A 68,543-nucleotide genomic window follows, 5' to 3' on the forward strand; every position below is an offset into this window, starting at 1 on the left:
ATTCAGAAAAATTACAACTATTTTTATTAGTAGTAGAGCATACCTGCCTGCCACACCTGCATAACACACTTTCACCATGTTTTTGGGTGATACTCTTTGATTGTCTCTTTCTATGAGGATAATTTTTATATCAATAAATATTAATATTACATAGCAAATATTATATATGTCTATAATAATATTATATTTATATAATCTAGAGAATTGACAGAGAATCAGTATTTCCTCCAGCACAGTTGATTGAAATTTCTTTTTCTCGTATCCTTTCAGAAACTTTCTTTCAGTCCCACAACTTGCTACTGAAATTTCCAAAATGTTTACCATCATTGTGGAACATGGGAAAACGTTCAAGTCTCTTTCACACGAGACCACTGGGGTTGCAGGTCATGTCCTCATATCCCCGAAGTCCTTGCCAGGCTTTGAAAAATGGACCAAGCCTGTGAGGGGCTCAGGGGGAAACATCCTGAGCTCTATGGGGGGCACATCTGCTTCTGCGCTGAGGTCTAGCCTGTGGGGTCCCCGCCAAATGGGGGAAGGATCTTCCTTTGCACATCCCTCTTGAGTAGACCTTTGCTCCATCACTGTCCCACAGACCCTCGGACCCTCGAAGACCAACCTTCATGTTCCCAGAACCACTCAGCTTCCCCTCTGCGTTCCACCTTCCATTGGATTTGGGCCTGAATTCCTTCGGTCTTAAGAAAGTTTAAAATGATTCGTTTTCAGAACATACAGTGGTTTCAGCGGGGGGTAGGTCCCCCAGTTTCCAGATCAGCCCTGTTTCTCTCTTCCAACCAAGCTGGGCTCCTGGGCGACTCCCCTTCTGGACTTACATACCATGTGGAAGGCTCTCACTTCCAGACGCTCATCTGGACAAGCTCCCCAACCTCCGGGGACCTCTGTATATCCACCTGCCTGGAGTTGATTGGGGAGAGGGTGGGACAGAGTGATCTCTCATCCCCTTGACTCCACGTTCTCAAGCCCAACCCCATGGCCTATGGAGCCCAAGTTCCCCTTCCAGGCATGGCCACAGCTCTCTCAGGCTTTCCTTCCTGTTGGGGAGTCCTTGGCCCCAGCGCACACTCTGTACATTTCCTTCCTTGACACAGGGACCTGAACCCAGGCTCTGCCCTGTCAGACGCAGACATGGTGCCCCTGCTGCTGCTGCCCCTGCTGTGGGGAGGTGAGTGGGCGAGGAGTGAGTCACAGGCACAGGTAAGAAAGGGGCTAGAGCTGCAACTGAGCCTCTGTGTCCTCATAGGGTCCCTTCAGGACAATTCCGGTTCGAGCTTCATGCGCAAAAATCAGTGTCAGTGCAGGAGGGTCTGTGTGTCCTCGTGCCCTGCTCCTCCTATCCCTGGAATGCGCGGTATCCCCCTGCTGAACTCTACATGTACTAGTACTGGAATGGGAACTATGCACGCTGCAACGAACTTGCGGCCATGAACCACCCAAACAGAGCAGTGTCTGTGGAGACCAAGGGCCGATTCCACCTCCTCAGGGGCCCCTTGACTAACAACTGTTCTCTGAGCATCATAGATGCCAGGAAGAGCGACACAGGAAAGTACTTTTTCCGAGTGGAGAGAGGATCTAATGTGAAACATAATTACTATGGCGAGATACTGAATTTTCAGGTGACAGGTATGGCAGGGGCCCAGGAGAGAACCTGGGATGTGGGATCCTATGTCAGAACAGGGATGGGACACTGGCACAGCCACTGTCCAGGCCTTGGGGCTGGGATGGTGGGAAGAGACGCGGGCCTGGGGTGAGCTTGGGCCCTGAGCATGGGTCCCTCTCAGGGACACACTCTGTGTCCCCGCCCCTGGGGCCCAGGCACCTCCCTGTCTGCTCTTCAGTCCTGACAAAGAACCCGGACATCCACGTACTGGAGGGCCCGGAGTCCGGCTGTCCCATGAACTTGACCTGCAGCCTGCCAGGGTATTGTGGAGGGAGGAGTCTCAGCTTCTCCTGGGCAGGGGATGCTCTGGACTCTCTGAAGCCCTAGAGCCTCTGCTCCTCCTCCGTGCTCACCATCACCCCAAGGCCCAGGGACCACGGCACCAACCTCACCTGTCAGGTGAAACGTCAAGGATATTGGGTGATCACAGAGAGAACCATAAGGCTCAATGTCTCCTGTGAGTTCGGAGGGGTGGCTGGTCCCTGGGGGCAGTGGGGTTGGAGCGTGTGTGTGTTTGTGTGTGTGTGTCCACACAAAGAAGGGAGAGAGGGAGGCTGAGCTGATTTGTGCATGCTCCTGAGTCTCAGGGGGCAGTGGGCCAGCACCCTCACCTCCCCTGCTCCTACTGCTCCTCCATGGCTGTGGGGTCCACTTACAACCTGCTCCTCACCTCTAAAGTGGGGCCATATCTTTCTATTCCAGATGCCTTACAGAACCTCACCATTAGGATCTTCTTCAGAAATGTCACGTGTAGGAAAGAACTCGCCCCTTAGGGGCTGGGCCTGTCCCTGGGCCACTGTGGAGCAGGATTGGGGAATCAGAGTTTCAATAGGATCAGCTCTAAGACAGACAAGGATAAAAATCCCCACCCTCCCTACCTTACCTCTTGTGGACACGTGCACCTGTACACACTCGTACACACTGTTCGAAGCCCATGTCACCTCCCCATGGCACTGCTCCTGGCTTTCCATCTTTCCCGCTGCCCCTTGGAATATTGCTAGGACTAAGCCTTAGTCCTAGTTCCTGCTGCATGCACCGACTGCTTCACGAAGCCTGGAGGGTCTCTGCTTTCCTTTGCCAACAGTACAGGCATGTCCCAGTGGTACCTTGAGTCTCCCTTGAAACTGAGAGACCCAGACACTTTGTGCCAAGCTCCTTGGGGTGTACCAGTCCAGCCTCTGAACCCAGACAGAACCAAGCCAGTGGGCCAGGGGAGGAGACAGAGATGTCGAACTGAAGGAGGGGGTGATGGAGACTGTCAGCCACCATGTCCCTGTCTCTGTCTCTGTCTCTGTCTCTGTTTCTCTCTCTCTCTCTCTCTCTCTCTCTCTCTCTCTCTCTCTCTCTCTCTCTCTCTCTCTCTCTCTCTCTCTCCCCCTCCCTCCCCCCCCCCCTCTGTCTTTGTCTGTCTGTCTCTCTCCAGAGATGAGATATGTGGGGAACGGCTCATCTCTTTCAGTCCTGGAGGGGCACGCCCTGTGCCTGGTCTGTGACGCTGATGGCAACCCTCCTGCCACACTCGGCTGGGTCCAGGGGAGCGGAATCTCAAGCCTCTTCAACCTTCAAGCCTTGGGATCCTGGAGCTGCCCTAGGTGGAGTCGGGCCATGAAGGCGAAGTCACCTGCCGAGCTCAGCACCCGGGAGGCTCCCTGCACGCCTCCCTGCACCTCTCTGTGCAGAGTGAGTGGGGAGGGGGAAAGCACCAGAGAGGCCCCCTGGGAGGGTGGGGAGGGGAAAGACTGCTGACCCTTCTCCCTCCTTCTTCACAGGCCCCCCACAGCTGCTGGGACCCTCCTGCTCCTGGGAGGATGAGGGCTGCACTGCAGCTGCTCCTCCCGCGCCCGGCTGGCCCCCTCCCTGCACTGGCGGCTGGGGGAGCAGCTGCTGGAGGGGAACCTCAACAACCCCTCCTTTGCCATCACCTCCAACTCAGCAGGGCCCTGGATCAACAGCTCCCTGAACATCCGTGGGGGGCTGAGCTCCAGCCTCAGAGTCAGCTGCGAGGCCCAGAACGTCCACAGGGCCGCGAGCACCACTGTCCTGCTGCCAGGCCAGGGACTGTGATGGGCGATGCCAGGGGAAGAGGGGCATGAACCTGGATCCTGCAAGACACTGAGTGGGAGAGAAATAGGCCTGACTCTGGGCCAAGGGGGACTAGAGTCCAGGCCCCTCTGTCAGTTGGCTTGAGAGGGCGAAGGGGGAGTGTTTCATTTTGACAAGGTCCAGCTCATGCATTCTTCTCTGCATCCAGCTGCTCGGGGTCAGGCATGGGCTGGGGAGGGCGAAGGCGCAGGGGTCCTGGATGCAGGGATACAGGAAGCCTGGATGACAACGTCAGAGACCTACTGGGAGAGGAAGGACACAGATGGCCGTCCAGTAGGTGAGTCCTTCCTTGTTCCACAGGGACCTCAAGACCCAGGGTACAGGTGATGCTGGTGGCCATCGGGGAAGCCGCTATCAAGACATTGCTTCTCCTTCTGTGCCTTGTCATCCTCATGTTAGCTCGGGCCCAGGGGGGAGGAGAGGCATGGGGAGGGCAGGGCAAGAGCGGCCGAGGACCAGAACAAGTGCCAGAGTCCCCGACTGGTCAGGGTGGGGCAGACAGGAAGTGAAGGGGTGGAGTGAGGATTCCACATGGGAAGCTGTCACGTGTGCCCCACTTGGCGAAGGTCCAGGATGGGAGGTTCCTGCTGCGGTCCAAGAGGCCTGTGGGGCCACCTCAGTTGCCCCTCCAACACCTGCTGCAGCCCGATGGAACCAGACAAAAAGACGCTGGTCTCTTCTCGCAGAGTGAGGTACCAAAGGAGAAAGGCTACGAGGTCCACAGCACACACGTAGGATGCAGAAGCTGTCCCAGGTAAAGTCTTCAGGGGAGTAACATTGGTGTCTCGCTACCCAGCAGACACCTCCTGCAGGATGGCCCCTGGGATTTCTCTGCTCAGCATGGGCAGAGTTGAGCTGCCATCTTCCTCCCCGACCCCACTTCTCTACTGAGTTCTCCAGCACAGGGATGACATGGTGGCCCCATCACTGAGGGCATGAATGGGGACTGGCTTTCCACTTTGCCCTCCCTCCCATCTCCCCGATCCCAGAAATCTCCATTTTTTCTTCTCATACAGTTCATCTTGATGGCCGTATCCTCGCCACCTTGATCCCGGTCATTCCTGAGCCTTTGTCCCTCCCCAGATCACTGACCAACCTTCAGCCTCCATTTCTCTCCTTGACACAGGCTTCCAGGCTGCGTTTGCAGAGACCACGTTGTCCCCATCCTGCACCATTTGAGCAATGACTTTCCTCTGCATGGCCAGAGATGCCAATGCATCCACTGCTGGCCAGATTGGAGGCCTGGCGAGATCAGTCCCCTCCTGGGCCCTCCACCATGCCTCACCCTCTTCCTGCATCTCACAGCGTCACAGCCAGCCGGCCAGGGCCTTAGTGGCTCTGAAGCTTTATGTGTGAACTTCCTTCTGCAACACCCTTCCCTCCCCGTTCCTACATCCCCGAGCACTGCTCATCCTCCAGACTCAGTGAAAATCACCCCATGTGCATGAATGTGTGTGTGTGTGTGTACAAGTGTGTGTGTGTGTGTGTCTGTGATTTCTGTATAGTTCTGACCAAAGTAACAACCAGTCACTTATTTATAGACTTCTTCACCAAGGATAACTGAACACCTGCTGTGTGCCAGCATTGGTGTAGGTGCTGGGGATGCACCAGTGAACACAAAAATGGTATCAAAAATCTCTGTCATCTGAAAGCAAGAGGATACAAATAAAAATAACTGAATGAAAAGATTACAGATGATTGGATGGTAATCTGTGTTTAGAGAAGAATCAGACGATGATAAGGATCAAGTGCCATATTTGGGGATGATTTCCACCATCTGAGAGTGTAAAGAGTGATGTTTGAGCCAACAATTAAATATGGGGAGAGAGCAGAGTGTTCACCTAAAGAAGATGACCTGAAGGGACTTGGGAAAGCAGCGTCACAGCTCTGACAGAAGCTATGTGGTGACGTAGGGGGGACACAGGAGACAGACAAACGTGACGGCATGGGGAGACAAGGGAGGGGGCGCTGCTGGGCGGTGGAGCAGACCCATCATGCGCAGCCACGGAAGGCCTCGCAGGAAACTCAGGAACCTGGAGGCCTTGGAGCAGCCCAGAGACAAGACACGTCATCCCTTCTCACGGGCGCTCATGGATGCTCTGTGTGAAACAGGCCAGAGTGGGTCCCTGGCAGCAAAGCGGAGACCAAGAGTGGCTGGAGGGCAGGAGACGATGGTGGTGGAGCTGGGGAGGTGAGTGCAGAGCAAGGCTTTACCTCTGGATGTATTTTCAAGGCCAAGTGGACCAAATTTCCTAGTGGACGTGGGGATCGAGGGAGCGAGAGGAGCAAGGACCGTCACCCGATATTTCTCCTGAGCACCCGTAAGGACAGAGTCGTACTTCCTGGACATGGAGCAGAGGGTTTGGAGAGTGACAGTCATTCCCATGGGCCACCTGACATTGAGCTGGAGATTTCAGCGGGAGAGCAGGACACGAACATCTGAAGGTCAGGAGAGCAGTCCAGATGGGGGATGTGAGTAGGTGGTGACAACAGGCGGAGCAAGAAAGGGTTCGACGGCTCAGGGAGAAGATAAAGCACAAGGCAGCCGCCGTCACTGGTGATCCTCATGCCGGCTGCCTGGTGCTCAGTGGCAATGTCATGGAGCTGTGAATGGAGCCAGTTTGGGGGGAAGCTGGAGGAAGGGGTGTGGGAAGAGAGGTCACAGACAGCCCTATGAGGAGCTCGGCAACAGAGAAGTCAGGGGACCAGGCCTGGCGACTTTGCAGATGTTTCTCTGCATCTCCCAGCGCTGCTCTATGGATCCCCGACTGTACTGGGTTCCTGGAGCCACCGTGACCCAAGACCACAGACTCAGCCTCTAATAAAAGGAAATGTATTCTCTCGGTCCTAAAACCAGAACATCTTATAGAGAGGGAAGATGTCCCCTCCACTGTCCCTTCTGTGTTCTTGATGGAGAGCCCTGAAACAAAGGAAGATTAAGTGCCAACACCTTGGAGGAACGTGTCCTGAACCCCAGAAACCAAAATCAGTTTTGCTGGCAGGAGTCATGGCGTGGGTTGGGATGCACTCCCTCCAGAATCCATCTCGCCTCTTCCAGGTGCCGTGGCTGCTGGCTTTTCTTGGCCATGGCTGCCTCACTGCTCTCTCTGTCTCCATGGTCTCTGTCTCTGTGGTCACACTACCGCACCCTGCTCTGTGTGGGACAAGTCTGCTGCCTCTCTCGTAGAGGACATGTGTGACGAGATTCAGGGAGCTTCCCTGATGAACTGGGACAATCTCCCTTTCATGATCCTCCCTTCATCACATCTGCAAAGACTCTTTTTATTTTGAGGTAAAATTCACAGGTACCAGCGATTAAGATCTGCACATCTTTGGGTGGCCATTACTCAGCCCACTGCACTGCTCACGTGACCTTCTGCACCCCTTCAGTGTCTCCATCTGGCTTTTGGACCTTGTCCACTCTGGTCTTCCTTGTCCCTAGACAGTAGTGCGCCACCTTGTGAGTGACACATGTTTTAGGGAACAGGCGCTTGCTGCTCTGGGTAAGCTACTGTGAAGAGAACAAAGGAAAAGCTACATGCTGGAGAAAAAGATCTGCGAACATGTACTTGATGAATGACTTGTGTCCAGAATATATATTTAAGGATCTCAAACAAAGCAAGAAGTATGCAAGCAAGCAAATGAAACCCAAATGTGTAAAACAACTGCAACAACAACAACACACAAAAAAAAACCTCCACAAGAAAGAACCAAATAACCCTATTTTAAAGTTGGCAACGGGCTTGAATGGACATTTCTCCAAAGATAGACAAACAGCCTATACGCATACAAATATATTCAGCACTACTAATAATAGGGTAATGCAACTGCCCACTACATAATCGGGCACTCCTCCACTATTCCTTAAGATGCCCAGCTTTACAAAGAGAGCCCAGCTTTACAAAGGGAGCCAATTCTGACCCGTGCGATGGTGTGAGTGGCAGACACCGTGCTATGTGCCACAAGCCAGTCGCCAGGGGACATATTCTGTATGATTGCACTGACGCGAAGTACCTAGTGGAGGCAGATTCATCAATACAGACAGGAGAAAGGTGGCCGCCTGGGTCTGGCTGTGGTGGGTGCAGAGTTATTCTTCGCATGGGAGCAAAGTTTCAGTTCAGGGAAAAACGAAACAAGCCTGGGGATGGATAGTGGTGAAAGCCACCATGCCACAATGTGGATGGTCGTAAATGCCTCTGACCCAGACATTTAGAAAGGGCGAAAATGGTAAAGGTTTTGTTATGTATATTTTACCATCAGAAAACAAAACAGTCCAGGGCCATGCCACCCTGAACACGCCCAATTCTGTCTGATCTCAGAAGCTAAGCAGGGTCGGGCCTGGTTAGTACTTGGATGGGAGACCTCCTAGGAAGACCAGCCGCTGTAGGTGTAAAAAAAACAACAACAAAAAAAACCCCCAAAGATTTAAAAAAAATATTTATTTAAGTTATTTTCAAGTATACAGTACATCAGATAGACATCTCTATAGTTCATAACACGATCACCCCAATTGGTCCCTCCCTCTTCTGGCCCTCCACCTAGCCACCCTATTAGTGCTAACTGCACTCCCTCTGCTGTGTTCCCCATCCCAGTGACCATCCAACGACTACTAATTTGTACTTCTGTAATCCTTCCCCCATTCTTCCAGCCCCGCAATCCCCCTCCATATTGTCCACTATATTTGTGAGTCCGTTTTTGATTAGTTTGTTCTTTTTGGTCCTTAGATTCCACATATAAATGAAATCCTATGGTATTTATCTTTCTCTGTCTGACATGTCACTCAGCATAATAACCTCTACGTCCATCCATGTCTTTGCAAATGGTAGGGTTTCATTTTTTTAATGTCTGATTAATATTCTATTGTACATATGACACATAATCTCTTTATCAACTCATCTGTTGATGGGCATTTAGGTTGCTTCCATATGTTGAAAACAGCCAAGGATTTAATCAGCTACTTCACCAAAGGAGAAAATAATGGCCGCTAAGCAAGTGAAGGCATACTTCACATCACTCGTCGTTGGGAAATTACAGGTTGAATCCAGGTGACAGACAATGGACTGGTACTTAGCAATAATACAGTACGGATACAGATAGGACTCCTTGGGTCGATTCCAAAAGGATACTCAGTGAAACGACTTAGACACAAATGAGCACATGTCTAGAGTTTCTCCCATAGACAGAATTAATTCACCATGATACAGAGGACATTAGCCCTGGGGCTGGAAGTGGGTACGGTGAATCACGGAGACATCAGGGAACCAGTAGAGGGTAATGGGAACATTCCACGTCCTGATCGTGGAAGCATACATTTGTGGACATTAATAGAATTGCATACTTTTAGGCATACATTTTATTTTACGTAAATGATAATTATTTCAAGATATACAGGGAAAACTCCTAGAACCTTCTTGTCCTTGAACATGGTATAACTTTCTTTATTGTTGGGTTTTCCATTATGTGTTACGTTCTTACCGTTTTCAAACAGCCGAGAACAAGGTATTGTTTCATTTCTTGGAGACTCCATTTCTTATACATCAGAGGAGAGTGCAGAAAAAATCTCTCTGTGTGAGTAAGACTGAGAAACCATCCATTCGGATACTACTGCGCAGATCTATATTTCACAAATCCGTGGTAGCGAACGGCTTTACATCACCGGGGCGGAGACTTCGCCAGGCGCATCCTACGCGGAGTGAGACGGAAAACCACGCGAGCCAAACCTCAAATTTCAATGGTAGCTTCATGGCCCACCCACGTTTTCCAGATTTATTATGTTTCTGAGCCATGTTCAACGATGAGCAGCAGATTTTGGCAGCAAACTTTGCCTATTTTCATTGTACGTAGAGATTAGACACTTCGTACTCCCACGAAAGGTAGGAAGTGACTTACGGTTTCATGGCACTTGTAAAGTAGCAATTTTTTTTTAAGGCAGAAAAGAAATCACCTAGGAAAAAAGACATAATTGTATCAGGAAGCTAGATTCACACATTTTCTGAAATTAGGTGTTAAGTATAGACCTGATATTCCGGAAAGCCTATGCAAATAAGGGAAACGGGAAATCTTACAAAAGATTTCTGATAAAAGAATGCAGTATATTTTAAAAGGCAAATATCATGTTATTGCTGAAGTGCTCATGGGACATGTGTTCGCCCTATGTTTTACAGGAAGACGCCACAAGGGTTTTACTTTCAAGGTGCCATTGAAAATAAAAGTAACAACAACAACATCAACAACTGGCATTGTCGTTTGAGAAACACTCAAACTACAATGCGTTCAGCACCACTAGTGCTTAGCAGGACACTAGTGGACTCGCCGCTGAGCGCAGCTCCAACACCCTGCAGTTGTGTGTATTCGGGGAGCGAGTGATACCAGTGGGCAGGTGGCACCTCACAGGCACGAGCAGGTTGGTCCCATCCGTCCCTGTCTCCATCCAGCCCACACAGACACTAAGATGCTTGCCAAGAGTCTGGTGAGTGAAGGGATGAACGCTGCCTTCACTTCACTTGGGACCCCTTCTTTCCTGTGCCCCAGAAGTTCACGCAGACATTAAAAAAATCCCACACCTCATAGGACCCATCGCGGCTTCCAGATGAGGCTGTGACCCTTCGGGTCAAAGCAGCAGGTGGCCATCATGATGGCACTCAGAAAAGCTCCTCAGATGGGAGCTTCTTAGGAGACTCAGGTGAACATCCTCAGATGTCCTCAGCAGCCTTGGTCTGGGCTGTGGAGAAGCCCCTTAGGGAAGGGACAGGGCCCGGGACCCTGCTCCTCTCTGGGAGGGTCTCAGGGTCCATGGACCATGCGGTGACCACACTCTGTGCGGTGACCACACTCTGTGCAGAGGGGGCCTAAGCTCTTCTCTGAGGTTCCTCTTCCCTGAATGAGGTGGCCCCGTGCTCCGCCCCAGGTTCCGAGTCCCCCACCTCCACCACCACCACTGCTTTCCTTCTCTTTTCTCACACAGAGCCCAGAAGCCTCCAGTCAGAGATGCTGCTGCTGCTGCTGCCCCTGCTGTGGGCAGGTGAGTGTCTGGAGGGGAGGCAGGGTTAGCCTGGGGGCTCTGCTCACATTCCTTTCCCCAAAGGGTCCCTGGCTCAGGATGGCAGATACCAGCTGACAGTGCAGGAGTCTGTGACCGTGCAGGAGGGCCTGTGCATCTCTGTGCCCTGTGCCTTCTCCTTCCCTGTGAGCACCTGGACTAATGCTTCACCATCTCGCGGCTACTGGTTCCAGGAAGGGGCGAGGGAACAGCAGGATGTTCTTGTTGCCACAAACAACCTAGATCGAGTCATGCAGGAGGACACCCAGGGCTGATTCCATCTCCTTGGGGAACCTGTGGCCTCCAACTGCTCCCTGGATATCAGAGATGTACAGAGAAACGACACAGGGACCTACTTCTTTATAGTGGAGAGAGGGTCTTATTTGAGACGTAGTTATAAAAGAAAGCCACTTACTGTGTGTGTGATGTGTAAGGCATGGGTCACAGAGAGGCCACGTGGGCGGGTTCTGCGGTTCCCCTGGGGTGGGGCTGGGATGCGTCCCCCTCTTGGGAGAGGGGTGGAGGTCCAGCGTGTCTGGAGTCCAGCATGTCCGGCTCAGAGGGACGAGCTGGACCAAAGCCCGAGGCTTCTCTCAGGCCACACTTCTCCACCCTCCAGACCCCATGCCTCTTCCTCTCCTTCAGCCCTCACCCTCATGCCTCACGTCCACATCCCGGGGACCCTGGAGTCCGGTTGCCCCGCAATGTGACCTGCTCAGTGCCCTGGGCCTGTGAGAGGGGCATGCCCCCAATCTTCTCCTGGACATCGGCTGCCCTGGCCTCCCTGGGCCCCAGGACCTGCCTCTCCTTGGCGCTCACCCTCACCCCACAGCCCCAGGACCATGGCACCAGCCTCACTTGTTGGTTGATGTTTCTTGCAGCTGGTGTGACCGTGGAGGGAACCGTGCAGCTCAACGTCACCTGTGAGTCCAAGGCCAGGATGCTTTAGTCATGGAGAACATAGGGAGACAAGATGGCTCCACCAGTGCACTCTCCCTGAGGCCTGGCAGAGTCAGGGACCTGGAGGCCACTAGCTCTGTCCCTCCTGCGTGTCGGTGGCTCTGGGTGTAGGGGTGCCTATGCGAGGCCAGATCCACCCCGCGCCACTGAGGAGGACAATCCGCTGTTCCCGTTTTAGGGACCCCAAACTGCATGACACCAGGTGTCTACCTAGGAGACGGCCCAGTTAAAAAGTACCCCTCCTACCCCCTCACCTACTGCCTCTGGCGCTGACCAGAGTGGAGTCTTCTCCAGGTCCAATCTCTGCAGACTTCAGCGCTCTAGTGGCGGGCTCGGGGAGGGGCGCGTTTCCATGGAAGTCCCGTCAGGCCCCGCCCCCAGTACCCTGTCCAGCCTCCTCCTTGCTGGTCTGAACAACCCTCTCTGCTTCCTCCAGTCACAAATGCCTTGGGAGTTTTGGAGGGGACTTCATTTTCCAGAGCAGTTTTAGGTCCCAGCTAACTGAGCACAAAGTGGAGAGAGTTCCCCTTACGGGCGCTGTTCCCCCGCCCCCAACACCTGCACATGCGGCCTCTGCGGTTATCAGTAACCCCCTCCAGATCGGACCTATGCTGTGCTCAGTGAACCAGCATTGTCCCAGAGACCCTGGCTGAGAAGAACCTGGTCCTGGAGGGGACGGAGTCTGCTCCCCCACGAGAGGGGGCAGCTGGGGTGCCCCATGGACCGCACCCTTCGTCCTGCTGTTCTGAAGAAGGCAGAGCTCCCAGATTGGGCGGGAGGGCTTGGAGATGGTCCCTGGGTGGGAAAAGACCGGCACCCCTCTGTGCTGGAGAGGAGGGGCCTCATGCCCGCTCATCAAGATGGGGTTCACACAGGATCCGTCTTGTCTGCAGGGCTGCAGGGAACATGGAAAGCAGTGGTTCTGGGGGCTGTCGGGAGAGCCAGAGTCACTGGACTGCTTGCTCTCTGCCTGTCCTTCATCTACTCCACGTGAGTTGGGGTGGGTGTGGGATCCAGGTGGCCGAGAGGGAGCTGGACATTTCGGTCGTGAAGGCCCCGAGCCAGAGCGGGTGCCGTGGTGGCAAGAATCCAGCCAGTAGCCACTGAGCCAAGCTGGATATGTCCCCAGCCCCGGTTCCAGACACCAAGTCTTGTTATGAAGGCTCCCACCTCACACTTGACTGGCCCTAGTCACTCCCTCGAGCCTCAGCGAGGGGCCCTGTGTCACAGACCTGATGTCTTCCACCAGAGTGAAGACCCACAGGAGGGAAGGAGCCAGGACAGCCACGGGCATGGGCGACTCTCGCCCTGCCACTGGGCCCACTTTGCTGGTGAGTGCGGTGGGCGTCCTGGACCGAGCCTGCCCCGAGCCCTGGCCGGCCCCTGTCCCGCACGTCCAGAAATGCACTCTCCACTTCTCCATTTCTTGTTTAAAGTTTCTGGGTTTCACCGTTATTCAGGTACGTGAGGCCACGGGATCAGGAGACTGTTGGCTCAGTCAGTCCCTGACTGTCCCATTAGCAAGGGGAACCCCAGGCGGACTGGCCTGGGGGGGGTAGAGCAGGGTGGTGGGAGGCTAGGGGTTGAGTTCTTGATCAGCAGAGATGTGACCTCGAGAGGTACTTAACCGCTCTGAGACTTCGTTTTTTAGCGTGTAAAATAATAGCATGCTCCACTCAGGTCTGTGTGAGTGTTCAGTAGAATCGGAAGCAAGAAATAAGTGCTCTATTTGTTGGGTCACTTAGTACACGGGACCTTGTACAATGTTTAATGCAAGAAGGGAAAAATGAACAGATGTCCTGTCACAATCAAATTCACTTTAAGGACCTTCTCTGCCTTCTCCTCTGCCCTCCCCTCTGCCCTGCTCTGACCTTGGCTTCCCACACAGGGTCACCAGCAGAAGCCCGAGTTAGACAGCTCCACAGACCCCATCCGCGCTGCAAGGGCCACCCCCGCTGTGGAATTGGAGCAGGAACTGCATATGCCACCATCAGCTTTCAAGAGATGAATCATCCTCGGGAGGACACCCACATGGCATCGGATACCAGGACCTCGTGTGCCACTGGCGGGAGCATCGATCTCAGCCAGAGTGTCCACATCCTCTCCCAGACACCATCTCCATGACATGTCAGTCTCACCCTCTGCTTATACCTCTTCCGTGGGTGCTCTCCCTGACTCACCTCCAGCATCTTCTCTCTCCACTCCTAACCCTCCTCTTACCATTCTGTCTGCCAGCTACTAGTCCTGCTATGGACAGAATCCGTTATTAACATGTAAAGAATTCCCTAAAACCCAGAGTTGACCACAGTCAAAATATTGCTCTACCTTCTGAGCCCAAAAGAATAATTTGCAAGCTTCTCAACTTGACATTCTAGGTCATAAGTCGAAAAACAGGTTTTTTGTTTGTTTCTTTGTTTGTCTTTTAAGGGGCCAAATAGCAAGCATTTGAGATTTGGCAAGCTATATGGTCCCGCTTGCAACAATGCAAGTCTGTTTGCAGTGCAAACACAGCCATAGACAGTCTGCAAATAAATTAATGTGGCTGCGTTTCAATAAAATTCTATTTACAAAAGCAGGCGGTTCCCAGGCTGTATCTTTCTGACCTCTGTTCTAGGTTGTTTTTCATCTCACTGAAACAGCTTTAGCAAAAGCATCTTCCTGCCCCGTGGCCCAGCCAAGTGGGGCAGACAGACACCGAGCTCAGGAAAGGCCATACCTGAGAGCAAAGAGCACAGATGAAAGAAGAGGCAGAGAGAGGAGCCCAGAACCCTCTGCTCCGGATTGTCCACTCCTCCACGGGTTCCACCCATCCCCACCTCTTTGCCTTCCTGGGCCCAATTGGGACATCAGCCTCTGAGGTCAGATCCTTTTGCAGAGCCGGGATGTACCTTTTTCAGCACCGCGGACAGCACCAGCCACATACACTCACCACAACCCCATCCACCTGGGGTCTTCCCCAGGTCAGTGTCCCTGGTTGATGGAGTGCCCCAGGGGGCCAGCCACATACCAGCCCACTGTGCAGAGTGAGGGGAGCCTGGTGGAGGGTCTAATGACATCATAGATCAATGATCTGGTCAGTGGTGTCCGGGACCTTCCAGGGCTTGGCACCATCCTCCAACTTGGGCTCTTGGTCTGCGTGGGTGTTAACTACGAATTGGATGATGCCATCCTAAGGAGTTAGATGGGAACAACTTTGGTCACTCAGAGTGAGGGTCCTTATGATAGTCCACAGCTCTTGCAAGACCTTGGGAGAAGTGAGCTGATTTTCACTCTTGTGATCCTGGACAGGATTTTCCCTTTACTGGATTTTCTCACGTTTCTGCCTGGAGCCTTCTGGTCTCTCATCAAGTGGTCTCAAGCATCCCAAAGCTCCCACCCTAACTGCTGCCCATATGCCTCCCACAGCGACTAAGCCAGGCTGTCCCAAGTCCCAGAGTAGGGAAGCAGCAGGAAGTCTGGATCCTGATAATGCATCATGTCCTCCCGACAGCTTCTTACCTGTGCCACTCCTTCCAGTCTGCACCCTGCTCAGGAGGGCCCACTTGGGGGCTGGCTTCCCAATCCCCTACAGCCCCTCCAAGATCCAGTACAAGGGGGGATCAGGCCCCTTCTAGGTAACCCCCCATCTGAGTCCCCCAAACACCAGCTGGTTAGCACCAGAGCCGGCTTTCTACTGGGCCCTGACCTCATTCCTGCTTTTCCCAGCAGGGCTCGGGGTCCCCAGAATAGGAGACATGAGCCACCCTTTGCCCCTCGGGACACAGGAAATGTCCTGGACACAGGATCCTGCAAGGAAAAGGTGGACAGAAGGACACCCAAACCTCTCCCACTCCTCACCCATCGCGGCACATTAGGGAAGCGCTTTGCTGAGCTGACTCTGCCACTGCACAGCAAACAAACAACAAGCTGTTGTTCATGTCTTGCCTCCGACCTTATAAACTATTCCTTATGGCTGTGAATGAGTAATGCAGGGAGGAAAAAGCATATGCATACATGTCTGTAATTGTTTTAAGCAAAATTAAAGCAAAAAATCATGCAAGATTATGATCCCGGTTCATTTACCTCTATGTCACTCTGAGAGGCCTATCATTTCATTTGTGTATCACTAACTGTGCCACTTACCACGAGTGTGCAGAGCAAGTTATGACTTACATAAATCAATCAAACAAACACGTGTTAAAGGATTTTTATTTTTTCAATGAAAGTTGACAGTCAATATTATTTCTGGTGTACAGTGTAGTGGTTAGACACTTATATAATTTACAAAGTAACCCCCCCCTCAATAAGTCTAGTGCCCACCTAGGTGAAAAAGGTGAAGGGATTAAGAGGCACAAATTGGTAGTTACACAATAGTCAAGAGCACGTTAAAGGTTGTTTTTACTGTGGTGAGAAAATCACATCGCATCAGGTCTACCCCCCTTAACAAATGTTGGAGTGTGCAGTATTGTCACCTACAGGCAATGTGCAGTACAGCAGGTGTCTAGAACTAACTCACCTCGCTTTGAACATACATTCCCCATTTTCTGTAACTCATTACGAATGCAATAACCAGGCAGAAATGAAGTAGCACAAATTTAAACGGAGTAAAGTGAGTTTATGGATGGTGTGAAACTGGCTGGGTGGGGCAAGTCTAGTGACCTTTCAGAGGACAGGATGCATGTGCTTGCTTGTGGGCGGAAACTGTTTGCATGGTTACCAATTATCAACAGGTTATAGCATTATAAAATAGTCCAAAGACAATAAAATGCTAGAATCAGATGAGCCTAGGAGGGCGTGCTCTAAAGAATGCATAGCTTTCCATTGGAGACCCCCAGTAAACTCATTCTGCTTGTTCGAAATCTCCTTAAAGCACATATTTATTGATCACCTAACATACTCCGAACATTTTTCTAAGCAGTGTGAATTTAGCGGTAAGAAGAGATATGAGACTCTTCATGAAGCTTATAGTTTAATGGCAGAGAAGACAGGCTAAGATTAACTAAGTAGATTATAGGTTATATTGATTGGCTATAAAGAATTTGGAGAAAACCAAAATAGGGAAGATGTATAGAAAATATGGCATGGATTCTATCCTTCAACATGTTGTTCACGAATGTTACCGAGAAATCGATATTTGAGTATGCACACACATGCACACACACCATAGGCGCTTGCAGACACACACGTGACTCAGATGTGCACACCCAGAGAAAACACAGACACACATTTACACACAGGCATGCAGACATGCAAACAGAACCCCTCCCCACCCCCAACACACCCGTCTGTGCAGGCGCACTGCGTCAGCTCCGCCCACTCCAGGCGCGTGGTTAAGCCTCTGCTTGCTCTCCCTGGACTGCTCTGGCCTCTGCGCCCCCTGTGCTGCCTGCCCTCAACCTGGGCGCCCAGCACTCTCAACGCAACAGGTTGGAGACAGGCACCCAGGTTGCAGGAGCAGTATGGGGCTCAGCCAGCAGAGGGACCAGCCCAAGTCTGGGGCCTGGGCTGACCTGGGAAGGGGAAGTGTGTCCTGGAGAAGTAACAGCCCTGCAGAGAGCAGAGCTGGTGTGTGTGCGTGTGTGTGTGTGTGTGTGCGCGCGCGCGCGCGTGTGTGTGTGTGTTGGTGGGAGGGGAGGGGACAGCAAAGTCTCTTCTGGTCCCCTTTCTCCTCACATCCTCAGAACAGCCCCTCCCTGCAGACTGGCTGTGGGCCACTGTGGTCCAGACCAGGCTTCTCTGAACTCTGTACCTGTATGAACGCATCACTGTCCTGGGCAGCCCCGGGGGTACTCAGCTCGGACAGACGCCTGGGGCCACATGAACGACGGAAATACACTTTCACACGGTCCTTGGGGCCCGAAACTCCCAGATGGAGGCGTCGCTGGCTGGCTCCTTGGGAGGGCTCAATGCTCGGCGTGCAGACGCGGAGCGCCCCGTGTCCTCATGCAGGCCTCGCGTGAGTGTCTGTGTCCTCATCCCCTCTTCCTACAAGGACACCAGTACCCCTGGATCGGGGCCCACCCGGCTGACCTCCTTTGACTTTAGTCACCACTTTAAAGTCCCCCATCACCAAATGCAGTCACATTGGTAGGTGCTGTGGGTTAGGGTGGGAAAGCATGAATTTGGCAGCCACACCGTTCAACCCACAACACCCCACGGGCATAGGCAGCTGCCTGGGCTCAGCGAGCATTCAGGGAAAGGATGGAGTCCAGACGTCTGGCTGCAGAGCTGGGCCCTGAGCCCCTCAACACGGAGGTCCCGGATGAGGAAGCCCCAGGGCAAAGGTGACTGCCAAGGGCTTCCCACCCAGGACGGGACTCGGAGTGACCACCGAGGAAAGGGCAGGGACAGACGCTGGCCCTGTGAGACGGGTCTGCAGAAACCTCTGCGTTCGTGCGCCCGCGGGCCTCTCCCACAGATGACGGGGAGAATCGCAATGCCCTGAGCGACAGACGAGGAAACGGAGGCTTGGAGTGGAAGACCTGGGCCCACCTGGCGCCAAGCTGGGCAGCGCGGGCGTATGACGTGGGCTCCGGGCTCTCATTCTGGCCTCGTCGTCAACTGCACCGATGCCTGAATCACGCCGCGGTGGGTCAAGAAACCTGGGACCACTTGTGGGGGCGGGGTACATCATGGCAACGCCCTTGGAGTCGTGGTCCCTGCGCTCTGGCCACTCTCACCTGGGGACTCGCAGTTTGGCTCCCTAGAGCCACGGGGTCTCCCACGAGCCCCTGCCTGCGCTCCCAAGGTCTCTCCCCGTACTGCACAACCCTCTGAAATGGCCTGGGGCTCCTCCACCTCCTTTCGCTCCGCGCCTCTGGGGAGGACGTTCGCTCATCCGTTATGGGTCTCATGGGTTCGTGTCTTTCACGCCCTGCGGCTCCCACTGCGGCCTCTCCCGAGTCCCACCTGGGTGCGACCAACGCTGTGTGACAGATAGAAGCGGGCACTGGCCAGGCGGGGCCCACTTTCCAGGCGCAGACAGCAGCACCAGAGGGACAAGCCAAGGACAGGGAGCCTGGAGTGGCGGTCAGGTCATCCTTGCATGTGGGGCCCTCCCCCAGACACCCCATCTGGGAAGTGGAAGTTCTCTTCCTCAAGGGCGGGCCAGCCCCGCCACGGACAGGCGCCTAGTTCCTGCTGCATGGTCATCCCTGACTTCAGCGTGGGCTTCCTGTTGGTGCTTCCTCTAAGTCCTGTGACAACAAAGCCCCATGACACTTACCCCAAAGATGCTGCTGCTGCTGCTGCTGCTGCTGCTGCGGACAGGTGGGTGGCCAAGGGGACAAGGGGTGGCAGACGGGGTGAGGCTAACTCTTGTTTCCCCTCAGGGTCTCCACTGGCTCAAAGATACTGGCTGAGAGCGTGGACGTCTGTGACGGTGCTGGAGGGTGCTATCGTCCGCGTGCCCTGTGTCTTCCACCTCCCAGATAGCTGGAATACATATACCCCAGCTTATGGCTACTGGTTCCGACAAGGGGCGAAGGAACTGGAGGATGCTCCTGTGGCCACAAACAACCGACATCGAGCTGTGCAGGAGGAGACCCAGGGCCGATTCCATCTCCTCGGGGACCCCAAGAACTACAACTGCTCCCTGGAGATCAGAGACACACGGAGAAAGGACACAGGCACCTACTTCTTTAGGGTGGAAAAAGGAGGCTCTGTGAAACATAGTTTCAAAGAAAACCAGGTTTCTGTGTGTGTGACAGGTAAGGCATGGGTCACGGAGAGGCCACACGAGTGGGTCCTGAGGGCTCCTGTGACAGGGCTCGGATGCGTCCCCCTTCTTCCCTGGGAAGGACCCAGGGCTGGCCTGAGGTCGAGGCAGCTCTTGGGGGCACATTCGCATCCTCACCTCCAGGGTGTGGGTCTCTGTCTCTCTCCTCCCCAGCTCTGTCACAAACACCTGACATCAATATCCAGGGGACCCTAGAATCTGGCCACCCCAGGAACATTACGTGTACAGTGCCAAGGGCCTGTGAGAGGCAGACGTCCCCCACCTTCTCCTGGATCGGTGTCAACCTCACCTCCCTGGGTCCCAGGACTCCCTTCTCCTCCGTGGTAACCCTCACCCCTGGACCTCAGCACAACGGCACCAACCTCACCTGTCGGGTGACCTTCCATGGTGACGTGAGCACAGAGAGGACCATCCAGCTCAACGTGTCCTGTGAGTGTCCAGCCAGGGTGCTGCGTCTCAGGGCCATGGGTGTTGGGGATCAGGAGGCAAGAAAGAGGACACTTAATTTCACTTCCTTCCTATTTCTAAATTCTGTGTGTGGGAGGGGGCCGGGGGCAGGAAGGCCAATGGTCCCTTCTTGCCACTGTAAAGGGAACAATTATTTACACCTGTCTGTCTGTCTGTCGGTCTGTCTGTCTGTCTGTCTAGATGCACCCCAGGACATGACCATCAGCGTGTTGCGGAAAGAATGTACAGGTAGGGTGCAGGCTCTTCTCTCAGGAGCGGGGTCGGGGTGGAAGTGGGGTCTGTCTCCACTTTTTGGAGCAGAGAAGTAAGATGGGATAGAGACTGGGGGCAGGCATGAGGACAGCCCCACACATGCTTCTTCTCAGCTTAAAACCTGGTCTCTCCTCCCCCCGACCCTGCCATCACCGGGGCTTGCATGATCTCCATGCCCGACAGATATGGCTGTCCCCATGGCCATGGCTAGTTGCATCCTCATCCCAAATCCTGCGCTCATTCTCCTTAGGATTTGGACCATGCCTACCCTCCCTCCCTGCCCCAGTTTTCTGTGATGACTTTAATGTTGTGTTTAAACTAGTAAGTGTAAAATGTGTCTGTGTCTACTCACACTACCATCACAAAATACTGCAGACCAGGTGGTTTAAAAAGAAGGAATTTATTTATCACAGCTCTGGAGGCTGTACTCCAAGATCAAGGTGTCAGCCAACTGGTTCTTGGTGAGGATGCCCTTCCTGGCTTGTGGGCATCCGCCTTCTCGTGTCTCCATGGTAGACAGTGAGAGCAAGCTCTCTGGGGTCCCTAATCCTTATAAGGATGCTCATTTTGTCATGAGGGTCCCAATGTCATGACTTTAACTCTAATCACCCCCAAACACCCATTCGGATACCTTCAAATACCACCGCTTTGTGGGTGGGGTAGGGGGAGGGGTTTAGGACTTCGACATCAAAATTAGGGGAACACAATACAGTCCATAGAAAAATTCCATAAGAATGAAAACAGTATTCAGCACCTGGTGTACCTCCCCTCTTGCTTATCTTTCCAAATATAATCTATGTACATACATTAACACACACACACACACACACACACACACACACACACACCATGCTCTGCACTCTGCTCTTAAACTTTTTAAAATTAACCTTCACTGTGAAATAATTCAGATTTTCATGGTACAGAGAGTTTCCCCAACTCCCTCCACCCACCTTCCCTCAACATTAAAGACTTTCATCACCATGGCATACTTGACATAATTTTGAAAGTGACATTGGTCCATTACTAGCAACGAAACCTCCCTTGTTCTCACATTTAGTATCTCTCGGAAGTCCTTCTGGGTCATCACAGAGGAAAATTTCTCATTCTTGATGATGCCATGATTTCTCGGTTGGAAAAATATTATACCACAAAATACTTCACCGGTTCCCTATTGGTGGAAAACTAAAACTATCGTGTTTCCAGTTTTTGCTTAAGAGGGATAATGCTGCAATGCTGTGTGTGTGTGTGAGTGTCTGGAACATAACTACCTAGAGAATGGAAGTTCCGGATCAAAGCGTGTGTTCGCAGTTGCTACAGACATTGCCAAATCCTGCTGCATGGTGTTGCCCCACCTGCCATCTGCATCTGTTTTGCTGCTGAAGGTCCTCCCCGTTGCTGACCTACTAAGTGAATTCAGTGAATTCTCTGTGGTTTGAATGTGCATTGCCATTTTATAACTAGGTTGAGTCCCTTTTTTTATGTTAACCATTTTGTACCTTTGCGGCATTCCTCCTAACCATGTGAAGAAAGAATTTCCATATTAAGGAAATCAGCTGTGCACTGGTTGAAAAAATTATTTTCAGCCTAATGATGGCCTTTCGACTCAGCATACAGTGCTTTTTCCAGGCATGACTTTTTTTAGAGTTGCAGACAGTCCTGTATTGGAGCTGGTTCCCACTGGGTGGTGAGAGCGCATGATGGCCATGTCGTCCCAACTCTGGGTTCAGTGACTTCAAGTTGGGTGCTTGAAATTGGCCGAGATGGCAGTGTTTACACCAAGGAAATTGGAAAATACTACAAATCGGGACCCCTACCTGCACTCCCGTCCTTCATAAGCTGGTTGTCACACATTTACTGGTAAACCACAGGTGGCATTTATCAATATTTTATTCCATGCCTCTGATTTTCCCCATTCTAATATTTTTAATTATTTTTTATTACAATTGACATACAATCTTGTGAGTTTCAGACATGCAACATAGCAGTTATACATTTATATACCTTACGAAGCCATCCTTCCGATGAGTCTGGTCCCCACCTGACACCATGCATAGTGATTACAACATTATCGACCGTATTCCCTGTGCTGTACTTTACAACCCTGTGACTGTTTGTACAACGGGCTGTTTTTAACATTATTATGTGAATCCAGTAACACTCCCCAGCATGCCTGTTCACTCAGGCCTCACAGGGCTGTGTGTTTTCCTTGGAGCATGCGAGCCATTCCATGCCTCGGTTTTGGTCTTCAACACAGTCCTTCCGTGCCAGAGCCCTCCCCATACCGGCTCCTGCCAATCCTCATGCTCTGGTGAAGGCTCTCCTCCTGCCACAAAAGGCATCACACTGCTCTGTGAGAATCTGCTTTTGGGGCATCTCACCCACGAGACTGTGAGCTCTGAGACGCGGCTGGATCAGACAGGTCTCGGTGAACCATTGTCGGCAGAAAAAAATGGCAGGGCTCGTGGAGGGAAGTCTGGGGTCTGCATTGGTACGAGTGCCCCAAACAAGAGGCCTGGGGACCAGGGCGGTTCAGACGAGTGCATGGGGGACTCCTGGAAAGGCTGAAGTGCTTGCTTCTAGCCCCGTCCCCTCAGGGCTAAGTCCAGATGGCACGAGCCCATTGGGCAATGGAAGAGAAGAAACTGATCTCCATAATGTAAGGAAAAGAAAGAGAGAGACAGAGAAAGACAGAGAGACAGAGAAAGAGAGAGAGACAGAGACAGAGACAGAGACAGACCCTAGTGAGGGCTAGGTCTTACCTTTTTCTCCCTCTCTGGCCAGGACCTGAAGCTCTGAGCAATGGCTCGTCTCTTCTAGTCCAGGAAGGGTCCTCTCTGCGTCTGCTCTGTGTCACCCGCAGCAACCCCCCTGCCTCGTTGAGCTGGGCCCAGAGGGGACGGACTCTGCAACCCTCCCAGCCCTCAGACCCGGGAGTCCTGGATCTGCCTCAGATACAAAGGGAGCATGAAGGAGAAGTCACCTGCCATGTTCAGAACCCACTAGGCTCCCAGCACGCCTCCCTGGCCCTCTTTGTGGTCTGTGAGTCGCGGGGTTGGGAGCGCCTGGGGGCAGGAGAACTGGTCCATGAATGGGGAGAGGCAAAGCACCAGAGATTTGCCCAGCAGGGGATGGGGAGGGGGGAGGCACCCGCTGACCCTTCTCCCCACCATACAGACCCCCCACAGCTGCTGGGAACCTCCTGTTCCTGGGAGGATGAGGGGCTGCACTGCAACTGCTCCTCCCACGCCCGGCCGGCCCCCTCCCTGCGCTGGCAGCTGGGGGAGCAGCTGCTGGAGGAGAACCTCAGCAGCACCTCCTTCGCCATCACATCCAGCTCAGCGGGGCCCTGGGCCAACAGCTCCCTGAGCCTCCGTGGGGGACTAAACTCCAGCCTCAGACTCAGCTGCAAGGCCCAGAATGTCCACGGGGCCGCGAGTGCAGCTGTCCTGCTGCTGCCAGGTCAGGGGCCGTGACGGGCGATGCCAGGTGAAGGGGAGGGGGCACAAGCTTGGATCCTGCAAGACACTAAGTGGTAGAGAAATAGGCCTGACTTGTGGCCAAGGGGGACTAGAGTCTAGGCCCCTCTGTCAGTTGGCTTGAGAGGGCGAAGGGGGAACGGGAGGCTGCAGTTATACAAAGAGGTGGGAATGAAGCAGTTCTGGATGGAAGTGCACACACTCCTGGGCATGGCTGTACTCCGGTCCCGCTTAGGGAAACAGGAGTTCACCCCAGGTGTGTTTTATCTGCAGGGAGATCAGGACTCAGGACAGGTGTGGTTCAGGGGGCCGCTGGGGGAGCTGGTGTCGTAGCCCTGCTTGCTCTCTGCCTCTGCGTCATCTTCTTCTTGTAAGTGGTGGCCTCAATTTGGGCGAAGGCCTCACGAGGCGGTGGTGGTGGTGGTGTGTTGGGGGGAACCTCCAAAACCCAGAGCCCCGGTGAGGTGATGAACCCAGGAAGGCAGATTCCTGATGCCAGGTGTAGCGTGTATTCATAGCACCTGGTCCCAAGAAAGCGTCTGGGAGGAGGGAGCATGTGTTCCTATCACGGTCCCTGCCTCCATGTCCTGCCTCGGTCAGCCCTTCTGGGCGCCCAACAGCGAGCCAGCAGGGTGAGAGGCCCCATCTCTCTTCTCAGAGTGAAGATCCACAGAGAAAGGTCGACGGAGAGGGCACAGGGCCAGCGTGGCATCTCCGAGGTGAGCAGGACAGGCGCCTTCCCATCCAGTGGCCCAGGTGGATGCCTCTGCTGGGGGGGGGGGGACAATGGTTCATTTGGCACCTCAAAACAATGAGTCCTTCCTCTCCTCCCAACCCACATTTGGTCCTTCCCATGGATTTTCTGTTATGGTTGACTCAGAGATCCAAGAAGCTTCCTTTCCTGTTTCCTGCCCTTCATCATCCAGAGCCAATAATCAACCAAGACCTGTCCCATCCCTTTTAGTAAAACTTTTCTCCATTTGGCCATATCCAACTGAGCCCTTGCTGTCTCTCCGGGGTCACTGAGCCATCTCTCCTCCCCGAACGAGCTCTTGGCAAGACCTCCTTCCCCAAGAGCTGTCACGCGGCCACCCTCCGCTTGCTCCCCACCATCCACATCAGCATGGTCCAGCAGAAATGTGATGCGAACCACATACGCACCTTAAAGCTTTCAGCATCACACGAGAAAAGCAGAAAGAAGCACAAGATCCATTTTCCGATCTGTAAAACGGGGACCACAGTCGTATCATCCATGGAGGGAAGTTGTAAGGATTCATTGACATCAGTAATAAGAACAGGCTGTTATGATCAAAATTCGTTGTGGTTACGGATGAGTGAGTGAGTGCATGAGTCCTCAGAAAATAGATGTGAAATGTATAAATGAATAAGTGGTCCCTCAAGCCTCACCTTCCCTTCTCCAGACCCCGCAGGCTGGCTCTGATGCCCTTCTCTTGTCCCCCTCAGAGTCACCTGAAGGAATCCCCATCGGACAGCCGCTTAAGTCCCCCACCCCCAGATGAGTCCATGTCCACCTCAGAGATGGACCAGGAGCTCCACTATGCCAATCTCAGTTTCCACGGGCTGAAGCCACCCAACTGTCGGGACCAGGAGGCCACCGAGTACAGTGAGATCAAGATCAGGAAATGATGACCCCACCCTCACCCCCAGGAGCTGGCTGGAGGCCAGAAAAGCCATCTCTGAGGGGGAAAAAAATGGTTGTAAGGAACCAGTTCTTGAACAGTTAACAGCCCTCAGAGACAAAAGTTATAAATGAAACGTGAAGTTCTTCAAAGTGGCTAAGGGTCACGGAGATTCCTGGGTTCAAATCCAGACTCAGCTACTTACTGAGGGTGTTGCACCAGGCAAAATGCTTAACCTCCACGTGCCTCAGTTTCCCCCTCTGTAAAATGGAGGATCATATTGATTAGGTACATTGTTAAGTGGGAAAATGTACACATTTGGCAGTAAATATGTTGTTATGTGTTAAGTTTAGCTCAGGATGGAGGGAGGCGTCAGCTTTGGCTCTACCACAATCTTCTGTTTTGCTTAACTATTTTAAAGACTATATATTATTTTCTTTGGGTGGGGAGGGAACCATGTATTATTTTAAAAGGTAGATCTATTTCTAAATGAACTGTTTGGTGGGAGAAGATATTTCTCAATACATGTATCTAACAAAGGATTTGTCCAGAGTATAAGGAGACAATGTAAAGATCTTGCAAAAATCAATAAGAAAAAGGCAGACAACCCAATAGAAAAATGGGATATTTAATGGGCCAATAAGCATAGAGAAAGTCATTCACCTTCAATAGTTGTCAAGGAAATGCAAATAAAAATTATAATGCTATACCACTGCACATTGGTGAAAATAATAAAAAGAATATCAGAAATATCAAGTGTTGAGGACACTGTATTAAGTAAAACAAGCCAGTCACGAAAAGACAAATACTACACGTATATAAAGTAATCCAGTTCTTACAGGGAGATGAACCTCTTGCACGGAGGAATAGGAAGTTGCAATTCAATGGATGTATAGAGTTTCAGTTTTGCAAAATAATGATGTTCTAGAGAAACCATGGACAGCAATGTGCATAGAGTTGACTACTGTGCTATACACTTAAAAATGGCTACAATAGTGAATTTTTGTGTGTTTTTTAAATTTTAATTATTTTTTACTAAAATAAAGAAAAGTGATTACCAGAGGCTGGGAATTGGGGGAGTGGGCAGGCAGTACATGTTTAATGGATACAGAATTTCAGTTTAGGATGATGAGAAAGTTCTAGAGAAGGATGGTAGTGATCTGTGAATGATGTGAATGTATTTAATGACACTGAACTGTACACTTAAAAATGGTTAAAACGGTAAATTTTATGTTATGTATACCTTACCACAATAAAAAAATTTTTTTAAAGGTGATCAAGTGTTGATGAGGATATGGAACAACTGGAACTCTCAGACACTGCTGGTGAGAGTGAGACCTGATATAGCCGCATGGGCAAGTGAAGTGTAACACTCCTTCTCACCAGGACACAGTTTCCACCCTGGCCCTCACTGGGCTGTGCGGAACAGGCCTCCTGCCCTTTCCATCCTCTCAAGTCCCTGTTATGGTCCTCTCTGCCTGTTTCTCTAGGAAGGTAGTGTCTGAATCACTTCCTGAACCTGGTGAGTCTCCATCTTCTCCTCTCCTCTCCTCTGGGGGGTGGGTTGTGAGCTCCCCCCTTGGCCACAATATAGAGTACCTTTCATCAAGGCCAGACTTCCAGCTTGAAACCTTCTTCATCCACTTCCCATTAATATGGGAGAAGATTCTAGAACTCCTTCCTCTGGAATTCCACAGACCCTGTCCACCTCTCCACCACAGCTTTAATTGCAGGCACTAGAGGCGAGCTAAGCTGTCTTAGTGAAGGCAGAGGGCAGTGGTTGAAATTTTAAGCCCCTGGCTCATAGGCAAAAGTTGAAACCAGAATGTCCGTCGATGGATGAATGCATAAACAAGATGCAGCACATCTGTACAATGGAGTATCGTTCAGCGTTCAGCCATACGTGCTGCAACATGGAGGACCCTCAAAAACGTGAAAGACACCAGACACAAAAGGTCCTGTATTTTAAGACTATCAGTACGAAACATTCAGAATAGGTACTTCCATTGACAGAAGCAGCAGATTGGGGGCTGCCGGGGCCTGCAGAGAGAAGGGAATAGGGAATGACTACTTAATGGGTTTCTCTTGGGGGACGATGAAAAATGTTTTGGGACAAGATAGATGTGATAGTTGCACAACACTGTGAATGTACTAAATACTACAAAACTATTCACTTAAAAATGGTTAATTTTAAGTTATGTCAATTTTTATTTTTCATTAAAACCTAATGTAAGCTCTTAAAGTCCTTCCAGCAGGATTCAAACACCTGCTTCACCACTTAGCCTCCGGCTACTTCCCCTGGCTTATCTGTTAAGTGGGAGTAATGACATTTCTTATCTCTTGGTTGTTTTGAGAATTCCACGAATTAATGCACAAGGACATGGTACAGAGCCTGGTGCACGGTGAGCCCGAAGTAACGATCAGTTTAGGGGGTCGGGGTGGCACTGGTCCAAGTGCCCTCAGCCAGATGCTTCTGTGATAATCCTTCGATTCATTAAATGACCTCTCAGTGACAGGCTTTCCACCTTCACCCTGACCAAGTGGGCATCCCTGTGACTACAGGACAGGCTGCTGATGCACAAGCTTGCAAAGAAGTATAAGACCTATGTTAAGTAGTGATGGCTGGGATTTTGTTTCACTTTCCCCTCCCACATCGCCCATTCCCAGGAACCACCAAGTCCCTCATCTGTCTCCTCTTCTCCATCCTCAGATCCAGTCCTAGTCTGATCTCTCTCCCAGAATGTTCAAACAGCCTCCCGCTACCCAGCCTCCAGGCTTCATTTCACCCTCTGCAGCCCATCACCAACACCAGCAACCAAGGGAGGATTCTAATACTGGGCTCTAATCCTGCCCTTCCTGGGCTAACCATCCCGGCACACCCACGGCTCTCAGCTCTGGAGGTATCAGCTTCAGTGGGAGTGATTCAAGAATTTTCAGAGTCTGACCTTCATCTACTTTACTCCCTCTCCCAGGGACCACCCCTCATGCAGCTCAGCCACATCTCTGCCACTTTCCGAGGCTCTCCTCCACACTTCCTCATGCTTTATCCACATGGTCTCATTTCTCTTTAATGTTGTTCCCTTTCTCTATCTTTGCAGCACATGCTTATCCTTTGAGATCTGGCTCGAATATCATCTACTCAGACAAGCTACATTCCCCAACCTCAACCCCACCCTCGGCCCCGCACTTTCCCACAGGATGGACTAGGCCATGATTTATCAATCTCCATGATAATGATATTTGGACATTTGAGGCTGAATGACTCTTTGTTGTGTTGGGGTAGGGGTGGAAGCTGCTCTGTGCTTTGTAGGATGTTAAGTGGCACCCCTGGCCTCCACCTGCGAGATGCCAGGAGCTCCCTCCACTCTGTTTTGACAACCAAAAATGTCTCCAGTTGTTGCCAAATGTCCTTAGATGGACAAAAAGGCCCCCAGTCGGGAGCCACTGGGTTCGAGCCTCCCTCCTCTGTGCTCACACAGACACTTCAGCAAAACGACAGATGTTCTCCAGTTCTTCTTTTCAAGGTCACCACAAGCACCACAACTTCACTCCACTCCCGGCTAGTTTGGGGGAAAAAAGTACCTTTCAGCTCCTTTGCATCACATTCATAAATGGAACATTGGGAAATTCTATTTTTTCTCCCCATTTCTTTGTTCCCCAAATTTTTACTTCACATCTACTATATGCCGGAAACAGCAAGAGGAAGAAGATGTAGTTCCTGCCTCAGGCGAGCTCAAGTTCATGGTTTGCTGGTTGGAAAAGAAACAAAAAAATGTAAACTACTATAGAACACAGTGTGATGCAGTTCCCTAGGTCTGGCAGGTCAAGGGCAAGAGCTCTGACCTCCTCTCAGGGGTGGGAAGGGAGTTAGATGCACCTTGACAACAAAGCAAGAGGTGGCTCAGCAGAGAAGAGAGAAAAAGCAGCCCAGGTAGCCATGACTACAGGCACAAAGCAAGGAGGTGGGAGAGGGCCTGGAAACCGGACAAGAGCAGTCACTGTGCTACAGCTGGAACCTGGAACAGAGGAAACAAGGTGAGATCACGGCTCTGGAAAGTCTGTCTGTGGTCTGCCCTCCAAGCGCTCTGTAGCCAGGCTGAGAAGGCTGAACTTCATAGTTCAGTCTGCCATGTAAAAAATAAATCTGGATTTCGAGAAGGAGGGATTTTGTTCAAAAGGATCATCGTAAGGGTTGGGGTGAGGACCTATTACAACAAAGGAAGGACTCCTCTTTGCTACAAAACAAGTCTTAATAAATGCTTACATTGAAAAAGAAGAAAGATGCCAACTGAACCACCTAACTTTCCGTATTAAGGAACTATAAAAAGAATTCACTAAACTCAATACAAGAAGGAAGGAAACAATAAAGATTAGAACGAAGATAAATTACAGATAATAGAAAAACAATAGAAAAACTTAACAAGACCAAAAGTTGGTCTTTTGAAAAAAGCAACAAAATTGATCAACTTCTAAAACAACTCGAATCACAAAAATAAAAAATGAAAGTGAAACTATTACTACTGATATAAAAATTTAAAAAAAGACTATTAGAGTACTATGAACAATTGTAATGAACAACCTAGGTGACTCCATCTTAGGTATAAGACCCCATCTTAGGCACGGGGCAGTTCCCGGAAAAACCACAGATAGCGAGACAATCACCTCACCCTAGACACAGTCAATCAGACCAACTATAGAAAGTAACTCTCCAAATTCCCCGCCTTGTTCCTTGGCGCCATCACCCAGCCAATCCCGCTAAAGGTCAAGCTTGTTGTACCAATCCTGTAATGCCAAGGCATTGCTCCCTGTGCTTGGGGTTTTTTTCCTTCAAATACCCTGGAAGCCTCATGTTCGGGGCCGCCTCCTATTCACTGCTAGATTGGTGTGCAGAGTGCAGTCCAGACTCAAGTCTAAAATAAACTCCCTCTTGCTCTTGCATCAGTGTTGGCGTCTTGGTAGTTCGTAGAGATACAAGTCGGGGCTTAATGGTAAACTCCCTAAAATTAGATAACTTAGATAAATGGACAAATTCCTAGAAACGCACCATCTACTGAGATAGAATCTTGAAGAAATAATCTGAAATGACCTGTAACTAGTAAGAAGATTGAATCAGTAATCAAAAACCTCCCAACGAAGAAAAACCCAGGACCAGATGGTTTCATGGGTGAATTCTACCAAACATTTAAAGAATTAACACAACTCCTTCCCAAACTCTTCCAAAAACTCGAAGAAGAGGAAGCACTTCCTAGCTCATTCTATGAAGCAAACATTATCATTTTACCAAATGATCGGCTGGAAGAGACAAAAATGAGGGTGAGATTGAGCCAAAGTGAAGTATAAAGCAGGCTTTGTTAGGGTCTGCAGATGAGATTCACTGGTCCAGCAAAGGGGCCAGGGAAGTCGCACGTGCCTGGGGTATAGGCGCAGTTTTTAAAGGTTTTGGCCCAGGATGTCGGTGGGGTTACAGGGCGGGGACTTTTCTGTTTGGCTGATCTTGCCGCCCGGGAAGTCTCTGCTGTAACTTTGGTCGTGAGCTGTCGGCCATCTTAGGTATTGAGCCACCTTCCCGCTGGCGTAATGGCACCCATGAGCAACCAAACACCAAAGCCAGATAAAGACTAAAGGATAATGAAATGACAGACCAATATCCCTTGGATATGACACCAAAACACAGACAACAAAAGAAAAAGTTTGAAACTTCATCAAAGTCTAAAATTTTTGTGTGTTCAATGACACTATCATCATAATGAGAAGGCAACTCACAGAATAAGATAAAATATTTGCAAATCACATATGTGATAAAAGATTAACATTCACAATATATAAAGAACTCCTACACTCAACAACAAATACAAATAACCCAATCTCTAAAATGGCAAAGGACTTGAATAGAGATTTCTACAAAGAAGATAAACAAATGAGGAGTAAACACACAAAAAGATGCTCAACATCACTAGTCATTAGGGAAATGCAAATCAAAGCCATAATGAAATACCACTTTATACTATTAGGATGGCTATTGAAAGAGAGAGACAGAGAGAGAGAGAGAGAGAAAGGGAGGGAAGGAGGGAGGGGGAGAGAGGGAGAGAGAGAGAGAGAGAGAGAGGCGGGGGCGGGGGGGAGAGAGAGAGAATAAAAAGGCCGATGAAGTGTGAGAAAATCTGAGCTTCTGTGTATTGCTGATGAGAATGTGAAATGCTGCGGCCACTTTGTTAAACAATAGAGGTTTCTAGAAAAAAATAAATATAGAATTACCATATAATCCAGCAATTCCACTTTTGGAATTAAAGCCTGAAAAGGAAAAGAAATCCTGTTATAGGGTACAACATGGACGAACCTTGAAAACATTATAGTAAGTGAACTAAGATAGGCACAAAAGGACAGAGATAGTGTGATTCCACTTATATGAGGTACCTAGAAAAGTGGAAGTTATAGAGAAAGAAAGAAAGTAGATTACCAGGGGCTGAGGGGAGAGGGAGATGGTGAGATGGGACATCACTTGTAAAATTCTTAATTTTTTAGCAGGAAATGAAAGGCGACATCTCTCACAGAGTTAAGCTTTTTAGTAAACCTAGTTAAGTTTTCTTCCCTCTTTCTTTGGGAAAAAAGCTCTCTCCCTCAAATCTTGATAATTACCTTGGCTACTGGGATCCTCTGGATATTGATAAAGGTCATCAGGCCATTGTTAAGCAGAATGGTGTTAAGCCAGGCAGCAGGGCCCTTTGAGCCTGGGGGACGAGGGGTAGTGACTTTAAGCCAAAAGACTTTTTACTCTTTAAGAAACGTATTAACCAAGCCTGTTCCCCTTTACTCACTTAATAGGCAGATAAATAATAGAAATTAATAGAAGTATGATTTAAATAATGAATTAGTATCTTATTTTCCTTGTCTGGGGACTGAGGTGGCACTTCAGCAGGAAACCCAAGACCCCACCCTGACTGAGGCAGAAACAGCTCCATGAAACCTCTGTAGGCAGGAACAACAACCCTTCTCAGCAGAAAGCAGATATGGAAGAAGAGATCTCCTGTCCCTCAACATCCATACTAATAATAAGGGGGTTCATGGCTCTTAGAAAAGACATAAGCAAGAAAGTTAGTTAGGAAGTTTGGGGTCTGCCTGCAAAGACACTGAGATCATCCTATCTTAGAAGGGGTCTGCCCTAATCTGCCCACAATTAAGCAAGCCAGAATGCATTTTTTTAAACTCACACAAAGAAAACAGTCAGCAGAGATTTATGTACCAGTTTAAGCCAGTCACTCCACCTGCACCATGAAGACACCAATAACCTTCAACTCACCTGAGCTTCATTATATCATCATTATAATAGAATGCATATGCCCGGAAGTTCACTAATATCATAGGAGACTGAATTCTGGAAACGAACATGCGCAGAAAGCAAAATGATGAATCACTGAATCCTATCAATCTTAGTTATCAATCAAGGACTCCCACTCTTCTAAGAAAAGTAACGACCCACAGCAAAAAAGTGATAAAAACCCTGAAGTCTTTGTTACCAGGCCTTTTGAGCCACGTTTCTCTTCTCAGGCCTGCTTCCACTTCTGGAAGTGTACTTTCCTTTCTAATAAAACTTTTCTTTTCCACTGTATTTCGGTGTCTTGCTCAATTCTTTGTTCGAGACATCAAGAACCTGGACAATGTGCCGAGAGAGGACCCAACTTTTTGGTAACAATGGGGAGTTATCGTTTCGCGAGTACGCAGTTTCAGTTTGAGATGATGGAATTTCTGAAGATGGGTGGTGGTGGTGGTGGTTGCATAACGATGTCCTTCATGACATCAAACCATACACTTAGAAATATTTTTAAAAATGTTAAACTGGTAAAAATTATATAATGTCTGTCTCACACAATTTTTAAAAAGAAAATTGTGCCATGTTTATAGTCAATTCACCCCAAATGCATCTGTTAGTTCACTGAAACCCCAATTAGAAGTCTGGAATGGAGAGTGTGGGGTGGGGGGGAATAGAGAGGGAGAGAGAGAATTGACAAGTTGATTCAAAATTTTTCATGAAATGCCAAATTAAAAGAAACAAGACAATCATAAAGAAGTACAAAGTTGTAAGACTTAATATGCTTGACATCAAGACTTTGATAAAGTTAGAGAAATTAAGACATTGGTATTGGGGTAAGCATGGATAAATAAGTCATTGGAATACAACAAATTATCTAAATATAGACCCACACATGTAGAGACTCGGTTGATGAATAACGTGCTCCTGGAATTCAAGGAAGAAATAAATGTCTTTAAAAAAAAATAGTACTGAAGTCCATAGACATCTATTCAAAAAAGAATTAAACTTGATCCATACCTCACATTATATGCAAACATTTACTTAGGATGTATCATAAATATAATGTAAATAGTAAAACAATAAAGCTTCCAGAAGATGAAGAAGAATGTTTTACTAACTTGGGGGAGGTTAAGAATTATTAAACAGGACAGGAATTTCAATAACCATAAAATTTTTAAATGATAAATTGAATTTCTCTGAAATTAAGAACTTCTCTTAATCATAAATGCCATTAGAGAGGAAAAGGCAGGAAAAGCTTGGAGAAGATATTTGTTACATATATATGACAAAGACTATCCAGAATATATAAATAACTGCTTTGAAACAGTTGATGAACTACCAACTAAATTTTATTTTAATGAATAAAAAATTTGCATGAGCACTTCACCAAAGTAGGCATTTCCAAATGATTAATAAGAATATGAAAATGACATAACCCCTGCAGAGAAATGCAAATAAAAAACACAATAAAATACCACTATACAACACCAGAAGGGCCAAAATTAAAGATTGGCTATTATCGTGTGTTGGAAAGGATGTGGAGCATCTGGAACTCTCACCCATTTATGAGTGTTCACCCTTTATGGTGAAGTGCAAACTGGTTCATCCACTTTGGAAAATTCTTTGGTAGTACCTGACATATATGCCTTATGTGAAACTCTGGACACCTGCTTCCTCCAGCCTGATCATGATTAAATGTATACTTATTGATGAGGATTAAGCACCCTCAATATCCCATTTTGGAGGAAATAGTAGTGGTAAAAAAAAAAAAAACCACCACAACAACTCAGTCTACTGTGAGCTTACATTCTAGTGGGGTAGTCAGACCATTAGCAAAAATGCTATTTAGTAGCAATAAGTGTTTCGGAAAATGTTTAATGGGTGAGAAAGTGTTTAATGAGTACAGCGTAAGAAAAATACAGTTGATCAAGAGCAATGGAGCAATCAGAGTGGGTGGGTAGAGTGGTTTTCATTAGCATGGTCAAGAAAGGCCTCTCAGAAGAAATTGGCGCCCAAATTTCCATGGACCGCCCACCACAACTGATTGGCATGAATTCTCGAGATTGCCCCCGCCCACCCCAATGCTGCACAGAGGAGGAGGGACGTGCACTTTCAGCTCCTGATTGGTTCCAGTTGTTGTCGTCAGCTCTAATAGGCGCAAAGCTTCATTGGCTTCATTGATTGGCTGCAGAGTAAAAAACCTTGCACTGCTGATTGGCTGTGGAATGGGCCCATGCAGCTGCTGATTGGCTGCAGGGTAGACACGCCCCGCGCATGAGGCACGCTAGGAGGACCCAGGGAGACTTCGGGCGCCAGCACACAAACTTCCTCGTGCCGCGGAAATCGGCAGCTGGCCTCACGAGGCTGACCCTGGCTTGTCGGCGCGCCTGGCAGTCGTTGAGGGTGGGACACACATTGGGACTGCCTGTGCTGGGCTTGGTGAAAGCGGAGTGTCTCCGTCAGGCCGGCTCTCAGTCTCTTTACCTGGGGCAGCCAGGCAGCTCTCTGGCCCGAGATACCCCCTCGAGCCTCCTGGTTAGACAAAGACCGGTTTGGGGTTGGTCAGACGGTGAGGCTCCCTGAGGGCCGGTCGGCCAACTGGTCCTTCCACCAGGAGCCGGTGTCTGTACTCGTCAGCCTGCCACCAAGTTGGTCACCTGGCTGACCTGTAGGGCAGCCGAGCAGTCGGTCGGGCGACTAATAATCAGGTTAGTGCCCTTGGAAATCAATTAATGAGGTAATTCAGTCCCTTCTTGGGCTGCCCTGTTAATCGGTTATTAGGCTCCCTGTAAATGAGTTCCTTAATAATAAGCTAACCCTGCCGCGAGGCACTCGGTCGGCCGTTAGCCACACGTGAAAGGCAGGTGATCGGTTTCGCTGTTAGACCTCAGTTCCCCTAGAAAACCGGCCCTCCTGTCGGCGTTGCCAGGTCAGTCACCCAAAGGCAGCCCTTCCCATGGCCACGTCAGACGGGAGCAAAAAGGTCTTCGTCCCCTGGCGGTCTGGGCAGTGGCGGCCTCTTTGCGCTGAGGAGGAGACAGGAAACCAGCTTTGACATGTGGAGGTTTAGGGCTGGGGCAGAGTCCACCCAGAGGGGTCCTGTGAATTGTGTAGGAATACACAATAGGAAAACGGAGGGCCGATTCTAGAACCAGAAGGAAAAACAAAACAAAACAAAACAAAACCCTAGAAATGGAGGAGAGATGGTCAAGAGTGATCCCAAAACAAATACCGACAGGAGCTGGGTAGCTAGTTTAGTAATAGTACCTGGCATTTACTGAATATACACTACGTGAGGCTCTGTTATATTAACTCGTGGAATTCTAACAGAAGCCCTGTGAGATGGGTGCTATTATAATCTGTGTTTTAAATGAGAGGAAACTGAGGATGAGGGAGAGCTGGAATATCTTGCTTACCTATTACACAGCTAACCAGGCTTCACACCCAGGAGATGTGATTTTTTTCTTTAAAAAAGGAAAAAGGAGAGAAAGAAGCTGAAAGTTTGAATTTGTGTGTGTGTGTGTGTGTGTGTGTGTGTGTGTGTGAAAGAGTATGATCTTTAAATGTTATCCCATGAAAAAAGTTTATTTTAAAATTAAGCATTTAATAGCCCAAATAAGACTTATTTGTGGGTCAGATCTACCTGGGATGTCACCAGTCTTCGATCTCTGAAGCAGACCAATGGTGAGGGAAGTGACTTACCTAGAATCTCCCGGAGCTGAGAGACAAAGATTAGGCCTTCTGACTTCTGGTCCAGGAAAAATCTAGAAGCCTTTCCTAAGTGTTCTGTGTGTCACATCAGGTCACAGCTGAAGATGTCTTTACCTCACACTGCTGTGCAATTTACAGCTCTTCCCCTGCATATCTTACCAACCCTGTGAGGGCTAGCTGATTTATTTCTATAGTTCATTCATGAGGATATGGACTCAGAGAAGAGAATGGACCTGACTATGTCTACACAGCAGTTTTTAAGGGAAAATAATGTCATGGAAAGGACACTGCATTTGGAGTCAAGGATTGAGTCTGAAATCTGTCAACCTAATGGCTGCAGCTATTTGGGTCAGTCATGAACCTATGGGTCTGTGCTCTCCCCTGGGAAGTGATAATAGTGAGATCTGTTAAAAGGATTTAGTAACATAAAATTTCTAAGTCCCTAGAGTTGTAAATGCCAACAATAGTGTCTCAGTAGATGTTAACTGAAAAATAGTTACCAGTTGTAGCAGCATATATGATAATTGATTCATGATAGTCAAAGAATAGAAACAGCCCAAATGTCTGTCAATTGATAAATGGATAAACAAAATATGGCATATTATTCAACCATAAAAATAAAAGTACAACATGAATGAACCTTGAAAACATTACACTAAATGAAAGAAGCCAGACACAAAAAAAACACAAAAAACCACTTATTGTATCATTTTTTTGTATAAAATATCCAGAGTAGGCAAATACACAGATACATAAATTAGCAGTTACTTAAGACTGGAGGATAGGGTTGAAGGTTAGGGGAAGTGAAGCGTGAATGTTAATGGAGACCAGGTTTCTTTGAGGGATTTTAAGTTTTCCCTGACTGCTCTGTGAAAGGTGGGTCACATAGGGGTAAGAGTGGAAGCACAAAGGCCATTTGGGAAACTGCTTCAGGCATTAGATAAGGTGCTATGGTTTGGCCCAGAGTGGTAGCTGCAGAGATTTGAGAGCTACTGTATTAAGGGTATCTTTTGGAGTTCAGCTGAGAAACACGGTGAATTAGATACAGGGAGAGGAGGGAAAGAGAAGACTCATAGGTGACTCAAGGTTTTCACCCAATCAACTGAGTGGATTTTATTTTATTGTAACTATCAGTCATTCTGACTCTTCAGTGCCCAACATAGTAAGTGCTTAAAGTATATCACTGGTGAAAGAAAAATTTTGAACTGAGAGTTGAGTTTTAGTCTCGGTTCTGCTGTTGACTACATTTTATACAATTCATTTAAAAATTTGAGATATAATTGACATACAGTAAAACTCACCCTTTTAAAGTGTATGATCCAGGAGCTTTTAATATATTCTCAGATGTACAACCATCACCATTATCTAATTCTAGAATATTTTTTCTCTTAAACACACTAAATTCCTCAAGCTTTGCAGTTGCTCTTCCCTCTACCAGCCATTTTTCTCTGTCTAGGTTTCCGCTCAAAGGTCACTTCCTCAAAGAGGCCTTGTCTGACCCACCCTACCTAACCCATTTCCCCATCTCATAACATCCCATAAATATCCTATTATCTTGTATTATTTTTCTTTGTAGTATTTACAGTTATCTTTGTGGTCAACTTGTTTATTGTCTGCCTTCCATACTAGAATGAGGACAGGGATATGTCATTCATGTTTACTACCATAGCCTTAAACACTGCCTGCCATAAAGGAGGTGCTCAAAAATGCTGGTTGACTGAAGGAATGAGTAAAAGAGTGCCATCACATGGAGTGTGCTTCTTGATAGACTCATGAGGGGGAGCTGACAGCTCTTTGAAGCAGTGACAGGAGGTGAGATCAGAGAGGAAAAGGGAGAGGGCCACATCTGCAGAACTCTGAGTGATATGAGTGGAGAAAAAAACTCAAATTTTAATTTTAAATCCATCTCTAACTACACTTGCTCAGTGACCCTGGGAAAATCACTGATTTCTTTGAGCTTCAGCTTTCTCCTCTATAAAAGAAATCGTAAGACTTAATTTCACAGGGTTTGAGGGAACTGACAAAGACCACCCAAATGAAGACAAACAGGCTGTTTATTCAGAGCTGGCTATAGCAAAAGGGTCAGCCCCCATCACTTGCATTTGGTAAAGACCCAGACACAGGCAGGATGGTGGGAAACCTTTACAGTGAAGAAAAAAAGAGTTTCAGATAGTGTCTGGCTGGAGGTTGCTATCATGGGAAAGCTGGAGGTTAGCTAATTAGAAGTGGGGGCGACTTACGTGATTGGATAAGGAGCGTATTTGACTTTCCTTGATTGGTTCTAAGCTGGAAGCAGGGGCAACAACAGGGCAAAAAAAAATAGGGAACCTGGTACTTATTGACCAAGTTCTGACTGTTCTGGGACAGTTGCTTCAGAGGTTGTGGTTTGTCTTCTTGTACTGTTGCTGCAAAATGAGGATCAGAGACCTATGTCGTTTAGTGGAAGCTTGAGGGTTATATATGGTCTGGCATTATCAGTTTGTGTATTCAGTCTACCAGGTTCTCAGGAGGAATAAATGAGATGATGTGGGTGTGCAGTTGACAGGCATACAGTAAAAAATAAACATTAAAGATTTAATTTTTATTATGGCTTAATTACGTAATTTTTTTTCTTGTACTAATCCATCTTTACAAAAGGAATTGGTTCGCCAGTGTAATACATTAATGCAAACTAATATGTCAAACAGTATCTAAGTGTGTAGAATAAAAACTGAAAATCTTACATCATCTTTGCCATAATCTCCGCTGTATCCATGGGTAAGTACTGGTGCCAGTTTATTATGGCTCTTTCCATATCTTTGTTTTATTCATTTAGGTATGTGTATATTTATGAATGTTTTATGTATGAACACATAAATATTATATGTGAACTTATCTTTATGTGTAATACACATGTAATTTTACATAAATGACAAATGATCACATTTTCATTTAAATAACATGAAATATTTCAAACATATGGAAAGTTCTAGAAATAGTATAACAAGAGCATATACCTGCCATCCGTCTTAAAATTTAAATCACTGCTCCTTTGTACCCCCCTTCCCCAGATACATCTCCTACTCAAACCTAGAGATAACTGCTACAATCCCTTAACTAATATTATCTCTAATAGCTAAAGAGAAAGTAACAAGGAAGAAGGAAAGAACAATATCAGGAAAGAAAAACTTTCCCAGGAGTCCCCAGCTCACTTCCACTAAAATGATGTCACATGTCCCACTCCTGTTAACTCCATAGGAAGCTAGACAAAGTCATCCTTTAGCTTGCAAAATTTCACCCTAAACAAAGTTGAGTTTTTTTGTAATGAAGAACGGAATAGGTAACTGTTGGTGTCTGGCACCTACACAGAAACAAATAACTCTATTATGAGGAACTTTTTAATTATTTCCCTGGAAAAGAACAAACAATTTGATTATTCTGGAAAGGAAGAGATTACTCACTTCTGACTGGGTAGGGCAATCAGGAAAGGCTTCATGTAGGAAGTGGCATTGAACTTAGCTTTGAAATGGAAATAGGATCTGAGTGTGGGCAGAGGGAGTTGCAAAAGAAAAGGTTGTGAGAAGGGGACATCCCTAAGTGTTGCAAGAGTTGTGTTTAGGGTGAGATTTGGAAAGGGTAATATTTCCATCTGGCATTAAAAATATTGGAAAAAGCACAGGGTATAAGGCAAGAGTGAGGCAAAATTGTGAAGACCCTCATCAAAGCAAGGAAGTTTGGAACTTTTTCTATCAGCAGTAGAAATCACTATCTATTTTTATTCCCCCAAAGGTCCATTAAATCTGTCCTGTTCATCCTCACAGCCCATGCACTAACTCAAGTGCATCATTCATTCCAGACCACCACCCCAGTCTTCCCTGGCCACCTAGCATGCAGTTGGTTCCCCTCCAGGCCATTTCTCCCATGGACCCCAAAGGGATATTCTGAACACCCAGACCTGATGTTTTCCCTCCGTGGTACGCACCCCTCCCATGGATCCCCATTAGCTTTGAGAGAGAACCCAAGGGACCTGGTAATAGAGTCCCTCCAAGGGGGCTGGACCAGGAGTGAAAGACTAGGGGTGAGAGAAGAAAAGAAACCTAGCAACGGGGCTTCACAGCAAACCAGTGAATGCCACCCTGTCCCTAGATGCTCTTGAGCATCTCATCCTATGTAATTTCTGCTTCTCAGAGTGGACAGGCTTTTAGGATGACCAAAGGGATAGAAGCCTCTGACTTGCTAAAAATACTCTCTGCTCTCCCTGCCCCTACATCCTCTTTCAGTTACTCATTATCTCAGCACCTTCTAGAACACACGGTTCTGATGTTGAAACCAGCTGCAGTGAAGGCCCTGGGCCTCTGCTGTCCCTGAGAACTACTGCTGCAGATGGTGCTGCCACGGCAAGGTCTGGGTAAGTGGAAGGGAAAGCGGTGCTGGTGGTGTCTGAGGAAGCTGGGGGCTCTGGGGGAATGAAGAAAGCGAACACGGGGGTGTAGGGTACCAAATAACCAAATACAGATCAAATGTCTGTGGATCAGATTCTGGCAGGATTGGGGGTATCTGGGGCAAATAGAGGATTGGGCCAGGGAGTGGATTTGGGGGGTTAGGGTGAGCGCTCAGTCAGGGTGGTCTGAAGATATGAGAGCACAAGGAGCCGTTTCAGATATCACTGGCAGGATGCTGGGGGCTCCAACTGTAGTCAGTTTTTCAGTCTGTTGGCATACTTTCCCAGATGGAAAAAAATAATCTAGAGGACAGCAGTGGAAGAGAGGCTGTGCATCACCCATCACCCCCTGCAAATTCCTCATTCTCCCAAGTGACCCAGAGGAAAAGTCACAAGATCCAGGGTTACCGTTTAGGGAGAAATTACCCCTTTCTTCTAGTAACCTCAACCGACTCAAATGAAAAAGTATGCAAAAATACAAAGGACCGATTCCTCCTTACTAATCCATGATATTCTCCAGGTGGATAGCACATCCGACCTAGTCTGTGAAGAGTGAGGCAGCTTCAAATGTCCTTACCCAGAAAATGTCATAGCAATCTTTACTTCTGATGAATGCTCAAGCAAAATCCACTTGGGATTGGGGAGAAGATCTAAAAAGGCATTCTGTTTATTGAATGGATAATTCTTTACCATGCACTGAGCTAGGAACACTGCAAACCTCGGGACATGCGTCCTCACAGCAGTGATAGTATGATACAGGTTCAGCGAATATCCCTACTTTCCAGACTAGGAAAGAGGCAAAAGAGGAGAAATGATTTGCCTAACAGCATCTAGAAGTAAGTGATGAAGAGAGACAATGATCACAGATGTAGCTGGGAAGGGGCAGGGCCTAAGGGGGCCAATAGGGATGGGAGAAAAAGAGTGAAGGTAGGAGCCGAGGCTGGGAAGTCTAGCCTGCTGAGTAGAAAAGGGACGATGGGCAGTGTAGAGCCCCAGAAAATTCCATTTTAGAAGGTCACGTGTTCAGGTTCAGGCCAGATGAGAAGAGAGGATGAAGGAGAGAAGTGGTCTATGAGGCCTAGTTCTTCTGGGCTCCCAGAACGTCTTTTCAGAACTCCTTGTGAATCAGTAATAAGGAGGAGGCTGGGTCCTGGAGGAAGCAGAGAAGGGAAGTCACAACACCTTGCCTCCTGGCCTTTCCTCCACATAGCACCTGCCAGGCTGATCGACTCCTTTTGCTCCTTGGAGAAGATACTGCGGTGCACCTGCTGTTTCAATGGGATCCCCACACCCTCCGTGCGGTGGTGGATAGAAGGTGATATCGTGGGTGTGGACAGCCCAGATGACAGCTACCAAGTGACTTCCACCATCCTTGGCCCCTGGATCAACAGCACCATCAGCCTGACCCAGCAGCCAGAAATAGGCACACACCTCCTCTGTGAGGGAAAGAACCACCATGGAAACCATTTGCTGAGCATCGTGCTGATGTCAAGTAAGGATGGAGGGGGCCCAACTACTGGATGAAGAAGAGCGGGGTGGGAACAGTCTCTGGGGCCAGGGGAGGAAGCAGAGCTCCAGCTACAATCCCCAGAAGGGAGGAGGGAGCTTTTCTCATATGCCCTGTACTTCCAGATAAGGGTTCTTGGGATAAGGAGGCATTCATCAGAGGGCTCTTCCAGGGCTTCCTCTACGGCGCCATTGCAGTTACCCTGCTCTTCCTCTTCCTCATCCCATTCATGTAAGTACTGGGGTCAAAATTCATCTGTAAGCCCCTCTCAGAGCCTGCTACTTGCCAGGCCCTGTCTGTGGTGCTGGTATGGGGTGGGCAGAGACAGGACCACTGCCCCGAGGAGCTCAGGGTCTGGCAAGGGAAAGAGGCAGCAGACATCGTCACCACAGTCCAGAGCCATCAGAACTGTACTGAGCCACAAACATGCCCAAGGAACAGGAGCTTTCAGAAAATTTCATAAGGGAGAAAGCAAAGAAAGACGTGGGAGCCCTGGAGAAGGCAGCAGAGTTCCCAGAGTACAGTCCGAAGTGGACCTGGGGGCTGAGCACTAATTTGTTTGGTGGGAAGTAGCATATGCAGACCCCAGGGACACATTTGAGGAATTTCTAGTGTCTTTGTGCAGTGTCAGTAGCACTGAGAGTAACCAATAATGGCTAAAAGCGAAGGTGAAAAACGTCCTTGGTGTCGGTTCATAAAGACTCTCGAAATTTGGCTAAACCTACTAAATAGAAGCATAGAGTGAGAAAGGCAGAGTTGCCAGAGGTCAGGGCAGAGAGGCAGTCAGGCAGGGGAGCCTTTGGCCAGTCCAGATGTCTTGGGCTTAATCCTCAGTTAGGAGCCATGGAATTGTGCCAAGCTGAGAAGGAAAGCATGAACTTGGGGTAGAACACCGACTAGAGAGGGAGGGCCAGGTAGCCTGGGGCCTACGCCAAGCCTGAGACAGGGCAAGTGATGAGAGGCAGTCAGAACATGGGACTTGGGAGTGACTGGCTTATCAGGGGTAAAAAAGAAGAGGAGCAGGTGGCAGGGCTAACTGGGGAGCTCTTTTCAAAGTATAGTCTTCAATTGGACTTAAAGGCCATCAGAATCCTTTAGAGTTTGCAAAGCCCTTTCATAGCTGGCTTCATCTGAATCCCACAGCTTGATAAGCAAGGCGTCTCCATCGTACAGAATATGAAACCAGTTCCCAGAGGGTCATGTGGCTCACCCTCTATAACACAGCAAGCTGGCAATGCCACTGAGGCTCTAAAGCAGAAGTTCTGATCAAGCCAGAGCCCACTTGGGGGTACTGGGGGGTTGGAGAGCTGGAACTGATCTGAAGGGTCATTTCCTTAGAGTGAAATATATCAGAATGATGCAGGCGAATGAAATTGCAACGATCAAAGAGGAAAGGGGCCCTGAAGTCAAAGAATGCCAAGAATCTGAGATGTCTTTGAAGAAGCCTATAGTCACCCCATCTTCTGAGAGCCAGGTATTGGTGGGTTCTCATTGTGTCTGGAATATAGTCTCAAGATAAAGATACCAAACCCCAAAAGGAGAGGCACACACACTGTTTAAGGGAGTTGACATCCTCAATCCTAGGGTGTCTAGAATGCCAGAACATGCTTGAAGGTCACCTTATAGAGCAGTGGTCCCCAACCTTTGTGGCACCAGGGACCAGTGGTCCTATGAGAATCTAACACCTGAGGATCTGAGGTGGAGCTGAGGCGGTGATGCTGGCGCTGGGGAGCAGCTGCAAATACAGAAGAAGCTTCTCTTGCTCACCTCCTGCTGTGTGGCCTAGTTCCTAACGGGCCATGGACTGGTACCAGGGTTGGAGACCCCTGTTACAGATGATGAGCCTAAAGCCCAGGGTGGGAAAGAAGGATGAAAATTAAGAGAAACAAAGGGTGATTAGAATTAGTAGTACACGTACACACATACTCGACGAGTCCCTACTGAGAAGAGTCGAGAGAACCTCTCACAGTGGTTATAGCACCAGAGTAGAAATCGCAGAGCTTGGTCTCTGAGTGTTTGGCAGGCTGTGGGTCAGCATAGTCTGTAGGTACCACAGGCCCATGTCAACCCGAAGTGCTGGGATTCCAGGCTCAGCCCAGGTTACCCCTTTAATTTATCCTCCATGCCATATCCTCAGCAGGGTTTGGAAGGAACAGTGCCTGAGGTTGCTGGGTCTCACCGTTATTCACCACTGACAGTTCTCTAGGGCCAGAAGTGCCCTAGTGCTGTCCTTATACCTTACTCTAAAAGATCATGTCCCTTTGTGGGTAAACCATGCACCTGTTATATTCCACGAATATGTCCTAATATCCATGTGCAAAATGCTGAGATCTCAGATCCTACCCTCACAGAGCAGCCAGGCTGATAGGGAAGGTACCCTCACAGCAACAGGGCTGGTGGGGGGTTCTGGTTTCCCAGAGGAGGGAGGCATTGAACCTACCTGCAGAAGCAGGCAGAACTTCCCAGGGGAGTCTGGGGAACAGTTGGGTGGCTACTGGTGCTGGAAATGCACAGAGAGGACCAGTGGGAGAAAGGGTTGCAGACCCCAACCAGGAGATTGTGAGAAAAGATGAAGCCATTGCCTTCATTCAGTGCTCGATGGAAAGGACAGAATTCTGTGCTTTTCAGATTTGGATACCTCACCTTTAAGCCTGTTACAACATCCTTCTTTCTTTGCTCTGCCCTGCAGAACCCATTACCCTAAAGTTCCAGGAAAAGCAAGATAAACTGGAGCTGACAAACCCTGTGAAAGCAACAGTCACACTTGGAGCTGCATTATCCCTGGAATTACAGGACTTCACAGAATGCTTAGAGACTCCAGAAACCAGGAGTCTGTAACAAACTTAAAGCCCTTGAGTCTCCTCAGCTCACAAAGCCCTCGCAAGCACCACAACCCACCCTTCATACTGGTTCTCCGTTGAATATGGTTACTCTTGGACTTGATCTTAGAACCTTTTAAATCAAACTATGATCTGTTGTTTGGGTTAACCAGAAGAAATATGCCCCTCCTGGGATAGTGTCAAACAAAGGAAAAAAAGTTGAGACTATAAAATAGGTCCACCAATAAGTAGCTTTTGACCCCCTGCTGTGTGCCCAGGACCTGGCATCACCAATGGATTGAATTCCAACTTCGATGCTTAGTGGTTTTGTGTGTCAGTTAAGACTATTTGCCTCCCCCCTCCCCCATGCACACACACTTTGAACTTTAGTATCCTCACCTGAGGTGTACCTGGGTGGAGAATGAGTGAAAGGTGGTGTCCAGAGATGTAGGTGGAAAAAAGACACAAAGATGAGCCCTGAATGCCAAGATAAGGCACTGGAGCTTTATCTGGTAGGACCTTATCCCAACTCCCTTAAAATGTAAGTTCCATGAGAACAAGGATCTTGTCTGCATTTTTTTTTCTACCTGTATCACCAGCACTTAGAATGGTGCCTAAAATATAATAAGCTCTCAAAAATGTTTGTTGATTAATTGGATGGATGGATGGATGGATGGATGGATGGATGGATGGTTGGATGGGTGGATTATAAACTGCTGGAAGATTTGAGGCAAAGAACTGGAATGACCAGATACATAGTGAAAGATCATTCTAGGAATAGTTATTGTAAGATGTATTTAGAAGAGGTAAGGCTGGAGGCAAAGAGCATAGTTAGGAGGTTATTGGAATATTTCTTGGCCAGGCTGAAAAGTAGGCATACAAGGAATGAGAATGGGATTCTGGCATGAGACTGGACCATGGTTGTGTATTATTTCCCTCAGAATGGATGATAGCCTCCCTTCTGGAGCCAGATATGGTGATTTTTCAGTACTCGGAAAAAGAATCGTCTCTTCCCTGGGGCATTATTTGTGGGTAAATCCAGTGGTTCTCCATTCAATATGGTGATAGGTGATCTTGTACTCAGAGTAGATGTTTATGCATTCAGATCCACACATTTCACAGAAAGATGAACATCTACCTTGTGCTGGATAATGGAGCAGACAGGCCAGGTACTGCCACTGCCTCTGTGGAGCTCGTGGTCTACACAGGTACACCGACAAGGAAGAAATAAACAAAATTATCGCTTAAAATGTCAAGTGCCAGGAAGAAAAAGGACGTAATACTGTGATAAAGTATAAGGGACCAGGGGAGGAACCTGGTTTGGACTAGAAAGACAGAAATCCTTTTTGAGAAAAGGACATTTGTGCTGAGACCTAACGAATTTTGAGGAGCCAGCCAGGGAACAGCAGATTCTAGTCTCAGAGATGGAGAGGTTTGGTGAGTTCAAGAGCCCAGAGAGACAGGGTGAGTGGCGCAGACTAAGGAGTGGGCTCCCAAGGGGACAGACCTTTCAGGGCCCCAGGGGTTCTGGGGAGAAGTTGAACTTTTATCTTCACTCGTGGAGGGTAATTTCTTCATGTGCTTTGTAATCTTGGAAAGTGTGGGCTCCTATTCACCAGAATCTTGTGCACAGAGGTTTTGAGTTGGAGATAGAAGTAAGTGTCTCTAATAGGTCCGGGGTTTGCTTCCATGGAAGAAACAAATTCTCTACTAGGGAGAAGTTGACAAGGATGGGGAGAGAGAGGGTGGTAGGTTTGGGAAAGGAGATGAGAGTGAGAAAAAGGATGGGACTGGATTAGGAATAGGTCAGGAATGGGTTGTCATGAAAATGGAGAACTGGGTCTTCCTCGTGTGTCTTGTTTTGTTCCCGATAGGGGCCTTGGTCGCAGGACAGGAAACAAGGGATACGGAGGTGCCTTCTGATGATAGGCCCTGAGGCTCGCGCAGTTGGCATTTCGTTCCTCGATCAATGGCTTCCAAACGGCCATCCCCTGCTTTCTCACAAGTACTGGGTTGAGAAAGTAGTGTTGTTTAATGGCTGATTAGCTTGCAAGCTCTAGAACCACCTGCTCAAGACAGACTATTCTCCGGAGGGCTTGTGGGGGGGAGGGGTGGGCATCCCTGTTAGAGCCTAGGGTGCCCAGTGGTGGCTGTTGTTCCGGAGTAGCTCAGGCACAGGAGGTCCACGGGGATCTCCGCAGCCCCACCCCGCCCCAGCCCCTCCCAAGGACATCATCGGGTCCTGACTGCCTCTGGACGGACCCGCGCGTGCCCAGTGGTGCGCTGGTGAGCGTTCTCCAGAGCGGGTTTATGCGCGTGACCTCCGGCTGTTGGGGCGTGGGTGAAGCTCGGGGGTTCTTTGGCCTAAGGAACTGGTTGTAAGACAGCTGATCGGTTAGCCTTCCTCAGCCTCTGTCTCTGCTTGCTGAGTCCGTTGATAGTCGCGTGCAGTTTTTCTGCGTGTCATCGAGTCATCCCGCCCATGGTGGGGCATGGCATCAGCGCAGCAGTTCGTCCTCGGGAAAGTGAGTTCGCCAGTTGGTGCTCAGAACACGTAAGTCAGACAGTCAACCCCTTGCCGCACTTGGCAAAAGTCCACGGCGACGTTGTTTTCAAGGAAATAGCCAGATGGAGACGTGTGTCGAGAAAGGTCCAAGCTGGAACTCTTGGAACCTGAACCCCAAAGGAGGAGGCGACTCGGGGAAGGGAAATGAGCAGTTAGAGGGAGGGGGAAGAGGTTGCCGTGGAGTAGTTCATAAACGGGGCGCAGCCTGGAGAAGGGAAGAGCGCAGAATCGTGAAGTCTGAAGGATCGTCACATCCCAGGCAATAAAACCCTCTCGCGTTACACAGGAGGGAAATCACAGCGAGACAGAGGGCGTGGTTATCCCATGTTTGCCAGATGGCTGCTCCACTTCCAGTGACATCTGCATTCCAGGGGAGCGGAAGAAGGAGAAGACGGTAACAAGGAGAAAGTAGTGGTGCCAGTATCAGAAAAGTAGAATTCCCCGCACATAGCCTCATCCGTTTGGTATTTTAAATAGACAAGTCTCAAAATATTTTCCTAATGATAAGTCCCGCGGAGTCCAAGGTCCCCAAATCATACACGTGGGGAAAGAGAAGGGTGCAGTCCCACAGATAGGCTTACAATTTAGTAAAACAGAGCTGTCACTTACAATGTTATTGTTACTAGCGCAAGAAATTATCAAATAATACAATCGGTCGCAATTCCATTTTATTTGAATACCATTCTCATAAGATGTGTATTTCTAATATCTTTGGAGTCTCTTAAGGCCATGTTATTTAAGCTGTTTTTTGTTTGTTTGTTTATTTGTTTGTTTTAGGGAGAATTTATATTAACAATGGAACAAGTCAGCATGAATATTCATAAAAACCATTGCAGAGGAGAAGATAAATTATATTCTTATAAACATTCTCAGTTTTGCACAATATTAAATCAGTTCCTTGAGCGCTTTTAAAACACAGAACAATATATTCTGATTTATAGCTGCAGGGGAAGAGAACATCTTCAATACTTTCTGAGAGTTGTTTATTATAAAAATTTGTTTAGATTGGGCTGGGGAATTTTATTAGCTAGCATTATATACCAAAGCTGGCCAGGGAAGGGGGTAGTTGGGGAGACCTTCAGAGCTCAATTGTGATGACGAAAGAAAAAAAAATGGCATAAAGGCTGAGTAGGCTTTTATTTGCTGATAACAATTTAATAGCATTTATCTTGTACTTGGCTCAGTGACCAGGACTGTCACATGGCCACCTCTAAATATAGAAAGGCAGGGAAATAGAGGGTTGCTTTTTCAAAAACTAGGGACTTGATTACCTGAACAAATTTGAAATAATGAGACACAGGAGGGTGTATATCATGTAGGCAACTCTCGGGGTCAGTCTGAGATATTGTCATAAAAGGTATAGACAGATAGGAGTGCTGAAGGGAGTCCAAGGAAGGAGGCTATCTAACTTTTACCAGAGGGAAGTTCCGTTTGACCTGGACTTGGGTAGAGTGATAGGATTCAAATGTGGGCAGAGGAGAGAGGCAGAAGGATGCCACGAAAAGGGGAGTGGCCCAAGTAAACATGCAGAGGTAGGAATATATGGAGTATGTGTGAGAAGAGTACCTTTTTCTCTGTTGCGTGCAAATAATTGTAGGGGTATAGGGAAGGAAGTGGTGGAAATAGGGCAAGTGTGGGCAAAATCAGGAAAAGCTTTGAATATAAGACAAGGGAATTTAGAATTTATCCTGTCATAGAAATGTCTTATTGCTCAAATATCTCTTAGATCTATCCCCTGTTCTCCATCCACTGTGCCATCTGAGACCATGTCATCTTCTGAACTCTTGCTTCCTCCTCAGTGCAGACTCAGAAGGACCCGTGTAATGCCTAAACTGCTTCCCTTGGTTTCATACCTTCCCATGATTCCTCTGACTTTCCATTGATGCGGAAGAGAGCTCAACCTCCTCAGTCTGGCATTTAAGGCCCTTTAAAGGAGGAAGAGGCTGAGCGAAGACTATAGGAGAGAGAAAGAAGCAGACATGATGTCAGGGCTCCATGGAGAGTCATGGGGATGCTCCTCTGTTCCCGAAACTCCTACTTCAGAAGATAACAAACTTTAAGGGCAATGGAAGAGACAATAGCCCCCAGTTAGCAGTGAGTTTATTTCTATCCCCATCCATGTCTCTTACTGCCGCCCCTGTCCTTATTCATTCCAGATCCTTCCCTCTAGGACGTACAGATCTGAGGTCAGAGTTGGCAGCAGCATAGGTCCTGGCCCTTTCCTGTCCTTGACGTCCTATTGGTGCCAATGGTACTACCAGTGTTATGGTTGGGTAAGTGGAATGGGAGGGCAGGGTGGAAGGTACCTGAGGAAGCCAAGAATGGGCTGTGGGGGGTGTGAGTAGGGGCGGAAGATAGGCAAGGCCTGCGGTAAGGTAAAATGGTGAGGACCTAAAGAATTAGATACTTGATAAATAATACGTAATAAACAAGTTCCGGGCGTACATTCTGTGACTGGCGTTGTGACCCACCATGCATCCCATTTCATCTACCCAACAGCCACCTTAGGAATATTCTTCAAATTTCACAGAAGAGAAAGCAGGCTTTGGGAGATTAAGCACCTTGCCCAAAGCCACTTGAAATTCTGCTAGGGGCTCCTAGTTCCAATTTAGTGCTACACCCTTGCCGCTCTAGAACTTAAATGATAAATGTATCTACATCTGCTCCCTCAATATCTTGTGTGGGCGATGTTGTTAAGTAACATCTTAGAAAACATAAACAGCAGGCAGCCCAGAACCAAGTGTGTCAAGATCCACAGATGAGATATCTTGGAGTACCAGACTTTACGTGTGGAAAGCTGAGGTCCAGGCCAGATGCTGTCACTCCTTTCTCTGTAACATGAGACAGGACTCTTAATCTCTCTGAACCTCAGTTTCCCCATCTATCTAGTAGACTAGTAATAAAACCATTATGAGAATGGCTTAAGCTGATTTCTGTGAAGGTGTTTGGAAATCTGTAAACACTTACACAGGTGGTATATTACTAGAAGTGGTCTCAGGAACCATGAAGTTCACCAGTATGTTTGTTTCGTACTTGGGAGAGTTGTCATCTAGGAAATGGAGAAGGAAGAGGAAGGAGTAATTGTTCAGTAAGCGCCAACAGCTAAGTTGCAACCTGCAACTATTATCGCAGGGTACCATGCGCTGTGGAGTTAATCTCTTTGATTCTCACCACTGCGGCTTTGGTATTATTGTACTCTTCAGATTGAGAAACTGAGATTCAGAGATGAGGTAACATGGCCAATACCACCAGATGCAGTTACTACCAACAACAAAGACAACAAAAAGCTCAGCAGACTGGATTCAGTTGGTGCAGTTTAGGAGTCCCCAAGACCACCCTCATGTTCCACAAAAAAGACTCACAGAACTCAGCAGAGATTAAAATCAGCAGAGGGAAGAGACAATAAGGCAGGGTCTAGGAGAGACCAAGCCCAAGCTTCCAGTTGTGTCTCCCAGAGGAGTTGTGTGGACAGTGCCTGCTCCTCCCAGCAACAATGTGTGGCAACACTCACAATATTACCAGTCTGGGAAACTCTCCAAGCCTTGGTGTCCAGGGTTTTTATTGGGAATCTGGTCCTGTAGGCATGACTGGCCACCCCCATGGCTGACCTTAGTCTACAGCCCTTCCAGGGGTCAAGCTGATACTGTGTGGCCCCATCGCAGGTAAACCAAAAACACTCTTATCAGGCAGGACATTCCAAGGGCTTAGAAGTTCCCTACCAGGAGCTGGAAAATGGCCAGACCTTTTTAGAGTAAGGTTGATCCTTTAATGCACCATTGGGATACTGGGAGACACGAGGTGAGTCTGGTTCTCATCTTGAATCCTCTCCCACAGGGTTGCTTTCTCATGTTTTGATGGAAGTCACGAAGATACCTGTGGAAGAGGGCCTGTGCACTGCAGTCCCCTGCAAATTAGAATTTTCCAAAGACTCTCCAAGTAATTCAATGATCATAGGCTACTGGCTCAATAAAAATATCAGCTTCCCTATAGCTATAAACCAACCCAGTGTTACCAGAGATAACAACACAGATGGAAGATTCCACATTATTTGGAATCTTGAAGAACAAGACTGCACCCTGCTGATCCACAATGTACTCAAAAAGGACAACATGACATACTTATCCTATGCAGAACCAGGAAAACAAAAGAGTGCTTTACTGAAGAATATCACACTCTCCATGTCAGGTGACATTCAATCTCATGCAGTGGGGAGTTTGGAAAGAAGGAACTCCAGAAGGGATTCTGATAATTGTGTAGTTTTACCATACTGGGTACTGGGCTTTACAGAACTTAGTGATTCCATTTTTGCAACAATAATACAAAGAGATGGGTACGATTGATAACTTTATTTTTCTGCCTAGAAATGGCAAAAAGAGAGGCAATGATGTGCCTAGCAGCAACATCAAGCCAGGAAGAGATGGATGCGTAAATGATCCCAGATCAGCTGGGAAGGAATGGGGCCAATGGGGAGAGTTGGATTGGGAGGGAGGAGGCAGAATAAGAGCTGGCCCTAGGAAGTGTAGTCTGGGGGACAGAAAAGGGATCAAAGGTTGCATACGTCCTTAGAAAAGTCACGCACCAGGCTTCAGGTTCGTTCAGGTTCTGCCATCTTCAGATCTCTTCAGTTGGCTCACCTAAATAATGGAGTATGCCGCTTCCATTCAGAGAAGGGAAATATACTTATGAAGAGCCATTCAGCAATAGCAATCCAGAGTCCATGTGGTTGGATGAGTAGAGGAGGGGTACCAAATGAGATGAGTGGGGATGCACTTCATAACCTGGAAACACGGTCCATCAGTGAAGTGTCCATGAGGGTTCCTTGTCCCCAAATTTGGATCCAATCCATCTTCCTCCTTCAGGTCTGACCCAGAAACCAGAGCTCTACATCCGAGAGAGCCTTGTGGCTGGGAAGCCTGTGACTTTGACCTGTACCATCAGAGGTCCCTGCATGGAAACCAAAGTCCTCTTCCTGTCCTGGAAAGGGCCTACCATGTCCTTCAACACAGACGGCTCCAGCAACTCCTCCTCTTCCTCGGTGCTGCACTTCACCCCAAAGCCTGAGGACCGTGACACCACCCTCCAATGCCGTTTGAACTCCCTACCTAGCTTGACCAGAAGTAACAACAGCTTCCTTGTGATCTGTGAGTGCTGGTGAGCAAGGGGAGATCTGGGGTCTGGGAGAAATGATAAGCCCAAGAGAAAGATTTGAGTCCTTGTAGGAAGGTGGGAGGTCATCTTTGGAGCAGCCACATGTTACCTGGCTTCTAGGGCTGAAGGGTCAGCTGATCCTGAGTCTGAGACAGATCAGGAGAGAGAGGAAAGGGGAACTGCTCTGAATCCCAGCTCCTCTGAGCTTTCAGAAAGTCTTTTTGAAGCTCCTTGTGACTCATGAACAAAGAGAAGGCTGGGTCCTGGAGGAAGTGTGGAACCAAAGTCAGGATGCCTTGCTGACTCCTAACCCTCCCTCTCCACAGCACCTCCCGTTCTGTTCTATTCCTCTTGTTCCTTTGGGAAAATTCTACGGTGCAACTGTTCCTTCTATGGAATTCCCACTCCCACTGTGCGGTGGTTTATGAAAGGCATTCCTGTGAATGCGAACAACATGGATAACATCCTCCAGGTGACTTCCTCCGTAAAGGTCCCCTGGAACAATAGCACCATCAGTCTCTTGGGGAAGCCAGAAATAGTCATGAGCCTCCGCTGTGAGGGGAAGAACCGATATGGAATCCACGCCTCAAGCTTCTTCCTTATACCAGGTAATATACAGGGGGTCTCGTGACTGGGCTAGAACAACACCTAGGGACCAAGATGGGGATGAGCACAGGTACAAAGGAAAGGGTAGTAGCTCAGACTTTGCAGCCTTAGGAGAAAAAACACTCTCACTGCCTCTGATTTCAGATAAGAGTTCAATTTCCAGAATGTTCGTGAAAGGTCTGGTCCAGGGCATTGTGTATGGATTCGCTGCATCATCACTCTTCTTCTTCTTCCTTGTCCTCTTTGCGTGAGTATCAAGTTAAAGTTCTTTAGCATGCTTTTCTCAAAGCCTACTACATTTATTTATGTTCTTTCTGTCTTTCCTTAAAATTCTTCCATTTTATTCTGCTTTTTCTACTCTCTTATATCATTAAATTGCAGCTATTCTTCTTTTCCAATATTTGATTTTTAAGGCTATAAATTTCCCTCTAAGCATAACTTTAGCTGCATTTCACAAAATTTTAATATAAAATATTGTTATTTAGTTAAAATGTTTCTAATTTTCATTGATTTTTTGATCCACAGGCTTTTTTAAATGCATCCATATTTTCTAATAACATTTTTTTAATTTCTAGCTTAAATCCAGTAAGTTCAGAGAATATACTACGTATAATTTCAATTTCATATCTTCTTTGTGGTATAATTTTTGTTTAGTATTTTTTTTTAGGTGAGGCAACCCTTGGTTGACCTCACAGATCGCAAGGACCTTGTCAGCTTACAATCCCTTATTTTTTTACTTTTTAAATTGTTTACGACTACAGCACCTGGTCTTCCTAGATGATCTCCCATCCAAGTACTAACCAAGCCCGACCCTGCTTAGCTTCTGAGACCAGACGGGATCGGGCTTGTTCATGGTGGCATGGCTGTAGACTTGTTTAGTTTTTATAAATATTCTGTGTGGGCTTGAAAATAGTGTGTATTCTACACCTGTTGAATTCAGTGTTCCACATATATGTAGCCTTTAAATCAAGTTCATTAATCATGTTGTTTAAATTTTCTCTAGCTGTACTGTTACTTCTGCTTGGTTCCTTTCTCTACACTTAATCTCCCATCCCTGTCCCTTCTCTTATCTGGCTCATGTTAACTCATCATGTGGGACTCCTGCTCACAGCTCTTTCATCATGTGCTCCAGGAAACCTCCCCTGGTACTTGGGTTGGGTGTCTTTGCAGGGCACCCGTAACCGTCTAGTTCTGGGGTATTGGCACTAATGCTTTCACTCTGATGTGACTAAGCATGGATATATTTTTTTATTTGCTGTTATTTATATAATTTTTGGCCTCTTTAATTGGTGTTTTAGTCTTTTACCAATTCTGAGAAATTCACCATTGTTTCTTCAGATATTACCTCCACCCTTCTCTTTCACTGTGAGGTTCTCACTAACAACTTGTAAAACTTTCTTTCAATCCTTTTTTCTCTTACCCTGTAGTCCTATATTTTCCAGGGATATAGACAAGTAAACAAGTGCTAGGTTAGAGGTCTGTATAAGAAAGATACAACAGGAACCCAACCCCTTCAGTATCTCCATCCTTTGGTAGGGGTGGAGTACCGGTACTGTCTAGAAACTCTTCAACTTATCCCTGGTCAGCCTTCCCTGACATGATACTCTGTCAGTATTATAAATGTTTCTCTCCTTCCCACAGCTCTCTCATGTCCTCCCCCTCTCACTCTAAGCAATAAGGTTTACTTACCTCACAGGAAAAAAGCAACTCCCAACACCTACGAAGTTATCACCATTGGTGCTAATGATTCACTCCTTGCCTTTTTCAAAGAAAGAGGTGTCCCTTTTCTTGTCTGAGGTTAGCCCCACCTCCTGTGCTTGGGAATACATCTCCTCCACACTCCAGGAATCATCCCTTCTGTCTCTTAAATTTTCAATCATTCTTTCTTTACTGGGTCTTTCTCAGAAGGATATAAAAATGCCCAAATCTCTCCCGCCTGAGTCCCATAAACTCCCTCTATGTACCATCCAATATTTTATTTTGAGAGAATAGCTTACACCCACTTCCTGATTCTCATCACTTTTACATTCTTCAATCTACTGCAGTCTGCTCTCCAGCACCATGCCACCAAAATGGCACTTTCTAAAGCAACCAGTTATCTTTATTCTCAAAAGCCAATGGCAGATGTTCTGTGTTTCTCTTGTTCATCTTGAAGTGGCATTTATGATTCAGGGGGGTGGGATGAGGCCCTCCTGCCAAGTGTCTCCTTTTCACAGTGAAGGAGTATGGCAAGGCCACCTGCTAAAAGGGATTGTGTAGGAGCAGGGATGAGGGGTAGGGAATTTAAAAAGAGAGTGATGATGGTGCTGTGGGTGGCTGGAATGGCCACTGAGAAGAATGAACGGGGTCTGGACAAGGACAAGAAAAGCAATTGGTAAGCAGCAGCGAGGGTCCAGTGGTGACTGTTAATGGCCCCAAATGTCATTTGTGTGCAATGCCTCCTTCTAGAAGTGGTCATTGGAAGAGAAAGAGTAGGTAACAACATCGATTTAGGTTGGGATCTGTACAGAGTGCCATGAAAGGGCGATGATGTGGGAGATGAAGGAGGCATGGAGGCTGGAGGGAGAGAGAGCACTTTAGGTGGATAGCCATTTGTACGCAGTGGGGTGGGGAAGGAAGGAAAAGATACCGAGATAGTTACTAGAGAGTGCGATGTCTTGGAACTGAAGCTTCCACCTGCAAGATCAAAGAACAGGAACACAGTATTGGAATGAGAGCACCAGAAAGCTGGGTAGAATAGAAGAACTAGACAGATCATGAAGTATTGGGATTTAAATTTTCAGAGGTGGAGAAGTTTGAGGGGATAATGGACCTTTGGTAGTTAAGGAAGACAAGTTGCATTAGTCAGGACTCTCAATTGTGGCAGCAAGAGCTGAACTCCACAAGATCAAAAAAAAAGAGAACGGTTTTGGTTACCTGTTGCTTTGTCACTACTCCCTAAACTTAGTGACTTTAAGCAATGATCATTTTAGTATATCTCACAGTTTCATGGCTGAAGGTTTTGGGTCAGGTCCAGCTGGATGATTCCTCTGCTTCCTGTGGCATCCATTGATGTCACTTGATAGTATTCGGCTCGCAGCTAGGCTGAGATGGAGAGTCCTAGTGCCTTTGCTCACATACCCGACATTTTGATGGGGACAACCACCTGCTGGGCTCAGCTGGGTCCTTCTCTCTTTCCCTGTAGCCTTTCATTTCTGTGATGCAGAAGTGGCCAGTCCTCTTTAAGGCTTGGCAAGGAATCGACAGAGCATTCTTTCCACCATTTTCTGTTAGAGCAAGTCACAGGCTAGCTGAGGTTTAAGAAGAGAAGAAAGGCCCTACCTCTCCACAAGAGGAGTGCCAAAACTTCGTGGCCATCTTTAATCTGCCACAGGAATATATCGACCAAGTGTTAAGTCTCAGACTCAAACAACAGATTTATCTTCTCACAGTTCTGGAGGCTGGAAGTCCAAGGTCCCCTTCACACAGTGATTCCTCTGTGACACATGACTCTGGTGTCTCTCTTCTTACAAGGACATCAGTCATATTGGATTAACAGCTTCTGTTTAACTTAATCACCTCTTCGAAGGGCCCCATCAGCAAGTACAGTCAACCCCTGAACTATGCGGGTTTGAACTGTGTGGGTCCACTTGTACCGGATTTTTGATTGACCCACGCAATACAAACCTGCATTGCTTAAGGGTCAACCGTACAGTCACATGGGTTAGGCCCACCCATATGACCTCATTTAACCTTAATTACCTCTTCAAAGGCCTTCTCTCCAAATGTTGTCACATTCAGAGGTACTAGGTATTGGAACTTCAACACGAGAATTTTAGGGAAAGGGCACAGTTCAGCCTATAACGTAGTGTCTATGACTGGATCCAGGCACATGAATGATTTTTATTCTGTCCGCATCCTCAGCTTTGCCTCTTTCATGTTGAGGCCCTGATCCTCAAGAGAACCTCTGGAGGTTCTCTCCACCCAGCGGGCCTGATGGCCTGCAGCCCCAAGTTCACAGACTCCCCCATCTTAGCAACTTTAGCTGAAAGAAAACTTGTCTTGCTCTTGGTGATGTACCAATCACAGAGGTAACTCTGATTGTCCTTGCTTGAGTCACAAGCCCATTCTGGACCAAGGGCCATGTCCAGTTGGACGAGTTTTTTGAGGCGGCAACCCTGAGTCTGCCCTGTCCATTCCCATTGAAACCACGAGAAAAGCTCCCATCTATGCTTCCTCTTCATCCCTTCCACCCCCTGACCGACCCTGGTGTTTCCCCACGTGGCCCTGTGTGGCGTGGCTGCCCTGTCTTCCAGGAACTTTGAGTGACAAGCTACCTTTTCAACGGCAGTTGTCTTCTGATCTGTTGGCTTCACCAGAGCCAAATACAAACAAAATCCCAGGCGCGGTTTAAAATAGCGCCGGAAGAGCTAGACTGGGCAAAGCAAGGGGACCAGGCCGCAGGCCTGGGATTGCCAGGGCAGAGAGAAGGCGGACTGGCCATGTAATCAGTAGTAGTCCTGCATGACAGAACGTTGCCCAGCTGTAAAGACAGACAAGTTCTCTGTGTGCTGCTGTGCACAAATATGCCAGAAATATTAAGAGAAAGAAGCAAGGTATATATATAGTCCAGAAATAAAAATTGTATACTTATGGAGATGTCAGAGGGTTGGGAGAGAAGCAGAGGAAAGGCACAGTCATGACGGGCCACAGGGCTGGAGGGCTGGGGCTTCGTCCTAGAGCACTGGGGAGCTGTGGGACCATGGCGAGCCAGGGAAGAGGCTGGGAACAGGGTCCATGCCATGGGAGTAGGTATTTGTGCCCCTGTTCCACTGCCGGAAGGGAGGGCTGGTCACAGCCCACGAGTGGGAGGAGACTTGGTCTTCTGGGCTCCAGCACAGGGCCCCTTCTGAGCATGGGGCTGAGCACAGGCTCGTTACCTTAGAAGGAAGGTGCTTAAATGGTGGAAGAAGAGGCAAATCCGCAAGGACGAAGAGGCCCTGATCAAGAGACAAGAGCAGCTGGAGGAGCAAAAAACCTTCAGGGATACCGGAGTGGGTCCAGCAGTCTAAGTTGAAGGTCAGAGCCCGGGCCGCACACACGCGCTGCACGGCAGACGCCACCAGGGGGCACTCATGAGAAACAGAGACTCCCGGGCCCCCCAGGACCCTCCAACCCAAACCCCCAGGGAACAGTGTCCATGTGCTGCGAGCAAGCTCCCCATCTTGTGGCACAGAGGGCCAGGGCCCGGCCAGATGACCTCTGCCCGGCTCTTCAGGCTGAGCGCCCCGTCCAGCCCCAGCCCCAGCCCCTGCCCTACAGAGCCTACCCAGCCACCAGCAGCCCCTGTCCTGCCAGGAGAGGGCGGTAAGTGCCAGGAAGGGGCTCTGGCAGTCTGTTCAGGATGCTGTCACAATGCACTACAGACTGGCGGCTTAAACAGCAGGAATGTATTTTTTCACGATTCTGGAGGCTGACAGTCTTGAGATCAAGGTGTGGTCGGCAGGGCTAGTTGCTCCTGAGACCTCTCTCCCTGGCTTGTAGGCAGCCGTCTTCTCCCCGTGTCCTCACGTGGTCCTCCCTCTGTGTGTGCCTGTGTCCTCATCTCCCCTTCTTACAAAGACTCCAGTCCTACTGGATCAGGGCCCTCCCTAGTGACGTCATTTTACCTTAATTATCTCTTCCAAGGTCTATCTGCAAACACAGTCACATTCTGAGGTCCTACGAGTTAGAGCTTCAGTATATGAATGGGGAGGGGGACACAGTTCAGCCCATAGCAGAGGGTGCAGGAGCTGGTTGGATCCCTGCATTTGTGGGAGACCCAGAGAGGGGAAGGGACTTGCCACAGGCAGAGGAACGCCAGCATCTGCTTCTCCCACAGTCTAGGGCTCGAGAGAAAAGACCGTGGACACTCAAACCACAGGACAGATGATGACAAACGTGTGGCTTGCAGGCGTGGCGACCCACCGGCCCAGTGAGACACGCGGGATCCCTCTCACCTCCGCCCCGCCCCCCGCCCCAGGCTTCCATGCGACCTGCGTCTTGTCAGCCTCCGCCAGGGCCACAGTGGCTGCCTGCCCTCGGGCACACGTGACACACGGAGGGCCCTGGAGGGAGGCGGCCCCAGGAAACGAACTGCTGCCATCAGAAGCCACAGGGCCACTGTGAGCCCAGAGCGACAGCGACCCTCCCATAGCCTCAGCACCCCGCAGATAGAGGACGAAAGGGGCTGAGACGCTGAAGAAACCCCCCAGGCTTCTCTCCACCGCAGGGCTGCCGAGGCCCCCGAGGCCCTGTTCTCCGCACTTGGGGAAACTGAGGTTCGCAGCAAGATCACCCGCTCAAGATTCCTAACCGCAGGTCCCCGGTCCCTGTCCTTGGTCAACCCCTCCCGACCTTAACAGACTCTAGTGTGGCGGATGCAAATTCGGGACTGCTCTGGCCCGGTGCGTAACACAGCGAGTGCAGCCGCCCCGCCTGCAGGGGGCGCCAGGCAGCAGCTAACTCCACTCCCACTCCTTTCCCTCCGCCTCCCAGCAGGGGCCAGGTCTCTGTGGCCAGATCTACTGACTGCCCCACCCCCCACCCCCAGGAGAGTCCAGGGCTTCAGATTTCAGGGTGAAATAGCTGGATTTGAACTTGTCACTAATCGAAACCATGATTTTAGAAAGCAGTATGGGTCCAAGGAAAGCCTCTCATTTGCAGACCTGATCAGAAGCACAGGTACGGAAGGGACACCTGTCCACGAAGCCATGTCCTGCCAAGGGGAGATGTCTGTGTCCCCAATGCGACCCCCTTGTCAAGTGGAAATGGAATCCCCAGAATCCAAGCGGAGGCTGGGGGTGGGTGGCTGCAGAAGTTTCCTGGCTGGAGAAGGGATGTTCCAGGTGACTCAGGCCCCAGAAACCCTGCCCTGGCCTTGCTTACATTCTGGAAGTGGGGAGAGTGTGTGTGTGTGAGGGGGGAATGATTAAAAATAAGTGAACACATAAAATAAGGAAATGGTAAAGCACTGGAGAAAATACAGGTGTGACATGCTGTGTGTGTGTGTGGGGGGGGGGTTACTGGCAGAAGGCGCACTACAGAGTCTCCCTAAAGGATGAGAAAGGGTGTGTGCGGAGCTGCTGAGAAAAGCCTGCCAGCTGAGGGGACAGCAAGTGTCAAGGCCCCAAGGCTCGATGGGGCACAGACAGAAGGGCAGAGCAGCTAGGGCCGAGTCAGTGCTGCGAGGCGGTGGCCTGGGCTAGCTCCTGTGTCCAGGGGGTGTTGACCTAAGGTGGAGGCAAAGGCGGAGGCCCAGAGACCAGAGCAGGAGACAGTGGCAGCTCAGAGCAGAGGGTAGCTGGGAGAGGGCAGAGCAGGACCTGTGCAGGAGGCAGAGCCAGCAGCCTCTGCATGCAGATTGGATGTGGTGGACCGATGTGCTTTTGAGGTAAAGCAGCCCCGGTGGGGTGCCCTCCAGAATTCCTACTCCGGCTGCCCCAGACGTGGAGCAGGCTCAGAAACTGCTGTCCCTTTGCCTCAGAGGTGTATGTGGGCCCCGGGACAGAGATGCCTTGCCTGGTGGGCCAGGAGAGAAGAAAGAACTACAGGAGATTGGGGTGCTGGGCAGAGCCAGCACTTGCCCCAGGATCGCTCATTCTCCTCAACAACCTTGAGTTGACGCTACCTAGAAGGGGAGGACATGGAGGTTCTGGGAAAAGAAGTGACTTGTCGAAGGTCACACAGCCAGGTTTGGGAAGTAACGAGGAGTCGTCCGGACCCTGGATTACCGTCTCCTCCCCACTCCCAGCCCCCCCACCCACGTCCCTCTCTATTGCCCCTTTATCCTGAGGATGAGTCGGGGTAGGAGGAAGAAGGAAATGTCATCCCCAAAGTCAGTGTCATTCATGAAAGCAGAGAAGTTGAGCCGCGTCCCACAGGAAGAGGGGCTAGGTGACAAGACTCCTCAGTCTGAGGGAACAGAGACTGGGGTACCCGGACCCCTGGGTCTGAGGGAGGAGGGGCTGGGTGACAAGACTCCCGGCTCTGAGGAAGGGTGACATTGGGACCTGAAGCAGGAGGGAGCCGGGTTCCAGGAGAGTCCCGGACCGCGGGTTCCGGGGATCGAGGGGCAGGAGGCGGGACGCCGGGGGCGGGAGGGTTGGGGGCCGGGCCGCAGTAACAAAGGCCTCCCCCTCCCACGAGCAGCCCCCGAGGCCCCGCCTCCCTGGCCCCCCGCCTCCCCTGATTGGTCGGCCTCCCTGCCCGTCAGCGCCGCCCCCCTCCCCGGGTCTGCAGCAGCTCCGGCCGCCTCGTCGCGCCCCCCCAGCCCCCTCCCCCCGCCCCCGCCGCCCCCCGGGCCGGTGCAGCCGCAGGCGGGGTCCCCCTCCCCCTCCCCCTTTCCCCCCAAGCCGCGCGCGCCCCGGACCGGCCCCCCCTTTCCCCTCCCCCTCCGCGCCGCCGCTGCCGCGATGCCCCCCCCTGCGCCCGGGGCCCGGCTCCGGCTCCTCGCCGCCGCCGCCCTGGCCGGCCTGGCCGTCATCAGCCGAGGTACCGCAGCGCCGGGGGCGGGGGCTCAGCCGGGGCGCGGGGTCCCGGGCGGGGACGGAGGGCTGGGGCCTGCGTGTGCGGGCGGGGCGGCAGAGACCCCCGGACTCGGAGGTCCGGGCCCGGGGTCGGGGGGCTGCAGCCTGGGCTGGGAAGTGGGTGCTCGCACACCTGGACCCGTGCCCCGCGGGGGGGGGGACCCGGGGGTGGTCGGCGCCCCCAGCCTGGGCCTAAGGGCGGGGGTCTGCTGCTCCCGCCAGCCCGAGGGTCGCGGACATCTGGCCGGGCCTGGGGTCGGAGTGTGGGCTCTGGATCAGGGCCGGGGTTCCGATGCTAAAGTAAGGGTCCCCGGGAACGGTCTCTGAATTGGTTGGGGTGTGGCAGGAGGGGACCGCCATGGGGGGTCTGCCCCTCTGCATCCCCGGGCGGGGGCGGGGGGAATGAGGGGTCCTGGCCAGAGTGCTGGGACAGCGTCTGCAAGCAAAGATGGGGGTCAGTGGGGGGGGCGGTGTCACAGACCTCCGTCCCCAGCTCTGAGAAGGAGGGTTGGGGGTCTGGTATCCTCCGGACAAGGCCAAAATTCCCCAGCTGCGTCATCTAGGTTGGGGGCAGCGATGGCATTGGAGGGGCTGTAGTTATAGGGAGGAAGGAGGCTCCAGGAAGTTGGGGTCCTGGGCCCGGGACTCAGATGTGGGGAGCTCTGGCAGAATACCTGAGTCCCCGGGACTGGATGGAGGAATGGACAGATTGAGAAGGGAGGGAAGGGTTAACACAGGGTCAAAGGGTTAATCTCAGCCCTCCCAGTGGGAGAGGGGGTGGGGGCAGGTCTGTGGAGCCGGTGCAAGGGGAGAATGGAAAGTGGGGGGCTCCGGGCAAACTGAGCAATCTCTGGAGAGAGGATGTGTAGCTGAGTCTTGTGTCTCCCAGCAGGGGCTATAGCCCTGACGGTCCAGGGGATGTCCCCTTCAGAGAGGAGGGCAGGGAGGGGAGCACCAGGGGGCCGGGAACAGGGCTAATTCGGGGCTTCTGGAGGATTTCCCCAGGTCCCGCCTCAAATCAGGGGGTCACAGAGTCAGGGACACACACGGTCAGGGCAACCTGGAGCCACCAACAGTCTGGGTGAGGCAGCCTCTCCGGGCCTCGCGCCCACATCCAGCAGGTCACGCACGGCCACATCGACAGTGGCACAGGCCAGCCAGGCGGGAGCAGGCTGGGGCCCCCAAGTTGGACCCCCAATCTGAGCTCTCCTTTGTATGACCTGTGTTACTCGCTGTCTGACTTTCCCACTGCCTGCCTGCGCCTCTCTGTCTCCGTCATGTGTGACTTTGGGTCTCTCCAGGAGCCTCAGCCATTTCCGGAGGCTCCCTGGCTGCGGGCAACAGTCCATGCGTCTCTGTCTCTGGGTCTCTGTCTCTCCATCCCTGGGGGTCTCAGCACAGCCTCACATGTGTCCCTCCCTGCCTCTGGAACCGTCTCCCATTGTCACGCCACGTGTGCCCCCTCTCCCTCGCTGGCTCTCTCCCACGAGCCATGGTCCTCTTACACTTCTGGGAATTCACAGCCCATCTCGGTCACTGACACCTCGTTTTTCTCCTTGTCCTTTTCTTGTCTCTGGCTTTTGGCTTTCTCCCTCTCCTCCTTTACTCCCTCCCCTCTCCCTCCACCTCCCCTGGCCCCCTCTCTCCCTTTACTCTCATGATAACTCCCCACTTTTCAGAACCCCAGAAATCACTGGCGTTCGCCCATCCTGAGCAGGGAGCTTAGCGGAAGCGGGAGGTGGCCCGTGGCCTAGGTCATGTGCTTTCCCACCTCTGGGCCTTGGCTTCCTCATCTGGGAACTGAGGACAGGAGGGCTTGGGGCAGGGTGAGCTGACGCAGACCAGGTGGCACAAGCTGGCCCCACCAGCCCACCTACCCACCCACCGACAGTCAGGGCTCCACGAGAAAACGCCAGTGGAAGATGACTCAAAATCGCGGCTCCTGCTTTCTTTGCTGCTCATTCGGTGTTTTCCAAATAGCAAGGGGGATGCGGGCAGGTTACCCTGTATGAGCAGATCCCGCCATGTCCCCAGCCCCTCCCACCCTCCACTGTCCCCAGAGAGCCAGGTCAACAGGCTGAGGACATCCCCCGCAGCCGCTTGTCACTAAGACGAAGTCGGACACGCAGAGTTCAGGTCTGTGAGGAGTTGGTTTGTTTGTCGATGTTTCTTCCAAGATACAAGCAAAATTGACCCATTTCTCTGCAGCTGGCTTTACTCTACCTCTCTGGCATCTGTCGATATTGTTTTACCTTTATTTTTTTCCTAAATTATTTATACCAACACACGTACACACACACACACACACACACACACACACACACACAAGGAAGCTGCAGCAGGGCAGGGCAGTCCCTGTGCTCACTGGCCGGCGGTGTGGCCGTGTCCACCAGGCTGGACTGTGGCCTCTGCCTTCTCGTTCATGCAACACATATTGACTGAGCCACGGTCTCCATCCTCAGCACTAGGGGTTCACACAGACATGCAGCGAGCGGCCCCTGGACCTCCAAGGTCAGTGGGGAGGAAGAAGGGTCCGAGGCGAGCCCAGGCCCCGCCCCTTCTCACCACATTTCCCTGCCAGGTAAAACAATATCGACAGAACCACACACTTCCTCCCTATGTGTCCCCATGTTCCCTAAGTCCAGCCACGTTTCTGTCACCAGCTCACACACACCCCTGGGCCTCTGACTCGCCATCTGTGGCTTCTGGCCTGCGGAATCCAAGCACCCCCCACGAGAGGGGGTCCAAGCTTCGCCTGAGTTCCTTCAGGGGGGCAGAAGGTTCTAATCTCCAACTCAAGGTCACCCAGTTGTCAGAAAGCCCCATCTCTCGAAAGAAGTTAACCCACCCACTTGCGACCTTCATCCCTCGATTTATCGAATAGGCACGAGGGCCACTAGTCTGGACTGGCAGCAAGCCTTGTGGCCTCTCAGTCATGGCGGGACCCCAAGACAGGCTAGAACCTGCCAGTCATCGCACTGTGCAGTTCCGGGCAGGCACCTAACCAGCAGGCACTGTGTTAGGCCTGTTACTTGAATGACCCGTTTTCATCCTCCCCCCACCCCACCCCACCCCCGACTCCAGGAGGCGGGCGCGGTGAGCATCCCCATCCAAGGGTGGGAACTGAGTCTCAGGGAGCTAAAGCACCTTGGGCAACTCAAAGGCAGAGCTGGGATGTGAACCCAGGAAGCCCAGCTTCCCAGCCTGTTCTTGGAGGCGCCTGCTTAGGTCAGCATGTGAGCTGCTGACTCGGGTGCTGGGCACCCCAGCCTTCCTGTGCCCCAACCCCAGGGGACCAAGCCCAAACCAAATAGCAACAGACGTTTCTTTTAAAAGAAGGTGCCGTTTGGAGTAGCCAACCTTTGTAGGGCCCTTTCTGCGTGCTCAGGGCTGAGCTAAACATTTCACAAGCGTGTTTTCTTGGAATCTCCCACAAAAACCCTCAGAGGGAAGAACTATTATTTTTCTGCCTTTCATAAATGGAGAAGCCGAGGCTCAAACTGGCCAAGAGGTCACCCAGCCAGGAAGTGGAGAGGGGGCACACATTGGATCCCCCAGCCTGACTTCTCAGGACTTTCTTATCTGGCCTTAGAGGCCATCCATTCCCTCTATAAACACTTCCCTGCTCTGAGCTAAGCCCTGTTCTGGGGGGACACAGCCAAGATTCAGGCCCTCAGGGAACTCCTGGCCGAGTGGGAGAGGCACCCCTGGACACTGTCCCAGCTAAGTCAGAGGGCACTTATTAGGAAGAGCAGAGACTCTGCCTTGGAGAATCAGGGAGATCCTCCTGGAGGAAGGGACATTTGACTTTGGGTCTTAAAGACTGAGTAGGCGTTCAAGAGTTGGAGAAGCCTGTTGTAGGCATCCATGTATACTCGTTTATTCAACAAATATTTCCCAAGGCCTTCTGGGCCCAGGCCCTATGCTGGGAGATGCTGGGGACACAGATTTGGGTCAGACCCTTGAGAAACTTCTGGTCCGATGGGGAAGGCAGACAAGATGGGCACCGCAGCATGCTCTGAGCTCCAATGGGAGTGGTCCGGTCACTATGGGAACGCGGACAGAGCCTGAGGGGCTGGGCGGGGAGAACCGCTCCAGACTGCGTCAGTTTTCCGAGCAGAAGTGGACCCTGGAGCACTTGCTTGTCTATTTATACAGGAAACCCGCTCTCGAGGCCTCCTGGGGGGTGGGGCCCCGAGCCCAGCCGTGCCCACTGGAGCCCTTGACCTGGGTCGGACCCAGGCCCCGCCCCGAGGGGCTCCCATCTGGGGAGAGAAGCAGACCCGGTTACAACCCAGCATGGTCAGGGCCCAGACAGAGGGACAGAGCGGGCGGTGGAGTGGCTCATTCAACCCTCAGCCCCGTTACCAAAGCCCAGAGAGAGGCAGGGACCTGCCTCACGTCACGCGGCACACGGGGCCTCCTGACCCTGGAGTCTGCGAATTGTGCAAGACAGATGTGCAGAGACACATGACACCCAAATGTGGAGACGCACAGACCAGGACCCAGAGACGGACTCCTCCATCTCACGTCTCCTGGGGCCGCCCGCACCCAGGCCCCAGGGTGTGCCGGGGACTCAGAGATGGTCCACAGGGGCCCTGCCCTGGGCAAGCAGGCTGGGAGGCCGAGGACCCAGGCACCGCGGGCGCAGGGCGGGAGCTTGGCGGACTCGCATGGGCTGTCTCTCCCAGGAGAGGCACCACTCTAGGTCCCTGGAGCTGGGCCCCGTGCACACTAGAGCGGATAAGGCAGTAGAGTGACACCAGGGCCCCCCAAGCCAGGTGTCCAGGAAGCACGGGGCAGCTCCGAGGGCTGGGAAGACCCCTCTGGCAAGGGCAGTGTCTGTCTGTATTTCCATCTGCTGGGACACTCTGTTAGGGTCCTGCCTGCTGGTGTGGGGTGCAGTCATCATGGCCCAGCCCTGGCTGCAGTGGCCCCTGCTGGGTTCCTTGGAGCTTGAGTGGCACCTTGGACAGTTCCTTGAAGCGTAGGTGGCTACTTAGCTCCTCCTTTAACCTGGAACATTGACTGTCATGGGGGGAGGTGGCGGTGATTTTGCCCCTGAGGGGGGATCTGGCAATGGCTGGAGGCATTTTGGGTTGTCACCACTGTGAGGAGAGAGGAGCTACTGGCATTTAGTGGGTCCGGGCCAGGCAGGGGGCTGTCATATGTCCTACACCGCCCAGGACGGCCCCCGTGACAAAGAAGCATCCAGCCCCAAACATCAGTGGTGGCGAGCTAGGATGTTTGTGACCTGGAGCATGACAAATCCTGAGGGGTGTGCGTGCGTATGTGTGTGTGTGTGTGTGTGTGTGTGTGTGTGTGTGGACTTGGCCATGAATGACCTGATTGTAGGGGACGGCGCGATGGCGTGTGCCCGGTTCTTGGCCCAGGGCAGCCCCTTGGTATTTCAGAGGCTGTGACGATGCAGCTGTGTCATTGCACAAGCTGTAGCTTCGTACACGTCTTTGCAGAGTGTGTGTGTGTGGACGAGGATAAGCATGGACCTTGTGACTGATCAGGCCAGCGGGTGTGTGTGCACACGTGTGTGCATACGTGGGACCGCCCCCTGGGTTGGGCTGTGACCATGTATAGCCTTTGCGCCTGTGGGATGGGTCGCTGTTAATGTCAGTGTCATCGTGTATGTGTGGCGACTCAGTGTGCAGTGGCTGCTTGGCCTAGAGCTGTCCCTCTGTACCTGAATGTGACAACAGGAGTACTCCCAGGAGACAGATGTCTCGTCTACCTGGCCTTCTGCTGGGCGTGCGTCTGGTGCTGTGCACATCACCATGGCGTGTGTGGGGCCTGTTCCTCTGAGCAGGTCTCATAGCCGTTTGTGTGGCTCAGGCTGGGACTTCTTCCTGGCCTGGTCCTGGCTCTGTGTGTCCTTCCTGGGCCCTGATGACCGTGTGTGTGTGTGCGCGTGCATTCGCACGTGCGTGTGTGCCTGTGTCCATCCCCTGGTCGTCTCCTGCTGTCACCAGGGCTGTGTGTGGCAGTGTCCTCTCCACACAGCTGGCAAGGGCAATCCCCTTCTCTCCATCCCGAGCTCTTCGGAGCCTAGGAGTGACGGGGTGACCCAGGGTGAGGGGCTGCTGGCTCCGTCCCAGCCCCATCCTGAGGGGCTGCTGTTGGAGAGGGCCCCGGGGAGTCACTGGGGCAGCATGGGCAATTAATTCATCCTATTAATTAGCTCCTCATCCTGGGGCAGGGCAGGGCCCTCCTTCCCCAGGCGTCCAAGGTCATCCAGCCTCCTCTCCCCAGCCTGGTGCCGGCTCATACCAATGCCTCCGCTTGCCCAGCCCCCACGCCCTGGCTTCAGTCCAGCTTGCTGGCCACAGTCCGCAGAGAGATGAATGGGAGGGGGTGGGGCCTGCCGGGCAGTGAGGCCTGTGAGCCACACGGAAGTGTGCAGGCAGGCGTGGGCTGGTGCCCGCAAGAGTGTGCCCAAGTGAGCACGGCACACGGTGTGTCTGTGTGGACGTGTGTCTGCAGAGGTCTGTGTGTGTCCGCGCACCGTGCCTAAGCTGTGTTTTTGCACCTGTGGTAGATGTGCGTCTGGCGTGTACATGCACGCACAT

General features: G+C 50.2%; 5 protein-coding genes and 3 pseudogenes across 8 annotated transcripts in view; 7 read left to right on the plus strand and 1 right to left on the minus strand.

Annotated features, from left to right (window-relative positions):
- Positions 1-1,143: 1,143 nt before the first annotated feature.
- LOC107500370 lies at positions 1,144-4,887 on the plus strand (annotated as a pseudogene).
- A 3,162-nt stretch (positions 4,888-8,049) lies between these two features.
- LOC118611860 lies at positions 8,050-8,168 on the plus strand (annotated as a pseudogene).
- A 2,533-nt stretch (positions 8,169-10,701) lies between these two features.
- LOC107500489 (myeloid cell surface antigen CD33-like) lies at positions 10,702-14,067 on the plus strand. The gene is made up of 5 exons (XM_016125777.2): positions 10,702-10,799; positions 11,699-11,740; positions 12,671-12,767; positions 13,027-13,108; positions 13,666-14,067. Exons 1-5 carry the CDS (start codon positions 10,766-10,768, stop codon positions 13,783-13,785), a joined length of 375 nt encoding a protein of 124 aa, XP_015981263.2. The 5' UTR covers positions 10,702-10,765; the 3' UTR covers positions 13,786-14,067.
- A 4,824-nt stretch (positions 14,068-18,891) lies between these two features.
- LOC107500422 (myeloid cell surface antigen CD33-like) lies at positions 18,892-26,600 on the plus strand. Of its 3 annotated transcripts, XM_016125617.2 has the most exons (9): positions 18,897-19,025; positions 19,088-19,465; positions 19,648-19,923; positions 20,143-20,190; positions 22,996-23,253; positions 23,389-23,673; positions 23,964-24,060; positions 24,349-24,409; positions 25,155-26,600. In XM_016125617.2, exons 1-9 carry the CDS (start codon positions 18,971-18,973, stop codon positions 25,335-25,337), a joined length of 1,641 nt encoding a protein of 546 aa, XP_015981103.2. In that variant the 5' UTR covers positions 18,897-18,970; the 3' UTR covers positions 25,338-26,600. The 3 variants fall into 3 exon arrangements, with proteins under 3 accessions (XP_036088490.1, XP_036088491.1, XP_015981103.2); XM_036232597.1 differs by having other exon boundaries at positions 18,892-19,465; XM_036232598.1 differs by having other exon boundaries at positions 18,892-19,465; positions 23,032-23,253.
- A 14,024-nt stretch (positions 26,601-40,624) lies between these two features.
- SIGLECL1 (SIGLEC family like 1) lies at positions 40,625-45,746 on the plus strand. 2 transcript variants are annotated; one of them, XM_016125767.2, is made up of 5 exons: positions 40,625-40,737; positions 41,981-42,262; positions 42,403-42,508; positions 43,616-43,751; positions 44,967-45,746. In XM_016125767.2, exons 1-5 carry the CDS (start codon positions 40,713-40,715, stop codon positions 44,979-44,981), a joined length of 564 nt encoding a protein of 187 aa, XP_015981253.2. In that variant the 5' UTR covers positions 40,625-40,712; the 3' UTR covers positions 44,982-45,746. The 2 variants fall into 2 exon arrangements, with proteins under 2 accessions (XP_015981253.2, XP_015981252.2); XM_016125766.2 differs by lacking the exon at positions 44,967-45,746 and having other exon boundaries at positions 43,616-43,984.
- A 4,119-nt stretch (positions 45,747-49,865) lies between these two features.
- Positions 49,866-59,796, plus strand: LOC118611494 (sialic acid-binding Ig-like lectin 11). The gene is made up of 8 exons (XM_036232710.1): positions 49,866-49,935; positions 51,497-51,847; positions 52,555-52,803; positions 53,137-53,418; positions 53,561-53,663; positions 58,341-58,449; positions 58,584-58,762; positions 59,667-59,796. Exons 1-8 carry the CDS (start codon positions 49,911-49,913, stop codon positions 59,794-59,796), a joined length of 1,428 nt encoding a protein of 475 aa, XP_036088603.1. The 5' UTR covers positions 49,866-49,910.
- LOC118611637 lies at positions 54,169-54,287 on the minus strand (annotated as a pseudogene).
- Positions 59,797-61,848: 2,052 nt separating the features above from the next.
- IGLON5 (IgLON family member 5) overlaps positions 61,849-68,543 on the plus strand; it is a 12,864-nt gene continuing 6,169 nt past the window's right edge. The window contains exon 1 of the mRNA XM_036232653.1: positions 61,849-61,927. Within this exon, the coding sequence (XP_036088546.1) occupies positions 61,849-61,927 (79 nt within the window). The remainder of the gene's footprint in view (positions 61,928-68,543) is intronic.

The sequence above is a fragment of the Rousettus aegyptiacus genome, unplaced genomic scaffold (assembly GCF_014176215.1).
Source record: "Rousettus aegyptiacus isolate mRouAeg1 unplaced genomic scaffold, mRouAeg1.p scaffold_m13_p_14, whole genome shotgun sequence".
NCBI classification, from domain to species: domain Eukaryota; kingdom Metazoa; phylum Chordata; class Mammalia; order Chiroptera; family Pteropodidae; genus Rousettus; species Rousettus aegyptiacus.

Excerpts from the sequence above, each read along its gene's own strand:
- LOC107500489 (XM_016125777.2), top strand. The coding sequence starts at position 10,766 with ATGCTGCTGCTGCTGCTGCCCCTGCTGTGGGCAG. Across the intron at positions 12,768-13,026 it reads CTGTCCTTCATCTACTCCAC|AGTGAAGACCCACAGGAGGG; the intron begins GTGAGTTGGGGT and ends GTCTTCCACCAG. Across the intron at positions 13,109-13,665 it reads CCACTGGGCCCACTTTGCTG|GGTCACCAGCAGAAGCCCGA; the intron begins GTGAGTGCGGTG and ends CTTCCCACACAG.
- LOC118611494 (XM_036232710.1), top strand. The coding sequence starts at position 49,911 with ATGGTACTACCAGTGTTATGGTTGG. Across the intron at positions 53,419-53,560 it reads AAGCTTCTTCCTTATACCAG|ATAAGAGTTCAATTTCCAGA; the intron begins GTAATATACAGG and ends CTCTGATTTCAG. Across the intron at positions 53,664-58,340 it reads TTCTTCCTTGTCCTCTTTGC|AAGGAAGGTGCTTAAATGGT; the intron begins GTGAGTATCAAG and ends TCGTTACCTTAG.
- SIGLECL1 (XM_016125766.2), top strand. The coding sequence starts at position 40,713 with ATGGTGCTGCCACGGCAAGGTCTGG. Across the intron at positions 40,738-41,980 it reads GCTGCCACGGCAAGGTCTGG|CACCTGCCAGGCTGATCGAC; the intron begins GTAAGTGGAAGG and ends TCCTCCACATAG. Across the intron at positions 42,263-42,402 it reads GAGCATCGTGCTGATGTCAA|ATAAGGGTTCTTGGGATAAG; the intron begins GTAAGGATGGAG and ends CTGTACTTCCAG.
- LOC107500422 (XM_036232597.1), top strand. The coding sequence starts at position 18,901 with ATGGTCATCCCTGACTTCAGCGTGGGCTTCCTGTTGGTGCTTCCTCTA. Across the intron at positions 20,191-22,995 it reads GTTGCGGAAAGAATGTACAG|GACCTGAAGCTCTGAGCAAT; the intron begins GTAGGGTGCAGG and ends CTCTCTGGCCAG. Across the intron at positions 23,254-23,388 it reads CCTGGCCCTCTTTGTGGTCT|ACCCCCCACAGCTGCTGGGA; the intron begins GTGAGTCGCGGG and ends CCCACCATACAG.